This window comes from Lepus europaeus, chromosome 4 (genome assembly GCF_033115175.1).
Source record: "Lepus europaeus isolate LE1 chromosome 4, mLepTim1.pri, whole genome shotgun sequence".
Lineage (NCBI taxonomy): Eukaryota > Metazoa > Chordata > Mammalia > Lagomorpha > Leporidae > Lepus > Lepus europaeus.
The window spans coordinates 80,113,529-80,185,617 of NC_084830.1; the positions used below are offsets into that span (position 1 = coordinate 80,113,529).

General features: G+C 39.8%; 1 protein-coding gene and 1 pseudogene across 5 annotated transcripts; one reads left to right on the forward strand and one right to left on the reverse strand.

The window, feature by feature from the left end:
• Positions 1-12,982: 12,982 nt before the first annotated feature.
• YTHDF3 (YTH N6-methyladenosine RNA binding protein F3) lies at positions 12,983-55,218 on the reverse strand. Of its 5 annotated transcripts, XM_062188434.1 has the most exons (7): positions 54,945-55,013; positions 54,443-54,467; positions 52,997-53,064; positions 51,011-51,156; positions 48,500-48,585; positions 37,183-38,781; positions 12,983-16,074 (listed from the first exon to the last, which is right to left on the reverse strand). In XM_062188434.1, the coding sequence occupies exons 4-7, from the start codon at positions 51,066-51,068 to the stop codon at positions 16,051-16,053; spliced, it is 1,767 nt and encodes a 588-aa protein (XP_062044418.1). In that variant the 5' UTR covers positions 51,069-51,156; positions 52,997-53,064; positions 54,443-54,467; positions 54,945-55,013; the 3' UTR covers positions 12,983-16,050. The 5 variants fall into 5 exon arrangements, with proteins under 5 accessions (XP_062044418.1, XP_062044421.1, XP_062044422.1 ...); XM_062188437.1 differs by lacking the exon at positions 51,011-51,156; XM_062188438.1 differs by lacking the exons at positions 51,011-51,156; positions 52,997-53,064; positions 54,945-55,013 and adding an exon at positions 55,035-55,218.
• Positions 55,219-62,409: 7,191 nt separating this feature from the next.
• The window catches only part of LOC133757717 (peptidyl-prolyl cis-trans isomerase H-like), an 18,102-nt pseudogene continuing 8,422 nt past the window's right edge, over positions 62,410-72,089 (forward strand).

Sequence of the window (72,089 nt, forward strand, 5' to 3'; positions counted from 1 at the left end):
ATATTCATCATCTAGGTAAGCCATTAGGGGGCTCTTGGAAACAAGTTAGTAGACTTAATTATTTAAAGCATAGACAGGGGGCCAGTGCTGTGGCATTGCAGGTAAAGCTGCTGCCTGCAGTGCCAGCATCCTATATGGGCACCAGTTCTAGTCCCAGCTGCTCCACTTCTGATCCAGCTCTCTGCTATGGCCTGGGAAAGCAGTAGAAGATGGCCCAAGTCCTTGGGCCCCTGCACCCATGTGGGAGACCCAGAAAAGTTCCTGGTTCCTGGCTTCAGATTGGTGCAGCTCCGGCCGTTGTGGTCATCTGGGGATCGAATTAGCGGATGGAAGTCCTCTCCCTCTGCCTCTGCCTTTCTGTAACTCTGTCTTTCAAATAAAATAAATAAATCTTAAAAAAATAAAGCATAGTCAGGATTGTTCATCCAAATAACTTGCTGAGAGCATAGTCTGGAGTAACTGAGACATAGTACATTTGATACAGAAGTCTGGGGAAGGATGTTGTGCCTGGTCCTTGACACATTCAATAAAGGGTCAAGATGGAGGAAATAATCTCCATTCTAACTAATAATATCTGTTACCTCGTTTAGAGCACTCACAGCGTCCTGTCAATCACATTGACACTTGGCATAAATTCACCCTGTCCCTCTCTCCCAACAGTTTTGCAAGAATGAAATCAATATGCCATTCTTGAGGTAAGAAAACTAGAGGAAAGGAGGCTAAATTTCGTTCCCAATATCACAGATGGATAAAGGCTGAGTCATATTTAAACCCAGTTATGCCTGACATCAAAGCTCTAACTGATTCTAGTACATTAAGCTGTCTTGGGGTGAGAGTAGAATTATGATGCAGTGGGATCAAAGGAACATGATCTAAATCACACCAATGGCTTAAGATACACACTGGAATTAAACTGTAATATCAGAAAATTTGCTTATTTAGATTTATTTATCAATTATGAGCTCATGACAGATAGTTCAGGACAAAAAAGATATAAATCAAAAGGTACAATTTCCTTTCTTCCCATACAGCCGGCAAATCTAGCATCACATTTTGGAAGTAACCATTGTTTATGAAAGTCTTGCATGTTTCCAGAAATTTTCTCCAGTTACAAAATCCTTCCAAAAATTGCTTTGAAGTGTGTGTTAAAATTAAATGTAGGGGCCAGTGTCATGGTGCAGTATGTTAAAACACTGTCTGCAATGACAGCATCCCTATCAATTATTCCCAACTGCTCCACTTCCAATCCAGCTCCCCACTAATACACTGGGAAAGCAGTAGATGCTTGGCCCCTGTCAGCCACCTGGGAGACCTGGGTGGAGCCCCTGGCTCCTAGCTTCATGCTTGCCCAGCCCTGGCTTTTGTGGCCATTTGGGGAGTGACTCAGTAGAGTCACTAGATCACTAGTCACTCTCTAGATCTCTAACTCAGTTCTCTCACTCTTTGTCAATCTGCTTTTGAAGTAAATAAACATTTACTTCAAAGTAAATATTTTTAAATAAATATTTACATTTAAAATTTAAATGTAAATCTCAGGCTCCAATTATGTGCTAAATTTTCAAATGTAAGGTACAGATCACGAGTTTTTTATTTTATTTTATTTTATTTTTTTGACAGGCAGAGTTAGACAGTAGAGACAGAGAGAGACAAAGGTCTTCTTTTTTCCATTGGTTCACCCTCCAAGTGGCTGCTACGGCCAGCGCATTGCGGTCAATGTGCTGCGCCGATCTGAAACCAGGAGCCAGGTGCTTCTCCTGGTCTCCCATGCGGGTGCAGGGCCCAAGAACTTAGGCCATCCTCCACTGCCTTCCCGGGCCACAGCAGAGAGCTGGACTGGAAGAGGAGCAACCGGGACAGAATCCGGTGCCCCAACCGGTACTAGAACCCGGGGTGCCGGCGCCGCAGACAGAGGATTACCCTAGTGAGCTGAGGCGCCGGCCACTATGAGTTTTTAAATTGAAGAAAATGCATCTTCCCACAGGAGCATTAATGGTGACCTAACAATTTCACCATACAGAAGTTCCACAATTTTCTTCAGATGAACAAACTGGTTCTTTTTAAATTTGCAAATAATACTGCGAGAAATATCCTCATGTAGCCCAACTTTTTTCTCTATACCTATGCACAAAAGGAGAAAACTCCTACAAGAGGACTTCAAAGTCCTGCTCAAGAAATAGTGACTACAGCGGAAACGCCAGAGTTGGTTGCAGGAACAGTGAGGAGGCGTGAGGATGGCGGGCGGGATGGGCAATTGCCATTACTTTTCTTATACCTCCCACCTTCACAGGAGTGAAGGGATGGTAATGATTAAACTGGGGCAGATGCAGGGTGGGGTGAGGGTCATTTCTGTAACCTCCCCCCCCATTCCATATCCTGTAATATGATGAAGCTTCTCTTGTGTATCGACAATTAAGATGAGAAAGCCTAAGTCAAAACATTATAGTTTAAAGAAAAACAAAAGCAAAAACTCCACCAGTGCAATGGAAAATATAATCAAATCTAAATAGCTCCCTCTGCTGTCCTTTTGTGTAATTTTTTCTCTTATTTTTTTTGTATAATGATCCAATTAGGAGCTGTATTAAGTTGGGTAGTATGAAAATGCACTTGATGAAATCCTTATTTATCAAAAATTGCAATCATCACTCCCATATTATGAATGATATTTTATGGTCAATTATATATATATATATATATATATGTGTGTGTGTGTGTGTGTATGTATGGTGTATAGAGAGCCAGTTAAAGTGATTAAATTTCTAAAATTCTGAGTGTTACATATCCTTCAATAACAAGGGAAAATAAATTTCTAAAATTTAGAATTTTTTTTTCAAAACAAAACTTTAATGTTTCACTTGTCCAGACCATTTTGGTCACGTCAAAGTTGAAAAGCAAAGGATCTGAGGAGGGTCTAGGAGGACCTACCAGTGACTACAGAGAAGGGAAAAAGCCCCAGCTATATTAGGAAGAATGTAAGTGCTTCACCACGAGGAGCGAGGCCGTTGAGGCGAAAGGCGCTAGGTTGATGGGCATTTTTATTCAATTCTCTGAAGAATTTTGAGTTAGGATGTTTCTTATTTTACAAATAAGAAAACAGAGGAACTTGTTTGGTCAGTGAACAAGGAAGGAAAGGCAAACACAAGACATGTTTGTCTTTGAAACGGGAGCTAGGGACCTGGGCTTAAAGTCATGGTTTTCTCACTGACCGTGACCTTGAGAAAGTTACAACCTCCTAACCCGTTTCATTTATACACTGAAAGAGGGGGTTAAAGACTTTCCGGGGTCCTCTCTGGCACTCTGAATGATTTCAGGGTGAATCACATTGTATTCCCCTGCCTTACTGGATCCAGAAAAGACCCAGATTAACTGAAAACCCAAGGCAACTTGGGGGAGGGGGGAGAAGTTGTTGAGGGGCATAAGAGAAGGGAAGGGACTGGAGAGGGGGCTCCAAAGAAAGAACAGAATACTGAAGGGAGTTGGGCGGATATGATCAAGCAGCCAACTTTCCCCTTGGTAAGAAAAATGAAGTCATGTGGCCTTTTTCCCTCAAGTACTCAGCAACACACACTTTCTTCCTACTTTAGGTATCAGCAGCTCCTAGGCTAACTTTTAGTTCCCAAGCAGTGTGGGCTACCACTGCAGTACAACTCCAGTCATTAGAATCCCAGAGGGGGCTTGGAAGACAGTCAATGAGAGAGCGATTTTGGCAGTCCTTTTAGAAAAAAGGAGAGGTCAAATAGAAGCTCAGAGCACGGGAAAACCCTGAGGTGGACAGCTTGTGGAAGACAAGAGAGCCAGTGTGGCTGGGGCAGAAACAAGGCAGAAGTTCCCATACTTCTGCTGCTAAAAATACTACAGTAGTATCCACATGTACCTACACATTTTCTGTGCTCTCACACACAAAAGGAGAAACCCCTAGCAAAGGGATTCAGAGTTGGGTTTTAAGAAATGATGATGATGGCTGAAGGTGAGGGCTCTGAGACGCGGTGGGGTCTAGGCTGGATATTAGTGGGAAAGAAGAGTGCTGCTCTGGACACAGGAGGACACAGCAAAGTGCAGAAGATGAGTCACTGGCTACTTGACAATTCCCCCACTGCTTCTGTTTTACCATCGCTGAAGCTTGATCACTTCATGGATGGGACAGAAAGAGCAGAGTGAAAAAGGAAGTAAGAGAATGCCAACTGGAAGAGTTGGGCTAGGATATTAGGAGCAAGTAAGAAAACACACATTTTCCTTCTAAGTTATCCTCAAAGAAATCACTTTAAAAACAAATCAAAGAGTGGACATTTAACACAGTGGTTAAGATGTTACTTAAGATGCCCACATTGCACACTAGAGTACCTGGGTTTGATTCCTGGCTCTGGCTCCTGACCCCATCTTACTGCTAATGCAGACCCTGGAAAGCAGTGGTGATGGCTCAAGTAATCAGATTCCTGCCAACCATGTGGAAGACCTGGATTGTGTTTGTGGGCCCCAAGGCTCTGGGTCCCAGCTGAGGGTCATTTGGAGAGTGAACCAACATATGGACACTCAACACTCTGCCTCTCACATAAACATACTAAAAAATTTCAGTGATAATTAAAGGCTGATTCCATGTTTGTAATGCACATGTTCATGGAGATCTGAGTCAGACTTTGTATTAACGAGATCAGAAAGGAAATACACTGGTGTGCTTCACAGGTGGGTGACAGGCTGTGTGTGTTACCCAAAGACAGGGATGCTCGAGAAGTGGGCACTTGTAAAGTAGCAGTTAGGTCATCTGCTGGGATGTCCACATTTCACATGGAAATGCCTAGGCCAAATCCCAGCTCTGCTCCTAATTCCAGCTTCCTGTGAATGTGCACCCTGGGAGGAGGGAGCAGGTGATGGTTCTACCACCCAAGTGGGAGACTGGAATTTAGTTCCTGGTTCCCAGCTTTGGTGCAGGAATTTGGGGGAACTCTCTGTGTCTGTCTTCTTCTCACAGAACTTCACAATGTCCATTTACAGGAATATGTAAACCCTTGAATACGAACACCAAACAGTCCATCAGAAAAATGATGTGGAGTCAACAAAATGAGTAAGACTCTTCATTCACACTCTCACATGGGAAGTGTTTTCTAAATTGTTACCTGACAAGCAATATTGCAACCGAAATGCAAAGATGAAAATTCTGCTGCTTTCTATTAAATGAAACTTTAACTGCTTCAACAGTTTTCATTTCTAATGACAAGTATCGCTAAATATGACCCACACAAACAGAGCTCTTTGGGTTCCTCAATAATTTGTGGGGAAAGTGAATCCTGAGCCGGCGCCGCGGCTCACTAGGCTAATCCTCTGCCTGCGGCACCAGCACACATGGAAGACCAGGAGAAGCACCTGGCTCCTGGCTTCGGATCAGCGCGATGCATGGGCCGCAGCGGCCATTGGAGGGTGGACCAACGGTAAAAGGAAGACCTTTCTGTCTCTCTCTTTCACTGTCCACTCTGCCTGTGAAAAACTAAATAAAAAATAAAAATAAAGAAAAGAAAATGAATCCTGAAACTAAAGTTTGGGAGTTGCTTCAATCCAATCGGTTAATAAATCTGAGATTATTAGCATATATTATACTGTCAAATTGTTTATATTACAAACTTGGTAGTGCTGATACTAATAATAAATTGCTTGGAAAATTCACTAAGATGGGACACTTGAGGCAAGTATCAAAACCAGTCAGTCACTCTATGGTGGTAGTTTTTGTGTTGGCAGTGTGCGTGTACAACACTCCTGAGCTGCATTTTAAAAACTCCACAATGATAAAACATCTGAGGTGTACCTTTCACACAGTAACTCTGTGACTGTCATGTGAAAAGAGAAGTTTCCTTGCCAAACTCTCAGCATGAAGTAATAGGGCAGGAGAGATGGTGTGTGTTCATGTGAATACAATTTTTTTTTTAACCAGTGTGTCTTTTTCAAATATAAAGCTTCACTGCAAAACTGTCCAAATGTCTTGAGCAATATCTTAAATTTTGAACTCTGGTTGCCAGGCCAGTGCTGTGGTGCAGCAGGTTAAGCCACCACCTGCCGGCATCCTTTATGGGAGCCAGTTTGAGTCTCTGTTGCTCCACTTCCAATCCAGTACCACTGATGTGCCCAAAGTGCTTGGGCCCCTGCACCTACATGGGAGACCCAGAAGCTCCTGGCCTCAACCTGGCCCATCCCTGGCTGTTTGCAGCCATTTGGGGAGTGAAAAAGCAGAAGGAAGATCTAACTCTGCCTTGCAAATAAATAAATAAATCTTCTTAAAAATTAAATAAAATCTGCTGCCTATAAAAATCAACACTGATCCAAGTAAGTGATTTCTACATATACACACTATTGGCAAACATTCCATTTGTTTTTGTTGTTAATGTATGACCTTTCAAGTATTTCCTGGAAAGTATTAGGAAAATAAGAAAGAAGTAACCTGGCTGTAAAACCTGGGCTACATAATACCAAGATGGGTACTTTACATGGCTAACTTCCTCTTCCTCCAGCATGTTTTTTCCTTATTAAAAGGGATTGTCAGGGAAAAACACAGGCTCTGAGAAACAAAACACTTGCCCTCCAAGCAAAGAGGAATTACAGCATTTCCCTAAATTTGCGATCGTTTCAGTGCTGAGTCCATTTGTCCTCTCCAACATTTCATACAGGAAGCACTTCTTACAGCTTAGGTAGGAAATACACAAGTCAACATTTTCGACATCTTCTTCTTGTATTTATTTGCAAAAATATTACTATTCATATTCATTGACAACACACCTATGAACAGTGGTTCAAATCCCACTATCCATTGCCCTTGGGCAGCAAGAGGGGATCAAACTGATTCCAAAGCAGAGAAATTTTAAAACAAAAACCCCTCAAAAAATTAAAAAGAAATGCAATGGAAGGAAAAAGAATGTCAAGATCAGCAATCATCTGGAGGAACAGTTCCAGCAGGACAAGCTTCTTGCAATTTTATCTGAAGGAAATCAAGACCCAAAAATGCAATAATTTCCCTGGACCCCGACTGCAACCCCCACCTTAGCTGTGTGTTTACTGTTCCTTAAAATAAAATCTTTAATCCAATGATTCGGTAAGGGTACAGGACTCTTTGAATTAAAAAAAAAAAATATGTTAATTACGAATTTCCCAATACCTTTTTTCCAAGAGATGCTCTTCTAACATTATCTATGATTTCCCAATGAAGTGAGAACATAAAAAAGGGGCCAGTGGTGTGGCTTAGGTTAAGCCTCCGTCTGCATGTTGGCACCCCATATAGCTGCTGGTTTGAGTCCTGGCTGCTCCATTTCTGATCCAGCTTCCTGCTAATGTGCCTGAGAAAGCAACAGAAGATGACCCAGGTGCTCCCATTTGGGAGACCTGAAAGAAGCTCCTGGATTAGGCAGGCTCAGCCTGGGCATTTGCAGCCAATTGAGGATTGAACCAGTGGGTGTAAGATCTGTTTCTGTGCCTCTGGATCTCCTTCTCTATAACTTTTTCAAATAAATAAATCATTTCTAAATACACACACACACTTGGAACCTAAGTACAAAACTTGTAGATTTTTATGATTTTCCTATAGTTTTCAAATCCATGTAATTAAGACAATTCATCATTATCAGGTATTTACCCAAAAAAAGCCTGTACATGTTTAGCAGATGCATCGTTTTTCCGAAGATTTTCAATCGATTGTTGGTTAAATCCAGATGTGTAGTTGGTACATCCAAAAGGCCAACTGGACTGTGATCACAGCACTGGGTCTCCAGAGGACACAAGTCAGTCAATCCACCAAATACAAGTAGAAAAATAAATGATTTGTTGGGATAGTAGCTTTATGTTAGTATGCTATACTATTTGTTAGTTTTTTTTTCATTTTTAAATTTTACTTTAAGATAAAATCTTCCTTTTGGCCATATACTATAACAGAACTACCATCTAATTCTGTGTATACCAACAACCTGATCCTTTGAAACCAGAATTTCAGTTACACTGCTAGTTATAAAGAAATGTTTATACTTATATATGTAAATAGCACTCAATATCAAGGGGCATTTGTAAGCATAGCAAAAAGTTCTTTGTCCAACTTTCATCTCTGGCCTCCTTACTTTTCTTATATTGTTTCTTGGTTTTCTTATCATCACTACTCCTTATTTTGCTTTCTCTTTAGTCTAATCCATCTTTGGTTCTGCCATCTACTCTAGCATCATAAACACTATATTGTTGTCTTTTACTTATAAAAGGGATGGCTGATGGTCACTGTGAACCAAAAAGTAGCAAAAACAATTTAACTGAGCTTTATTCAGGTAGCGACTATTCTCAGGATCTCAATGATAAACACACGGACTGAAGCTAATCAACTTTGACTATAACCTCTAACCTGCAGCTAAGCAGTAAAAATTACACTAGGAAATTGTCAACAGCAATCAGTTATAAATTTTGTCAGAAACGTAGAGGACAATGTTCAACTATATCACTTTTACTACCATATCCTTTTAGTTGACCGAGAAGTTTGGGCTTATTGTTAGGCAATAAACAGTGAACTCAGGGGTTCCACTACAGGCCTATCAGCTGCCAAAGTCCATGCTCTTGGCCATTATATTACACAGCAGCCTCAGAAACCAAGGTATTTAAAATGCTTCCTTTTTAAAGTATGCATCATTTTCAAGATCGTGTACCTCCTATGTCAGGCTTTTCTCTTCAGCCAAATCTCAATGACCATTGTTTTCTATGTATACAAAGAAGTCCCAGATTTTCTGCCATCATCTAAATCTTCACTTTATTATTTCTTGAATCCTTTTGTTAAAATCACTGCTCACTGTGGCCAGTGCTGTGGCGTGGTGGGTAGGGCTGCCGCCTGCAGTGCCAGCACCCCATGTGGAAGCCGGTTTGAGTCCCGGCTGCTCCGCTTCCAGTCCAGCTTTCTGCTGTGGCCTGGGAAAGCAGTGGAGGATGGTCCAAGTCCTTTGACCCCTGCACCTGCATGGGAGACCCGGAAGTAGTTCCTGGATCCTGGCTTTGGATCGGCCCAGCTCTGCTGTTGCAGCCATTTGGAGAGTGAACCAGCGGATGGAAGACCTCTCTGCTTTTTAAATAAATAAATCTTAAAAAACACTGCTCCTCTGTACACACAATTAGAATTACTTCAAGCAATAAGATTCCATTAAAACTCCTCCAGTATCAACTGTCCTGTTGAAAAATGAGGGAAAGTTGCAGAGGGGGGTGAGAAAGAGGGAGCACAATCTATACAGATATAAGTGAAAAGGAAAATGTATCGGCACAGTAATCTACTGGGATAAAGACATGTAACAACAAAACAGATTCATATTCTCCTTTTAAAATACAGGGACAGGAACTGACATTGTGATATATCAAGTAAAGTTGCAGCCTGCAATGCCAGCATCCGATATGGGCACTGGTTGGAGTCCCACCTGCCCCGCTTCTGATTCAGCTCCCTGCTAATGTGCTTGGGAAAGCAGTGTAGGATGGCCCAGCTTGAGCCCCTGTACAATGTGGGAGACCCAGATCAAACTCCTGGCTCCAGGCTGCAGACCATCCCACACCTGGCCATTGTGGCCATCTGGGAAATTAAAGTGATAGAAGACTTCTCTCTAACTCTGCCTTTCAAATAAATAAAATAAAAAGACAAGGATAATTCTCCATTCAAATTAAGGACGTGACTTCCTCAGAGCCCACTACAGAAGGCAGGGAAAACTGCGCCTTTACAGTGGAGCAATCTGACAAACACTACCTCTGCCAGGTTATCAAGGTCAACATCAACAGTCAAATAATGCTGGGAGTATCCTTCACAGGATATTACAGAAATGGTATGCACACACTATTCTTTCCAAAAGCTCATTAGCAGTCCAATCATAAGAAAAACATGAGCCAAATTGCAAAGGAGAAGCATTTTAGAAAGTACATGATCCATACTCAGTACTATCAAGGTCAGCAAAATCAGGTTCAAGAAATTATCACAGCACAAGTAACCCAGACATGACAACAAGTATTTAGAAATCTCTGATAGAATCCTGAGCTAGAGGAAAGGATATCAGAGAAAAACTCTGAAAATCCAAAAAGTGTGTGTTTCACTTAATTATTTTAATACTGGTTTAATTTGCTAAACTGTTTATGGGAAGTTGGGGGCCAGCATTGTGGCAGTGAGTTAATCTGCCACCTGCAACACGGTGCCTGCTAGAGTCCTGGCTTCTTTGCATCACATCCAGCTTCCTGCTAATGCACCTGGGAAAGTATCTGGGTCACATGGGAGATGTGGACGAAGTTCTGGGCTCCTGGCTTCATTCTGAACCAAACCTGGCCACTGCAGCCATTGAGAGTGAATGAGCAAATGGAAGATGTGTCTCCCCCTTTCTGTAGCTCCTTCAGTTGAATAAATCTATATTTACAAAAAAAAGGGGGGGGGGAGCCTAATACAGTATATACAAAATCTCTGTACTAGTTTTTCTATAAAACTTTCCTAAAATACAGCCTATTTTTAAAAATAAAAGGCTAATATACAATGATGGAAAGGAAAAAAATCATGACTCCTTTGGGTGACACATTTTCTTTTCTTTAGTAATAGTGTAGAAAAGGCGGTCACACTGGATCCGTTTCAACCACTAACATATTATTAGTGATATCCATTACTTACCCCCTGAATTGGTCACTATCACAAGTACTGTTTTTCACACCTATTGCCTCCAGACATTCACTACTACTACAAAACACTAACTACTTCAATCATAAACTATAAAATTGCAGAGGTACAGGCGCTGGTGCCGTGGGGCAGCGGGTTAAAGCCCCCCTGGCTTGAGGTGTCGGCATCCCATATGGGTGCCGGTTCTAGTCCTGGCTGCTCCTCTTCTGATCCAGCTCTCTGCTATGGCCTGGGATAGCAGTAGAAGATGGCCCAAGTCCTTGGACTCCTGGTCCCACTCCTGGCTCCTGGCTTCGAATTGGCACAGCTCCAGCTGTTGCGGCCATCTGGGGAGTGAACTGGCAGATTGAAGACCTCTCTCTTTCTCTACCTCTTTCTGTAACTCTTTCAAATAAATAAAACTTTAAAAAAATTGCAGAGGTACAGAGAATTTTTCTTAAGATTTATTTTTATTTGACAGCCAGGGTCACAAGAGAGGGAAAGACAGAGGGACAGATCTTCCACCCGCTGGTTCACTCCCCATATGGCCCCAATGGCCAGGGCTGGGCTAGGCTGAAGCCAGGAGCCAGGAATTTTTCAGATCTTCCACATAGAGAGATATGGCCATCTCTCTGGCACTTGGGCCATCTCCCATTGCTTTCCCAGGTGCATTAGCAGGGAGCTGAATGGGAAGTGGAGCAGCTGGGTCTCAAATTGGCACCCATATAAGATGCTGGCATCACAGAGGCTTAACTCACTTTACCACAACGCCTGCCCCAAGGTGCAAAGAATTTTAGATGCATCCTACTCCAGCCTCTTCATTTTGATTTTACTACCAAGGAAACTAAAAAGAAAGGAGATGATTTGCTGCATGTTGACTTACAAGTAAGAAATAACCAGAAGTCTGGTCTTTCAACTCCCAATCCAAAGATATTCCCTTTGACAACAATTCCATTCTAATTACAAATACTCAATGTTTAAAAATGATACTCTGGTATCAAAATCTGTGTTTTCCACAGAGGGGCAAGAAGGATGGCAGGAAGGGGCAGGGTACTTGACAGTGTTAACTGTGTACTTGATATCTTCCTTACATGCTAAGTTTTATAAAAACACTTTATTTACATCTAGTGTCAACATTTCATAAGCAGAAAAAACTAAAGAGTAGATAAATTCTGAATTTGGTGCACTATTTATAAACAATATTTAACTGTCTCTACTACATGTAGGTGATACACCTGTTTCTCACTGTTGACTCAAGAAATGAATAAAGAATACATTAATATTGATGCAAGAAGTACAATGATTAGTAAGCTAGCAATTGCAGTTGGTCAGTTAGTTTCTGACCACATGAGTTTAGTTCCTTAGACTAGCATCACTGTATCTAGTATTACTAAGCAAGACAAAGCTGAGCTACCAAGTATAAGGTCCCAACATGCAACGACTGACTAGCCGATATATTTAAAGTACACTGTTAAAAGACAAGCTTCCCCTCAACCTCTCGTGACTAGAATGGAAGGGAGGAAAATAAGGTGACTTTGGATGATGCCAGTGTAGGGCACCTAGTTGATTCTTAAAAAATCACCCTGGTCACAGGTCAGCAATGCTTGATGTAGCATGGTGGTTCTGACAACATGAAACGAAATTCTTTGGTCTTCCCCAGCAAATATCAATGTACCATCCAGCATCACACCACTACTGATCCTATCCACATCTATCAACTGCAGAAGATAATATTCAGACTGTTAGAAAAGCATTCCTTGATATCAAGAGTAGGGCAATAGGGTTATCAGACAGCTGGATCCACTATCACCTCCTAAAAATAGTCCCTTTTCTTTCTCTTTTATTCCAAGTAAAATATTAGTCAATACACTGATTGATTAAGAAAAACTATTATCTTCTCTTTTTTTAATACCCCAACTTATTTTAAATGGCTAACTTAGAGATGCAAGCATTTGACAGTATTTAAGACACCAAAGAGGATGCCCATTTCTCACATCAGAGGGCCTGGGTTCAAATTCCAGCCTCACTTCCAATTCAGCTTCTTGCTAATCTGCAACCTGGAAGCCAGCAGGAGATGGCTTAATCAGTGGGGTCTCTGCTATTCACATGAAAGACCCAGACTGAGCTGTGGATTCCCGGTTTCTGCCTTGATCCACCCAGAGATATTGCAAGCATCTGAGGAAGTTAATCAACAGATGGAAGATCTCTCTCTGCCTTTTAAACAAATAAAAACAATAAAAAACTGCCAACTAGTACAAATGATATTTGTACTTGAAAATTAAGTCAATCAGGACATCCTTTAATAAACTAAGTAACAATTTTGTTTTCTGGCAGGCAATCCATCTTTATAAAGATAAATGGAAATAACACAGGTGTGAGTGAACAATTTTTATTGAAACCCTCAAGATTAAAGAGGACCAAATGGTGAGTTTGGGTACCATAACAGGAAATCTCACCTAACTGTACCATCATTCACAGGAATGAACAAACCCAAACACGACAAAATTCAAATTCTCATGTAATTGCTACAAGTGAATGTAAATGAACTAATCAGTTTATCATAACCTTTTAATCATACGAAAAAGGGAATTTACATGGCATAACAAAAGATATGCAAAACTTCATGAAAACACAAATCTCTTAAATTTCTCAAACTTATTTTTAAAGGAAGCAGAATGCACTTGAAATGATTAAATGACTTAAGCTGATCCTTTTTTATTGCAAACTGTTTTAACATCAGCTTAACCCCCATGCATGGTACTCAAAAAGAACAGTTTTTGAATTAGAAAGATCACTTAAGTTAAAATGACAAATTAAGTACTAAAATTAGGAAAAGGTTGGGTTTCTTTTCAAAGAAATCTTCAAGTACCAATATGTATAGAGAAAGAATACTAATTTTGGTTACATTTTCCCTCTTACTGTGAAATATACAAACTATAATACCTTTCAAAATAAAATACCCACAAAACTTTAATAAGAAACATTCAAACCAGAACTTGAAAAAACATTAAGCAAGAAATTTACTGGGCCAATAATGCTGTGATTTATGATTATTCAAATATTTGATTATAAGTCTTCTCTTGCAGAACCCAGGTCCTATCCCTTTTGGTCCCCACAGTTAGGAAACATTCAGTTGGTTGTGCTCCTGAGACAACCTGTAATAATTTCACTGAGAAAAAACATCTTGCAATATGGTGACAGACCAAGAAGGAAGAGAAGGTGGGTACTCGGGAGAAAACTGAAGTGCGAAAAACAGAAACTACCAATTGAAAGGAAAAGTGTATGTGTGTGTGTGTGTGTGTGTTTTCCCAAAGGAATGCTGCACCCATTTCACTTAAGATTAGAATCCAGGTTAAAGGCACTGGGATGTACTCCTCACCGTGAATAGACTTTCAGCTACATTTGACATGTCTGAGTCTATTGTAATTGGCCTTGCTGGGTGTTTCCATGACACTTCTTACACAGAAACCTAATGTGAATTGAACAAGTTTGAATCCACTTATAATGCAATTAGTTTTATAAAAATATCCAGAGTAAAGCACCAAGAAAAAGAGAACCTCATGGGGAGGACTCAGATCCCTCCTACAAGGTCACCCTTTTACAGTTGTCTCTAAATAGGACCCCTAGAATGACAATAGTCATCTCGGACATGTCCTACCTATATATAATCTCAGGGATGTAGAACATTGCTGTGGTGACTATACCCAAATGCCAATCCTCACTATAAATCATTAAGAGACACATGATAAGATTTCAATGGCTTACTTGTAAAAAGGTAAAATAGGTGCAATTTTCCTTTAAGAAAATGTTTATTTTACAATATACCAGTAACATTTTGATGTTCCCTTCAGTAAACATTGATAAAACTACACGGGGACTGCCCAAAACTGTGAAGTAGCTATGGTTATCTACAAATACTGTACTTTCATTTCACTTAAATACAGTATTTGTAGATTCTAAGAAAATATTGTACAAAAAATTATATAAATGAAAGCCTCTAAGAGATTATGTCACTAGGATTTTGAGTTGAAGTGACCAAAGACCAGAGGAAACAAAAACATTTCTAAACATGATGTAAACACCAATAGAGTAATGCAAAACATCAAGGTATTCAAATCTACTGTATTGCTAGTTCCACCTTTAACATATCTTTCTACATAGCTTTCTCCTTTTGAACAGTAATATAAGGGGCAGTACATCACTTTCATAACCTTATGTCATCAAATCAATTAATACAGATGCTTGACACAATTATACAAAATCAATTTGTTTCAAGATATAAAATTAATGTTGATATGTAATTAATGAAAAAACAAGATGTTAAAAAGATAACTATAAGAATACCCAGATATATGCTGTATTCCCACTTATATAGATCTGATCAATAAAACATCAACACATTCACTTAGATACTGATTTAATCCATGGATCAAGGCCATACTTTCAAAGTATTTTAAGGATGCCAGGACACTGCAAAAGCTGGAGAAAAGAGTTGAGGAACAGTATATGCTTGCTAAACAAGAACTATGTTTATTTAGCTAGTGAATACCTAGAGTAATAAATTTTTACTTCATGATAGCAATCAGGCTCGCAAACACCCAGAAATAGGAATTAAGGGTTTTAAATGTAGTTATAAAGGTCATAAAAAGTCTGATTAGACTGAGGTACATTTACTCAAAATTTTGAGATTCATTAAGTGGTAGCAAACAAAATAATTCCTCAGACAAATGCACATTTTTCAGTATACATATTATTAAGGGAAGGAGGGGAGAAGAATGTGCATTAATTGGTGAAACCCACCAAGCTGCATATCAATATTCTGTTACACCAAACAGTTTGAAGACAAGGGAAATGTTCTAATATAATTTCAGATTATGTTTCATTTGGCTAAAATAGAGCTTAAGGTTGCTTTGCCATATTAAAAGTTTACTACAATAATTTTTCACATAAACATTTAGACTTCAACTTCAGGACTAAATATGGCATGATTATTTTGCTTTTAATCTGTCAAGTAGCTAAAAATCGACAATTTAAAAACTACAACAAAGAAAAAGTTGAAGCAGTGTGACTCTTACATCATTGAACCACTTCTAATGGTTAACTGTTAGTATTTAACAAATTCAAGGAGTTAATGAATCCTTGCATTCATTCAGTCTTCTGTGCCTTAGCTAGGATGCATAATTACAAAAGACAGCAGATACTGGTAAAAGCTTCAGGACAGAAAAGTGCTTGACGAAGTTACAGTTCTCAAGTGTGTTTGGTGAGAGTATAAGGGCAGATGCGCTGATGAAAACCGTTACAAGAGTCAATTTTGTGTTAAAGTGTTCAAAGATGTCACCTTAAGCAGAAAAAAAGCTTTAATAATGTCTTCTTTGACTTATTAGGCATTTCCAGAGTCTACATCATTAGTGTTGTAATTTTAACAGGACATCTTCATATGGTTATTGTTTGTTTCTATTTCTCTCCTGAAAGAAAAAAAAAACATAAACATGGTAACAAAATACTATCATTAAAGATTAAACTACATGCACGTATAATGTAAATCATGTCCATATAAACTTCTTCCAAAACCAAGTAATTAAAAATGGTTACTATTACCTCTGTATATCTTAATGAATTAATAACAGCATTCTAAATGAAAAACTCCAAACACTAGGATCTATTTTAGGAGAATTTAGGTTCTCTCCACAATCCTAAGATTTTGTTTAAGGTGAGAATATTATAATAATGTCCTTTGAATTCTATCAGTGAGTTTTTGATGGTGAGCTGTTAAATAAATAAATAAATAAATGCCTTTATAATAATTTGAAAACCACTGGCTGAGGGGGAAGTAAAAGGAAAAGTAAAAACAGTTTCATTAAATTTTGTTAAATTACATAAATTAAGACTTCAGTAACAAAATACTTCAAATTACAAATTTCTCCCATGTCCTTCTCTCACCTTTAGCATATTCTCACTTTTCACATACAGTATGAGTGTTAGATTCAAATATATTTTCTTCCAAGAAAAACCACCTGAACAAGTTAATCTGAATGCTTTCCAGTGTTTATCACTAATCAAATATTTGTCTGTTTACTGCCATTTCTGAAAACCAAGCACTAGCACTGTACATGCCCATCAACTGAAAACATCAAGTAGTTTCTATGCATGGTTTGTTGAAACACTGACTGTTGAGTCCTACAGGTCTTAAGCGGAACTTATGAATTTACACTTTTAACTAGCTCACAGGTGATTCTAAACAGTGGTTCACGGATTACAACTTTGAAAACTACTAGTATTTAACATATTATAAGACTGCTTTGTTTTTTGCTACTCCTACTTTATTTTTGCATTCTACAATAAACATGATATTCTGTCCAAATGGTCAAATTAGATTTCCATTTTCGATGACACTAGCATAAATCTGTATTTTAAATTCTAAAGAGAACTTCAAGTTTTTGTTACTACAGTCCCTTCTTGTTCATTTTTAATACATTCCTAGAACTTAGCTAGCCATACTTAAAAGAAAAAGCTAATAAAAGAAATGTCCTACCATTTCTAACTACAAATAAATGATTTAATAAATTTCTAAGAATCAATGAGATATACTGAAATGAAAACAGACATAGCTAGCTATATTAATCACATTTCAAAAAGGATACATAAGAACAAAATCTAACAGTATTACCAAAGAGGAAAATAAAGACAAAACAAGAATTTGGTGGTATATGATGTAATCTAATTTTATGGAGGTCCTAAGAAGACTTTCCAAGAACCAACTAAAATATAAACAAAATCTAGTATTCTTCTGAAGGAAACAGATATGTATGAGAAATCCCGAAGCAGGCTTTAATTAGCTAGATATATAACATACAGATGAAGTGGGCAGAGCAAGAGCACAATACCCATTCTTCCTATAAATGAAGAAAACTAGTTAAGTTCAAAAACTCCATTAAAATTTCAAAATACTACAGGGAAAAAAGTGCAAGTTACTTAAGAAAACTTAGGAAAAGAGGTTTAACGTCAGGGAAATTACCAGTTCTAACAGGGCCGGCCAGCAGGCCCTGTAGAGCAGTGGCTTAAGCAATTTTCTGCAGTGCTGGCATCCCATATGGAGCTAGTTCAGGTCCCAGCTGCTCAATTTCCAATCTAGCTCCAGGCTCATGTGCCTGGGAAAGCAGTGGAAGATGGTCCAAGTGCTTGGGCCCCTGCCACCCATTGGAGAGACCCAGATTAAGCTCATGGCTCCTGGTTTTGGCCTGGCCCAGCCCTGTCCGTTGCAGGGATTTGGGGGAGCGAACCAGTGGGTGGTCTCTTCCTGTGACTCTTTCAAGTAAATAAATCTTTTTTAAAAACTATCATGTATTATTTAAATGGAGGGAGCAGCTGCGGCTTCAGTTTGAACTGTAACCAACAATGCACTTTTACTCAATCACTAAAACACAAATATCATGTATTTTATACATCTCTATATAAAGTACATTATTTCCAACTCAATCGAAAGGAAAAGTGGAGACTGAAAAAAACTCCATTAATCCAAAAGGACAGAAAAACAACAGAGGATGGCTTGAAAACTCTAGATGAATTTAAAAGCACAAAATAGGACTGTAGAAATAAAAGATTCATCATGACAAGCCACAATAAATGTAGTCTCAATGAAAACAAAATATCACTAAGAATTTTTAAAAATCCTATCATAAATGATCTACAAGAAATATAAGGATACAGAAAAATTAATGTTAATGGAAAAATGTAGCAAAAACCAAATGAAAAACCATACAATGGACTTAAATGTAAAACCACTGTTAGAGATCACCATAAAAAGTGACTAAGCACCAGACTAGAAAACCAATCTCAATAAAAGCCAAAGAATCAGTGTCATACAGATCCCATTTTCTGATATCAATTTTAGAAGCAAAATATAAAACAAGAAAAAAATCTACATCTGGAAATTCTAAAGCACACTTCTAAAAGTCTCCCCAAAAAACCCTATTTACTAGGTCTGTACTCCCTTAAAACTCGTTAGAATTCATGTGTAGAATTTAAAAAACAAACAGGCCAGCACTGTAGCATAGTGGGTGAGGCTGCTGTGTGCAGTGCCTGTATCCCATGGGGGGCCCCGTTTGGGTCCTGGCTGCTCCACTTCCGATCTGGCTCTCCACCAAGGCCTGGGAAAGCAGTGGAAGATGGCCCAAGTGCCTGGGCCACTGCACCTACAAGGGAGACCTGGGGGAAGCTCCTGGCTCCTGATTGGTAACAGCAGATAGTAGACCTCTCTCTCTCTCTCTGTTGCTCTGCCTTTCATTTCAAATAGATAAATAAATCTTTTAAAAAAAGTTTAAAAAGCTTAAAAGCAATGAGCTCATTATCCCACTGAATATAGAATTAAGAAATGAGTAACTATAATCCCTCAAAAGAAGAAATTAAAATAGTAACAGGCAGTGAAATAGAAAACAAAAATAAAACGAAGTGAAGCAAACAATAAAAACTAGATGTTGGTGTTTGGGGGAATAATTAGAGAATCTCTGAAATGTTGGATTTTTTAAAAAAATGAAGTACAAATGAAAATCATGACTAATTAGCATTCCCATTAAGGTCAATAGCACAATAAATCTCAAAAATAAGACAAAACAGACAACTTGAAAAGTGAACTTGAAAGCAGAACCAACAAGACTTCCTGATAGATTAGACAAGGGGTAAAACAGACAAGTATCAAGGATGAGTCAGGATTTTATTCCTAAAATGGAAGCCCAGTGGTCCCTTACAGTCTACTAAGATGGAAAAAGTTTGGGGCAGGAAAAGAAATAAGACTTGTATTATGAAGTTTATGAGACAACTAAATTTAGAAATCAAACAAGAAACTGGAGACATGAATCTGGAGGGAAAGAGGAAAGGTCCTGGACGAGAATTCAAATTTGGATGTCCTCAGTGCATAATAAACATCAATCAGAACTCAAATTTTACAGAAGTCTATGCATCCAATTCTTAAGAACCTCTGATTTAGACCAAAAAGTTTACATTAATATTACCAAGATGTAGGATTATACTTTAAAACTGTTAGAAATATCTTAATGATATCAGTGAGTGCTGTTCTGTCCACCACTAGAATATTAACTCAGAAATGAGGGGCTGGCGCTACAGCGTAGTGGACCTACTGCACTGGCATCCCATATGGGCACTGGTTTGAGTCCCAGCTGCTCCACTTCCCATCCAGCTCTCTGCTAAAGTGCATGGATGGCAGCCCAAGTCCTTGGGCCCCTGCACCCACATGAGAGACCCAGAAGAAGCTCCTGCCTCCTGGCTTTAGAAGGGCCTAGCCAGCTGGTGTGGCCATTTGGGGAGTGAACCAGTAGTTGGAAAACCTCTGTATCTCTGTCTCTACCTCTCTCTGTAATTCTTTCAAATAAATAAATCTTTAAAAAAAAAAAAAAAGATTCAGAAATGAACACCTGAGGCTGGTGCTATGGTGTCGGCCTGTGAAGCTGGCATCCCATATGTGCACTTCTGATCCAGCTCCCTGCTGATGTGCCTAGAAAAGCAGTGGAAAACAGCCCAAGTGCTTGGATCCCTGCACTCAAGTGGGTCTTGGCTTCAGTCTAGCCCAGCTCTAGCGATAGCAGCCATTTTGGGGGGTGAACCAACAGATGGAAGATCTGTCTCTACCTCCCTCTCTCTGTAATTCTGCCTTTCAAATAAAATAATAAATCAAAAGAATTGAACATCTGTCAAAGCTATCACTACCTTCTAATGTTACTATAAAACAAAATATGTATTACATACTTAGCATCATGATAACATGTACTAGTAATGATGTTGGAGGTACCATAGCAATAAAGGAAAGGTATACTACATGAAAAGAGCCATGATATCCAGAGGGAACCCACAGCCTACCCTAATCCCTCTCCATAACTGGCACTATGACTTGACAATGCCAGCTGAGATGTGAAGGTTATTCAGTCACTGAGGAAAAAACTGGGGATCACAGGGCTTTCCCTTACTCTGAACTGAGTAAATACAGTGGAAATCACCATAGGGTCCTAGGACCAAACCTGACCTATGAAGATGGACCCAACACAAAGGTTACTGTCAATTCACATAAATTTGATGGAAGTTAAAACGGATGAGCTAAGATTTTCCCACATGTCCTAAGAGGGACCAACAACTTAACATAACAGGTAAATGACTTTATTTTCCTTCTAATCATCTGCAGGTTTATCATTAACAATATTTCAGGAACCATATCTGAGCCCAAATGAGCCACAAGGGAAAAAGCAACTGTGTATCTAAGAAGCCACAGCATAGAGAAAGAAAATGAGGATAAGCACTCAGAAAACAAATACAAGAAAACAGAAATGCTGAAGGAGGCAGTGAATACTTGAGAAAGGAAAAAAGGAAAGAAAAAGCCAACAAGCTAACACATGAGATCCAAATGCAGCAAACAAAAAACACTTTATAGCCTAGAAACCTGATTTTCAAATTGAAAATTTCACTAGAGGAACTAATTCATGGTGGATATGGTCAAGTCCTCATTTGTGAAAAATATTAACTCCAAGAATTATCTCCTATCACAGAGTAGGGAAGAAAATATGGCAAGCCCAAAGAAAAAGCAGAACTGGAAGACAGATCCAAGGACAATATCGGCTAGTACTCTTCAAAAATGTAATGGAGAGGTGGGCAACATTAGGACATCCACTTCCTATTTTTGAGTATGTAGGTTTGAGTACTAGTTCCACTCCTGATCCCAGCTTCCTGTTAACAGAGACCAAAGGAGGCAATAGGTGAGAGCTCAAGTATTTGGGTCCCTACCACATGGAATGAGTTCTTAGCTCCAAGCTGGCATTTAGGTAGTGAACTAGCAGGGGTAAGAGGGTGGAGGAGGTGCATGCTCTTTTTACATCTCAAATACATTTTTTAAAATTAAACCTTTCTCTTTGGTTGGTTACTAATAATCTTTGATGAATGAATGATGGAATACAGTTAAGAAAAGAATACTCAGAGTTTAAATATGTGATAATACAGGGTCACTGGAATACAATATGTATGCCACATAACTCTCAGAAGACCTGGTAACAGGCTGGCGCCGTGGCTCACTAGGCTAATCCTCTGCCTAGCGGCGCCGGCATACCAGGTTCTAGTCCCGGGTGGGGCGCCAGATTCTGTCCTGGTTGCCCCTCTTCCAGTCCAGCTAGCTCTCTGCTGTGGCCCGGGAGTGCAGTGGAGGATGGCCCAAGTCCTTGGGCCCTGCACCCCATGGGAGACCAGGAGAAGCACCTGGCTCCTGCCATCGGATCAGTGTGGTGCGCCAGCCACTGGAGTGTGAACCAACGGCAAAGGAAGACCTTTCTCTCTGTCTCTCTCTCTGTCCACTCTGCCTGTCAAAAAAAAAAAAAAAAAAGACCTGGTAACAAAGGCTCTCAAAAAAAAAAAAAAAAAAAAAAGATTAATTTATTTATTTGAGTTAGAGAGAAGGAGAGACAGATCTTCCATGCCCTGGTTCACTCCCCAAATGGCTGCAGAAGCCAGGAGCCAGCAACTTTATCCGGGTGTTCCACATGGGTGGCCAGGACCCCAAACACTTGGGCCTCGGCTGCTTTTCCCAGGCTGTTGGCAGGGAGCTGGATTGGAAGTGGAGCACCAGGGACTTAATCTTATACCCATATGGGACACCAGAATCACAGGCAGTGGCTTTCCCTGCTATGCCACAGTGCCAGCAACAAAGGCTCTTAAAATCTATTATAGGGGCTAGTACTGTGGTACACAGCATTTAACTATAGCTTGTGACACTTCCTATATCACAGTACTGGTTTCAGTCCCCACTGCTCTGCTTCCAAACCAGCCTCCTCCTAATGCGGCTGGCCAGGAGGAGGAAATGTCTGGGAGTTTGGGATCTCGACACCCACTGTGGGAAACCAGAATGATGTTCCTAGCTCCTGGCTTTGGTTGGGCCCATATCTATCTGCTGTGGCCATTTGGAGATGGAAGATGGACAGATAAATCTTAAAAAATAAATAAATAAATAAATAAATAAATAATTTACAATTCTATTTTTGGATAACAGATTTTGGATTCTTTGCAATTAAGTGAAAATGATTATATTCCACTGTCCTTAATAAGTTGAATTAGTCACTAATAATTGTTCAAATCCTAGTTCTTTATAATTTTTCCAATTCCTTCATATTATTTAAAATGCAAGACAGCTTTTACCATATTGCTTGTCAGATGAGTAAGATACTTCAGTTGAAACATGTTTTAATCCATTCAGTTTTCTGTCAAGAAACAGTCAAGTCAATTTTATTCAGAAATTAAGAGAGAGTATAATAAAATTAGTAAAGTTTGCTGGAGTTTTTCTACAATGAGATTAACACAGCATCAAGAAAATAATATGTACTAGATACAGATCACATCATGAACAGAACTTTATGCATACAATCTGTTACTTGTACTAAGAAAATGTAAAAATAGCAGGTTTTACTAGTGTCACACAATTTCACAGGTAACTTAATACAATGGCTTAAATATTTTTAAAATGACACTTAGTAGCTTTAATTTAAAGAAACATGTAACTATCCTGCTTAATTTTTTTTAAAAAGTATTCCTCAATATAACCAGAAGCATATGCTCTGAAGAATTTTCTTCATGAGTTCTCTTCCTTAGTGTCTATGACATGGTAGGCATCTTCAAAAATGTCTGCTGAATAAAGATGCAATCAACTTGTGACTTATGTTTCTAACTTTATCTCTGATTTTCTATGCTATTCTTCATAACAAGTTTTGACTTCATTAGGTTATTTGACTATATAGTACCCTCAGCTCTGAATGCCATTCTTAGCTTAACTATGAAATTCTACACACAACTCAATGACCATCTCAAAACTTACCTTGACTGCCTAATGTTCCCAAATTTATATCCACTAGGAATAAAGATTAAATTTATAAAAATTGAGTTTACAAATAAAAATCTGAAGATCTGATAATCATAAAAATATTACCCAGAACATTATAAATTCAAGCCAATTACCAAACTTGATAACCACACAATACATCTATAAAATCTTTTGAAGTTGGCAGACAGTTTCTAATAGGGTTCCCAACAGTCTCTGCTTTTTGGCATTCATTCCCTTGTATAATCCCCTCCCCTACACTTAATGAATGGCTTGCTTCTAATTAACATAATTCCCCAGAGACTTCTCAGGTAGTTCTCCTAAACAAGGTAGTTAGCAGAGGCTGGGGAGAAGGATGGAGAAGAAGAAAGATTGACTAATAGGTATTAAATTACCACTAGATAGGAGAAAATAGTTCCAGCATTCTATTGTACGCTAGGGTGACTACACATAATGACAACACATATACACACATGTGTGTGTGTTAGAAGAAAGGATTTTAAATATTTTCACTATAAGGAAATGATAAATGTTTGAGGAGATCTAGTTACCCTAACTTGAACATTATACAATCTATACATGCATCAAAATGTTATATTGTATCCCATAAAAAATGTACAACTGTTAATGTACCAATTAAAAGAAAAAGGAATTCAGCCAAGTGACAGGCTGTCCCATTTGTGATGAAGTTACATAAAGAAGGACAACATGACACCCATTCTGTTAGCCAACTTCTCAGCTTACTCCTCAACCACTCTACTGCCCTTAGCTTGCTCTCTCTCAGGAACAAGTAGCTAACAAAAACTGAGGCTCTAGGTCCAACAACTCTTGAGGAACTGAATTCAGCCAGCAGATACTTCACCAATGAACTCTTCAGAAGAGACTTCAACCAGTCAGCTTTCACATAAACTACAGCTTTGTGAGAGGACTGAAGAGAGGACTGAGACTAGGCCAAGCTGTGCCCAGATTCCGAACATAAAGAAATTGTAAAATGTGTGTTTTAAGCCACTGAGTTTTTAGAAAATGTTGAAGACAGCAAAAGGTAACCAACAGAACAATTGACAAGACTGAATATTGTCTATATGCATGTGACCCCCCAAGAGCAAGTCCTTGACTACTTAATGTTAGCATAAATCCAGAACTGTCAGGAATTCCTTTTCTAACTTCACCAATACCCATATGTGATTACGTTAAAATACACAAGAGATATCTATAAATGAAAAAAAAGATTGAAACCACTCCAAGGAACAGGTAAAGTCAGATAGGCTAATCCACCCTAAATGAAGAATGAGCTTTATCTCAAATAGCTACAACTCACTTTTCATGAAACAGTATTACCTTTTCCTGGACATATTTATTTTAAATTAAGAATTTATCATATTTTAAAATAAACTTAAGAATTCTGTGTTAAATTACATTCTGAACTTACAATACTTCACATTCACATAGTTAACTACAAGAGTAGTTTTTAAAAATGTAAAAGGTAAGTAAAAGGCACTCTGGCGCACAAAAATTTTGAAACATATATATATATATAAAAGGGTCTTCAAAAACTTCATGTTAAATGTGTATTAAGAGAAAAACAATGATTGAATTTCAAAATTTCTTGCACCAAAATAAACATCTTTTAATTCCACTTTCCATAACTCAAACACCCTTATATGTTTAAGTCATTATGTATTTGTTGAAGAAAAGGATCAAAAAAATTATTTTCAATAATGCCTATTCTCAATGACAGTACAGAAGAAATAGCTCCCAAAGACTTGTGATTAACCTGAAAAACTATAGGTAGATCATTTACTAAAAATTCTTTATTAACATTGAAACATAACACAGTCATTACTAACAATCCGCACAAAAAACTGTTCAGTACCATAAAATGCTAATAATCAAAGCACCTCCTTTCCCAGCTCTGCTTCATAAAGAACATTTAAGAAGTTTAGGATAAAGTATTACAATAAAAATTCTCCTTGACTATTTACTGAATTTGTTTCTATTAATCATCAATTCACACACGAACAGAGAACTACAATCATAGAAAAGTTTACCAAGCCCACCCCTGGCGCACACCTGGGCCACTGTGGCCATTTGGGGAATGAAGCAGCAGAGGGAAGATCTCTCTCTCTCTGTAACTCTTTCAAATAAATGAATAAATCTTTAAATAATTTTTAAAAAAAGTAATTTATTACATGTTAACACAAACCTGTGTACTTTGAGACAGATCTAAAATATCTCATTTTAGAATCAAAATTATTCCAAATACAAAAAAAACCTTAGCAGGCACTAAAATTTAGTGTCTGGAAATACACAATAACATATATATATATATATATATATATTTTTTTTTTTTTTTGACAGGCAGAGTGGATAGTGAGAGAGAGAGACAGAGAGAAAGGTCTTCCTTTGCCACTGGTTCACCCTCCAATGGGTGCGCTGCGACCGACCGTCGCACCGCACTGATCTGATGGCAGGAGCCAGGTGCTTCTCCTGGTCTCCCATGGGGTGCAGGGCCCAAGGACTTGGGCCATCCTCCACTGCACTCCCGGGCCACAGCAGAGAGCTGGCCTGGAAGAGGGGCAACCGGGACAGAATCCAGCGCCCCGACCGGGACTAGAACCCGGTGTGCCGGCGCCGCAAGGCAGAGGATTAGCCTGTTGAGCCACGGCGCCGGCCTACACAATAACATATTAATAGCATATATGACTAAAATACATATCAGAGTCTATAAACTAAAACTATTTGGGGCAAAAACTTGTCACAGTGGTTAAGACACTGTGTGGAACTCTGGCGTTCTAAATGGAAATGCCTGGTTCGAGTCCTTGCTCTGTTTCCAATCCAGTTTCCTGGGAATGCACACCATGGAAATGCAGCAGAAGAGGGCACAAATACCTGAGTCCCTGCCACCCATATGGGAGATCTGGATTGAGTTCTGGGCACTTGGTTTCCACCTGGCCCTGATCTGGCTGTGGTGATCATTTGGGGAGTGAGCCAGGAGATGGAAGATGTCTTGCCTGTCTCTGCCCTTCAAATAAACTTTCAAACTATATAACAGGAATTTTTATAATTATCTCTTATCTCTGTACAAGTACAGAGCTCCATTTCTTTTTAGGGGAAAAAAATAAATGTGATGTTTCAAAAGTTCATCTCAACGTTACAGACAACTGAAAATGACACACAAATAAAAGAACTTATTAAATTAAAAATACCTCTGATTATTTCTTGATCAGTAAGGATTTACAAGAAGGAGATTACAGTAGAATCTAAATGACTCACATGTAATACAATGGAAAATTTCAAAAAAAGAATTATGTAAAGAGTCAAAATAGATTCTACTACTATGTAGATTACCTGAATTTATACTGGACAAACATATTCAAAAACATACTAGTGCTTTGCTTTCTTCTTTTATTTTCAATGCAAGTATTCCATCAAGTAATTTCAGTTGAAACCAAATTAAGATTTTTATCCTCTATTTTAAATAACTTTGACAAGCTGTCAATATATCATTAAATAGCATACTTATACAAAAACTTAATTTATCAATTCACACTTAATTCCTATTGTTTATAACTTACCACAGTGAATATGCTATATGACACTTCTCTACACTAGTACTAATTTTAGTTCCTGCAATCACTTTGCTTATGACTTATATAGTTTGCTTAGGGCACACACTACTCCTTGATATATAATCTACTACTTTCAGAAAGATGAGAAAATAAGTTAGTTACCTTCTTCAAACCTTTTATACCCACCTCCATCTCCTAATATGCTATTGTAAAAAAGAATTATAATCTTTTGTACTATTGTCTAATTCTATAAATGGAAAAGCCAATAGCATTTATCTTGAATGATCAACTACATAGTATTACAATTAAATCGTTCTATGACATTTGAACTTCATGAAAGGAAACTGATTCTTCAAAGCGCTTAATCATTCAACAAATGTTTACTTAAAAAGCATTTTTTCAATGTGCTAGAGATTCAGCACAGAGCAAAGTAAGTTTGCTCTCAAAGAGCTTACATGCCAATATTAATGAAGTTTACTTAGAATGTTTGTTTTCAGCTCTCTTCATTTAGTCAGGGTTCCCAACCAGGGGCCAATTTCACTTGTCAGGCTTAAAAGGTAACACTGCCAATGAGTACACAATGAGAAGTTAAGTCCCTAGAGGTGCTATAAATAATAAAGACCTAACTCAAATGCATAGAAAGGGTCCAGTTAGTTGTTTGTTCTTGTATAACAAAAGCTGCTATCAATGTTATTATCTTATATTTTTTATTCTACTGTAATATCTCCCTAATTAACTTTTCCAGGAAGGATATGTGGCTAAGTTTTTAAAAACCTGAACTTTAGTTTTCCCCAAATTTACTGTATAACTTGACATTCATCTTTACTGGCATAATTCTATGTTCTACCCCTTCCACTGAGGTAAGATTCTACAACTGAGTGTCCATGATTACAGATGAGAGAATTCTGACAACTGTCTGATACTCCTTCCATTTTACATATGATCTATTGTTTATGAATCCTTTCAGACTTTTTTTTTTTTTTTTTAACTTTAAACTTCCCTGCTGTCCACTCATCTGACATCATCTATCATTTGGCTTTGGAAGATTTTTCTTTATTCTTCCCATTGACTGTTTTTTAACATTCTTTTAGAATGCACCAATTTTCTTTGCAACACATCTTTCTCCTTTTATATTTTCATCTCTTATTTTTCCACACTGGAAAATGTTTTTGATTTGATACTCCAGATTACCAGGATCTAATATATAATCATTTATTTTATTAACCAGTTTGCATACAGAATACTGACAATGGTAATCATACCTCTAATTTCTAAGAAAACTTTTTGTTTTTCTGCTCCTTTTACATAGGAACACTTTCTAACAATGCAGATTACAATTTTATTTTACATTTCAAATTATCACCAGTTCCCTCAATATTTTTTAATGTGCTAGTCTTGTTTTGTTCACCAAGCTTGAATTTATTCAAATAGATCAAAACTGTATGTCCAAGTATAAGAATGAAGAACTATAAAAATAACAATTGTCATGGGTTTCATCCTGCCCCTACAGCCAGGGGCGAAAGCACAGGTTCTCACTTTCCCCTTGTCTAAGAGATGGCCAGGGGATGCGCAGCAGCAGGTCGCCCCTCCCCTGCAGATTTTAGAATCCTTTTTTTAATCCCATGTTTTTAGAGGAAGGGGAGGCCAGGCTAAGCACGCTGCATTTCAGAAATGCTGTCTGTGACGGTTTTTAACACCGTTTACTCTTCTTACTGGTGCTATTTTGTAGGATAAGAGACATCGTTGACGAGTTTTGTCCTCCAGTTTTAAATTTCAACAATATCCCTCCTTCTAAAAGATGGTTTGACATTTTAAGTTTTATATAACCAGAGCAGATATGTCAGGTTGGCTTGTTCACTAGCAAGACAAGCTGGGGAACTCCCACTGCCAAAACAATCAGGAGAAAAAAAGCCACTCGATAAAAAAAAAGTGCAGTAATGAGAAGATTGTATTTACTTAAGTGGTGAAGCAGAGGCAGAGAGAAAGAAATCTGCCATCTACTGGTTCAGTCTTCAAATGCTCAAAACAGCTAGGGCTGCACCTGACTGAAGCTGGGAATCAGAAACTTAATTCGGGTCTCCCACCAGGGTAGCAGGTACCCTAAATCTTGAGCTATTATCTACATATCTCAAGATACACATTTATCAGAAAGTTGTTATTTGTAGAGGAGCTTGAACTCAGACCCAGACACTGTTATATGGCATACCAGCATTTCAAGCAGCATTCAACCACTAAATGCTTGATCCAGAAAACCTTTTTAAATCTCAGTCTGTTATCATAAACAAAATCAGGAATTTAAAGAAAAACATGAAGATAGAAGTTACAACAACAGGCATAAATGCAAAATACTCAACTACAAAATGTAAAAGCATGGTAGGGGTGGGCACTTAGTACAGCAATTGAGAGGCCAAATCCCATATCAGGGGCCTAAGTTCAAGTCCCAGTTCCACTGCTGATTCTAGCTTCCTGTTAGTGTGCACACAGGAGGTACCGAGTGATGGCTCAACTACTTAGGTACCTGCCACAAAACACAAAAAGCTAGAATAACTTTCCTGGCTTCCAGCTTTGCCTGGACCAAACTGGCTGCTGCAGGCATTTGGACAGTGAGTCAGTGAATGGATGATCTCTCCTCCTATCAAATAAACTAAAATAAATTAAAAAAAGAAGATGGGGGGACACCCTCCCAAACTTGGGGAAGGCAAAATTTGAGGTCAGATTAGTATAAACCTTCTAATGATATTATTAAAAATTGAAAAAAACAAAACAAAAAAATTGTCTGACTCATCTAGGTCCTTTACCTGCTAACAGCTTGGATTCACTACCATAGGAGAGAAAAGTAAAGGATTTTAGATCAACTGCAATAATACTATAAAGAAAATATCCTCATTCTTAGGAGTCATGTGCTGTAGTTTTGTGGGAAAAGAGCCATTTTAAATGGAACTTCTCTAGTGCTTCAAAGATTAAAACAATTGAGGAAGAACATTACAATAGATCAATCTGAATAAAAAGTAATTGTTCTACATATTCCTCTACCAAGTTTTAAATTATTTCAAATAAGATTTAAAAATGACTCACCCAGGGCTGGCATTGTGGCACAGCAGGTTAACGCCCTGGCCTGAAGCGCTGGCATCCATATGGGCACGGGTTTGAGACCCAATTGCTCCACTTCCAATCCAGCTCTCTGCTGTGGCCTGGGAAAGCAGTAGAAGGCCCAAGTCCTTGGCCCCTGCACCCAAGTGGGAGACCCAGAAGAAGCTCCTAGCTTTGGATTGGCGTAGCTCCGGCCATTGCGGCCAACTGGGGAGTGAACCATCGAATGGAAGACCTCTCTCTGCTTCTCCTCTCTCTGTGTAACTCTGACTGTCATATAAGTAAATAAATCTTAAAAAAAAAAACAAAACAAAACAAAAAAAACCTCACCCATGAAGCTAGAGCTTGAAGCTATAACTCATTCTATTGTATTTTTATAGCAAAAGTATATTTGGTCATTTTCCTACTGATGGACATTTGGACTGTCCCCAGGGTTTGCTATTATACACTGTGCTCTTAATAACACCTTTATACATGTTTACTGAGATAGCTAGAAATTTTCTCTTAGGTATGTGCCCAGAACTGCTGAATTACAATGTATGTGAATCTTCAACTTTGAAAGACAATGCACAACTTGAAACTGGCTAAGATATCTTGCTAATCAAAATTTTTCCCATTATACTGTCACATTTCTTAATTTTACCAAATGAAAGGACACAAAATATTTTCTTATAGTACTTCTGGATTATTATTTTCCTAGCTTTTAAAATACTTATTTATTTAAAAGGCAGGGAAAAAATAACAACAACAATAGAAGAGAGAAAGACATGTACCTTCCATGCCCTTAGTTCACTTCCCAGATGCCAGCAACAGCCAGGGGTGGGCCAGGCCAAAGTCAGGAGCCAGAAACTACATCTATGTCTCCCACATGGGTAGCAGGGACCTAAGTATTTAGGACATCATCTGCTGTTTTCTCAGGCTCATTAGCAAGAAGATGAATGGGATGCAAAGCAGCCTGGACTCAAACAGGCATTCCAATGTAGAATATCAGCATTGCTAGCGGTGGCTTAACCAATTTTTAAGGTTGGATATCACTTTATATACTTAGTAGCTTTATGCATTTCCTCTTTTATTAAATGTATATCTATCTACCCATATCTTTTATTTATTTTTCTATTGGGTTATTTATATTAAATTGATAAACAAGAGCAGGAGTCCTTAGCATCTTCTTAATTGTACTCTTTGGCCTATTTTATTCAAATTTCTTCTGGTCCTTCCAAAAACATGTCTTTTAAAACATTCTTTAAGGCATCTTTTTTTTTTTTTTTTTTTTGAATTTTTACTTATTTGAGAAATCAAGAAACAGGCATAGACAAAGACTCCCACCGCAGGTTTACTCCCCAAATGCCTGCAACAGCTGCGGCTGGGCCAGGCTGAAGCCAGGGCTGGAGTGAGGAACTCAATCCAAGTTTCCCAAACGGGTGGCAAGAGGCCAATCACTTCAGCTGTTACCTGCTGCTTCCCATTGGTCTGTGTTAGCAGGAAGCTGGAGGCAGTTTATCATTCCCAGGCATTCCAATTTTGGATGTGAATGTCTCCACTGGTAGGCCAAAAGCCTGCCCCTAACACATTTTTTGATTATCAGTCTTTTGTTTACAACCAGGGTGGTTTGTGTCTTATTAAAGAAACCAGCTTTACCCAATTTCTGGAAGATATGCAACTGGAAGAATGTTACCAACACCAAGTAGAAGTTTTGAGACATTTCAGTTAGATACAAGAAAGACAGGATCACATTAAAAAGAGCAGAAGTATGATTGACAGCTACTTTTATTTGAAAAAAAAATGCACAGGAAGTAAATGATAGCCTAGAGATTCCTTTGTCCTTTTGTGCTGGAATGGACATACACCCTTCATCAGTGGGATGCCAAGAGTATTTGAAAGCAGTTATGGGGAGAAGCCCAAGTTATGCACAAACATAGCAACAAAAAAACCCTACAAATTTTGCCTGGACAAGCCTAACAGCATCAGGAAGAAAAGTGAGCAAAAATATATGGTATTTCACATACTAACCAGTTAATGAGCAAGGAAAATCAGACCACAAAGTTTGGCAGTGTCAAAGACACCACTTTGGATGTCCATATCCTATATCTAACTATCTGGGTTCAGGTACCATCTCCATTCCCAATTCCAGCTTCCTGCTAATGCCAACCCTGAGAGGCAACAGGGGATGGTTCAAAAACTTGGGTCCCTGTCACCCACACAGAGACTCTGAGTTCCTGGCTCCTAGCTAAAGCCTGGCCTAGCCCTTGCTTGTGCCTATTTGGGAAGTAAACCAGCTAATGGAAGATTTGTCTGTTTCCCTGTCTCTCTGCTTTTCAAATTAATTAATTAACAAACAGTTTTTGGACACAGAGGTTTCAAATAACCAAAGGAAAGTCAAATACCGGATGTGAGGGTGATCTGGCTGCGACATCTGTCACCCCACTGATCGCCAGGGTTGATTCGGCTGATCTGGCCGGCTAGGCGGGTGTCCCCTTCCTCCCTCACCGCTCCATGTGCGTCCCTCCAGAAGCGAAGCATTAAGGGTCAAGGGTCAACAAGTAGCTGCACTCCCCTTCTAGAACCTCCAAACAAGCTCTCCAGGAAAGTCAAATACCTAGCAGAATCCATTACAATTGCTTTCCTCTCTAGCTCTCCATAGGCTAAGTCAGTTAACTACTAGAGAGTCAAATGCAAGCAAACCAATACTGTCAATCAACAATGCAAAAACTTTTGTGAGTCCAAGAAACAACAAAAGCAAACTAAATACACATAAATAGTCAAGGGACATGGAATCTAAATTCTCTAAGTGAAGAGAAAAACAAGGATAAGATGCAATGGCATATCAGGACAAAGATTTAAACTATGTGCTGACATAACTAGAAAATAAAAATAAAAATTTGGCTTGCAGACAAAAAGGATAAAATAAAAATAGAAACCCACGCTGTACATGTTCATATTTAAAGAGTAAAGAAAAATCTCTTGTGCACACAAACAGAAACAACCATTTAATGAAAATAAAGGCTGCCCTTCAACTTCTCCATAATATAAAACCATAGTCTATAGTATTGTAATGTAAATTTAAAATGTTACCTTAAAAAAAAAAAAAAGATGAAAGGATAGAAGGAAGGAATGTGGCAGAGAGGGAGGGAGTAGAGGAATATCATTTTGTTCCTAGACTTGTATCCACAAATCATATAAAATGTTAAAATGGAAAAAAAAAGTCTAGTATTTTGGGACCCAAGAATTCTACACTCAGCTATACCATTCATATATCATGGTCAAAGAAAACTGTTTTTTGTTTTTTTAAATTTGAAAGGTCTTAAAAAAAGTACTACTAAGTTATTCTTCCTGAAAATAGTAATACAGGGGGCCAGTGCTGTGGCATTGCCGGTAAAGCCGCTGCCTGCAGTGCCAGCATCCCATATTGGCACCAGTTCAAGTCCCGCTGCTCCACTTCTCAACCATCTCTCTCTAGTATAGTCTGGGAAAGCAGTAGAAGAAGGCCCAAGCCCTAGGGCCCCTGAACCTGCGTGGGAGACCTACAAGAAGCTCCTGGCTCCTGGCTTTGGATCGGCCCAGCTCAGGCCATTGCAGTCATCTGGGGAGTGAACCAGCAGATGGAAGACTCTCTCTGCCTCTCCTTCTCTCTCTGTGTAACTCTTTCAAATAAAACAAATAAATCTTAAAAAAAAAAAAAAAAAAAGAAAACAGAAAGTTAAGTAAGATTTAAAATAAAGATGTCAAAGGTGAGTTAAACACTGCAAGACTGGCAGTAAATGATGAAACAAAATTAATGAAAAACAATGAAGTTTAAATCACTGTGTGAACATGACTATAATGTCATATTTTAGCTTAACTTTCATAAAAATTCCAATATTAAAGATATTAAAAAACAGGTGTGAGTGTTTAGCCTAGCATTTAAGACATTAAGATGCCTGTGTCCTATATGAGAGTACCTGAGTTTGATCTCCAGCCCCAGCTCCTATATCCTGCTTTGTGCTTATGTAGATCCTGGGAGGAAGAAATGATGGCTCAGGTAACTGGTTTCCTGCCACCCATGTGGGACATGTGGATTGAGTTCTTGGCTCCAGCTTCAGTGCAGTCCCAGTCATTAAGGGTGTTTGGAGGGTGACCAGGACAGGAGCTCACCTTCTCTGTTTCTTAAACAATTAAATAAAATAGGACTAAATTTTCAGACCACGTAGGAAGGAAAGGGGGAAAAAGTGAGAAGATGGGGCCGGCACCATGGCACAGTAGGTTAATCCTCTGCCTGCTGCACCGGCATCCCATATGGGCTCCGGTTCTAGTCCCAGATTGCCCCTCTTCTAATCTAGCTCTCTGCTATGGCCAGGGAAAGCAGAAGATGGCCCAAGTGCTTGGGCCCCTGCATCCACATGGGAGACCAGGAAGAAACACCTGGCTCCTGACTTCGGATCAGCGCAGCTCCAGCCGTTGCGGCCATCTAGGGAGTGAAGCAATGGAAAGATCTTTCTCTCTCTCTCTCCCCCTCACTATCTGTAACTCTACCCCTCAAATAAAATCTTAAAAAAAAAAAAAAAAAAAAAAGTGAGAAGACATATAAGGTTACTCTCTCCTTAGCTGAGAGAGAAAGAAATGTTGATAAATATTTCCTTGCCACACATATTTTCTCCTGAAGAACCTCATCCCCTTTCCATGGAATCAACTGGTTAAGAACAAAAGCCCCCAGGGTCTTGGACTCTAAATGTCTCTACCACCTAATCTATTTTTCTGCTTATATTTCTCAAACCTATCCTAAAATAAATATAATCCAAAACGAAATTATTGCCTGCATCCCATCTTCTACATTCCAAATCATTTCTCCTGTTATATTATTTCTTACAGCAGTAACAAAATGACCATTTACTTAATCTTGAAGCTCAAAAATTCAACCCCTGATCCTGTTTTCTTCACTTTCCATATTTAAATGGAGGAAAACTCAATTATAGTCATCCATCCATTTAAAAGGTTGCAGAGGCTTAAACAGTGACTTTCAATACTCCAAAACACAGTCTCTAACAATGCAAAAGCTATTATTAGCATCAGAATCACCTGGAGAGCTAGTTAAAAATGTATATAACCTGGGTCATACATTTGACACAGTGGTCAAGACACCACCTGCAGGGCCTGCACTATAGCATAGTGGGTAAAGCCACTGCCTGCAGTGCCAGCATCCCTTATGGGTGCCAGGTCAAGACCTGGCTGCTCCACTTCAAATGGAGCTCTGCTATGGCCTAGGAAAACACTAAAGGATGGCCAAAGTCCTTGGGCCCCTGTACCTACGTGGCAGACATGGAAACCACATGGAACACCCACATCCCATTTTGGAATGCCTAGACTGGATACCAACTCCTCTACTTGCAATCCAGCTTCCTATTAAGACACACCCTGGGGAGGAATCAGAAGATGGTTGCCCAAGGACTTAAGTCCCTGCCTCCCATGTAGAAAGACCTGGATTGAGTTACTAGCTTCTGCCTGGCATAACCATAGCTCTCACAGCCACCTGTACATTGAACCAGCAGATGAAAGATCTGCCTTTTTATTAAAATATATATATATATATATATATATATATTTATTTGAAAGGCAGAGTTACAGAGAAAAGGAGAGATCAAGATCTCCCATCAGCTGATTCACTCCTCAAATGGCTGCAACAGCCAGGGATGGCCCAAGCTGAAGCGAGGAGCCAGGAACTTCTTCAGGGTCTCCTACATGGGTGGCAGGGAACCAGATCAGAAGTGGAGGAGCCAGGACGGGAACTGGCACCCATATGAGATGCTACATGGCAGGTGGAAGCATGACCTGCTATGCCATGACATGGCCCCATCATTCAAGTAAAATAACTAAGTTTTAAAAACCTGTGTTAAATGCATACTATCAGGTCCCTCATCAAATGTATCAATCCCAATGTGCATTTTCAAGAAACACTTCAATAGTTATTCAGGCAACTAAGTTTTAAAACTGTTGCTCAAAGATCACTATATCAGCATTATTCACCAATGAAGTTCCCTTTGCTGCATACAAGAAGCCAGATACCTGTCTACACACAAAAATAAATTAGATATTTTACATATAGCTAAAGTTAAACTAAGTTTCTGCTTTAACTTAATTTCTACAGAGAAGTTTTCCACTGGAGCTTTCCATTGTTAACGAATGTTACTCATTGGATGGAGGGGCTTCTAAGCATATCCGCTTCTTCTCAAAAGAAGTCTAAAAGCACTGTGTTTGAAAAAAATCTGCCAGTTGCCTATTCAGGTCCATTCTCTTCTTTCCACCTAAAAACAGGACCCAATTTTACACTTAGTATGGAACAGAAAAACACTGCCTAGCCTGCCATACTCTATGTGGCCCTGTGATCCAGTTCTGACTGATATGATGTAAGCAGGAACAGCGTGTGTAATTGCAGGGATGTCTCCCTGAGTCTCACAAAAGGTAAATGACAAAAATAGAAATCAAATCCCTCAGTCTAATTCTAAAAGCCTATATCTTCCCAACTCTCAAGTCAAGTCATCTTCCTAAAATCAAAGCCTCACTCACTATATTTTGTATACTCACTCTAACTGTACAAAAACAAGTCAGGAGTTTTATATTTTAAAAATCTACTTTATTTCTCATTACTGCAAAATGAACAACAGTCAAACATTCATTTGTAAGCTGATTGTTTCAAACTCCAAACACATTTTCTCATAATGTGTTTAAAACCAGTGAGAGTCCCTGGCCAGTTCAAATGTCTGTTTAACTGCAAAGCCTAATTGTTTCAGCTCTGATAAAACACCAAGACTCAGTGACCTTTATCACCTAACCTAAAGCATGAAGACTAGGTAGGAAGCAATTCACTGGAAAGACTATCCTTGGCAAGGAAAAAATAAATAATTCAGTTGGAGCACAGTCACTTCAAAAGTATTTGTAATTCCGTTTCTTAACCTAAATGGTCAGTATCCTTCAGAATAAAATTCTTAAACTGAAAGGTAATGTTAAGAGGTTTTAAAGAACACATCTGTACAGAGCCCACCCCAACAGAAAGATCCCATACACAAAAATTACTGTATTCTTACCCTACGCATGGCTTCCTCCTCTTCTTGACGCTTTTCATAATGTGCAAAGTCATCAAAGATTGAGGTGGTATGCTTGAAAGTAGCAATTATTTTAAGCACTTGCTTAGCTTTTTCGAGGGGTACCTCTTGAGTGTCCCTTGAATTGGTAACTGGTTTGTTGTCATTATTTTCTAGGCGAATATGCCGTAATTGGTTATTGGGAACATCTTTGACAAAGATCCATTTAACTTCAAATTTGCCCTTCCACTTATCCTGAGACCAGACACCAGCATATGCATTATAGTCCACAACAGACTTCATTTCAGCCACTCCACAAAAATGTCCACTGCCATTCACACTGAAGAGTAAATAGAGTGGGCCTTTCCCATTCAGGGAACGGTAAGCTGCATCCAAACGCTTATTACCATGCTCAGTACTACACCAGATAGAGTACTTAATGGAACGATGTATGTCATCCTCGGAGTAGCTTTTAATTATAAACACACGTCCATTCTTCAGGTTCCAATCAAAGTCTTTGGGATTATAGTTGTTTATGGCCTTTAGCTTTTCTAGCACTGGATGCACTTCTACACTAGAAGGTGAAGCGCTGACGGGTACAACACCTAAACCAAAGTTTTCACCACCCGCTCCATTGTTCTGGTTGAAGCCTGCTCCCCTGTTCCTAGGAGCTACCCAGCGATTCTGCAGCTGTTGCTGTTGAGGCTGCACTTGGTGAGGCTGGGCCTGGGGCTGAGGTCCTTGTTGCTGCTGTGGTTGTGGTGGCTGAGGCTGCTGTTGAGGCAGTTGGCTTTGCACCAATGGTGGTGGCTGAATTAATGGCTGAGGCTGCTGGATTATAGTTTGAGGAGGCAGAACTGGTTGGGTTGGTGGAGCCTTTACCACTGACCCCTTTTCATCCCAAGTTCCAATATTCATGTTGTGTTTTATAGGAGGTGGTGGCACAGCAGAACCCCCAATTCCCACATTGCCCTTGGGTTTCAGTTTCGGTTGAGGTTTGGCAGGCTTTCTGGCAATGGCAGCCCAGGAGGTTGGTTTCGGTGCTGCACTGCTAACAGGGGGCACACTATTGGTTGCAATGCTAGTCATACCACTGCTGCTCAATGCTGTACCTACAGTTTTTGTCACTGCAGCCGTCAGGTCACCACCAATTTTCAGTCCAGTCATTCCTTGTTCAATACTGCTAATGCCAGGCACCTTACTCAAAGTATCATTGCCAAATCCAGCCTGTCCATCAGTAATAGCTCTCCCAAGAGAACTAGGTGGATAGCCATAACTGCTACTATAAGCAGAACTTTGTGTTGATTGTCCCTGAGATCCACTTGTCCCCCATGTAGAGAAATCAGCATTACCAGGAAAAAAGTTAAATCCATGTTGACCAAGAAATGGAGGGGTATTTCCTAATGCCCCAGGTTGACTAAACACACCATCTGGTATATAATGATGTTCTCCATTACTCATTTGTCCATAGGTTGTCAGATATGGCATAGGCTGGTCTCCAGCTGTGGACCACGCTGCTTCCCCAAGAGAATATGGAAATCCGATGGATGGAGCATAGTAACTAGGCATGTATGGATCTGACATTGGTGGATAGCTGTTGCTCTGTAAAACAAAAGACTGCAATCAGTAGTGAAATAACCTCTTAACAGGAGGTGGAAAAAAAGCCATCAGATTAAAATCAAATAGTTTTAAAAATGAAGATGTACCTGTTATTGCTAAAGGAAATGAAATCTTCAAATCTAATCTTATTAAGAGAAAAATTTTCTAAGTATTCATATTTTCAAGTATTTTTTATAACATTACTTGCAGGTCTCAGATGGAAGGAGGTAAGGATAGGATGGGGATTGTTTCTGTAGAAGTGCTAGGTCCTCTAGCACAAATCCCATAATTTGTACAAAAAGCTGATTAACTTTGCAGACAAAATTATTCCCAGATATCAATATTTAAAGTAACTGATGTATTTAAAAATTTACATGCGAGAAGTAATAAACCTAGGAGCTATGTCAAGTAAGAGATGAATAAGAGATAATCATTTATTTTTTGAAAGAGTTACAGAGAGAAAGGAAGAGACAGAGATCTTTCATCAGCTGGCTCACTTCCAAGATGTCCACAAAGGCCCACTGGGCCAGGTCAAAGCCAGGAGCCAAGAGTTTCATCAGGGTCTCTCATATGGGTGGCAGGTGCCCAAGCTCTTGGGCCATCTTCTGCTGCCTTTCCCAGGCCATTATAAGCAGGAAGCTGGATTGGAATTGGAGCAGCCAGGACATGAACCAGTGCCAATATGGGGATGCCAGCAACATAGGAGGTGGCCTAATCTGCTATACCACAATGCTAGCCTCAAGATAAACTTTTTAAATTATCATTTATCTGTATGATGAAATCCAGTTCACTGTATATTTTCATCAAGAAAACATAAACAATAAAATATTCACGTTCTAAGCAAAGAAAATTCAAGATTATGCCTACAGCATGACTAAAATGTTTTTGTTTTGCTTTGCCTTGTTCATTTTGAAAAGGAAGTAAAACAAAATTTTTATCATGGTTTCTAATGATGAGGTATAACAGATGCTCTTTTTCTTTACATTCTAATATTTTCCAAATTTTACACAGTAAGTTTATCACTTTTAAAGTTTACAAATAGTGAGTTTATGTAATCTTCCAGAATTATTACAATTTAACAAATATTCATTTGAATAATAATAAGTTATCATGAATTTAAGATTTGCCAGAATTCAAGGCACCAAATTCTTCTAAAGAAAAAAATTCACATCTGTTACTAGCCAATGTGAATTGGATGATATTTTAGGGATTTCCATTGAAAATGGGATTCTTATGCCAAAAACTTGGATAAGATTTTTCATCTTTGATTTATATTTAAAACTAAAGCTTTGGACACAGCTTTATAATCTACAGAAATATGCAATATCTAATATCTAATCAGGACAACTGGGATTTCCTTCTGAGAGTCAAAATCATAAAGGCTTAATATTGATTTAATTTATATGCATTTTTATTCTACATTTCCTAAAGTTCATTTTTCCTGCTTTTACACTCTTACGACTATACTGTGCCTTATTGTTCCATTCAAGAAAAGCATATGAATATAAACCTGTGATAGTAACATAACAGATACTACATGGAACATGTTTAAATTATTTTTTAAAGCTATCTTTTTTTAAAAGATTTATTTATTTATTTGAAAGGCAGAGTTACAGAAAGGCAGAGGCAGAGAGAAAGGTCTTGCATCCACTGGTTCACTTCCCAGAAGGCTGCAATGGTCAGAGCTGTGCCAATCCAGAAACCAGGAGTCAGAGATCCTTTTGGGTCTCCCATGCGAACGCAGGGGCCCAAGGACTTGGGCCCTCTTCTACTGCTTTCCCAGCCCATAGCAGAGAGCTGGATCAGAAGTGGAGCAGCAAGAACTCGAACCAGTGCCCATAAGGGATGTTGATACTGCAGGCAGTAGCTTTACGGGCTAAGCTACAGTGCAGACCACTGACTTATCATTTAAAACTGAGATGTTTGCCCAAGTGTCTGGGCCCCTGCCACTCCATGGAGACTGGATAAAGCTCCTGGCTTCAGCCTGGCCCAGCCCCGGCCATTCAGGCCATCTAGGGAATCAATCAGCAGATGAAGATTTCTTTCTCTCCCTCCAACTCTTTCAAATAAATAAACAAAACTGAGATGTTTTACTACTACTACTGAGTTACCTGTGACACATATTATAACTTAAAAACTTAATTTTCTGTCTTTTGAAATGTTTGATATAACTAAAGAACCCAATAGAAGTTGCATTTAAATTAATAATTCTGACAAATATTTACTGAATATTGCTAATAAATAAAAAACCCAAAGAACCCATCTGCCGCTCTGTACTGTTTAAAGAAAAAGCAGGGGCTGGTGCTGTGGTATAGCTGCCACCTGCAGTGCTGGCATACCATATGAGCACCAGTTTGAGTCCTGGATGCTCAACTTCCAATCCAGCTCTCTGCTATGGCCTGGGAAAGCAGAAGATGGCCCAAGTCCTTGGTTCCCTGCACCCACGTAGGAGACCCAAAAGTGAAGAAGCTCCTAGCTCCTGGCTTTCGGTAGTCCCAGCTCTGGCTGTTGTGTGATCCGAAGGCAGGAGCCAGGTGCTTCTCCTGGTCTCCCATGCAGGTGCAGGGTCCAAGGACTTGAGCCATCCTCCACTGCACTCCCGGGACACAGCAGAGAGCTGGCCTGGAAGAGGAGCAAACGGGACTGAACCGGCGCCCCGACCGGGACTAGAACCTGGGGTGCCTGCGCCGCAGGTGGAGGATTAGCCTCGTGAGTCGCGGCGCCAGCCAAGAAACTCATTTTAAAAGAAAATCTAGTTAAATGGAAAAGTCAAATCAGAGAGTGTGTTTCACATATAGAAGAGTAGGACAGCCAGGCTAGATACAAGGAAATTGATTCAAAGTTTTAATTTTCAATATTAGTAGTGAAATCTGAACCCAGTAAGTCTTAATCTGTATGTAGGAGTGGAAAAGACGACGTAGTAGGAAACAGAAAGTTCATTATTTATAATAAAAGCTTTTATAAAACTATACTTACATAGTATCAAATGCTTTCATTTTACCATGACAAATGCTGAATTCTACAATAGAGTTGTACAATATGTTCCTAATTTGTCTATACTCATTGTATTATTCATTGGCAAACAAACTAAAGGGCCAGAGAATAAAAAGTATCAAGGGCTTCCTTAAAACAAACAAACCCTGGAGTACAATTTACCAATGCAGTTTTAATAATTATCTGGGCTAATTCCTTAACAACAAAAACAACAAAATCCACAAACCTATACTACTACTGAGGCACAAATTTTGGTCAATTCTGTTACCTCTTGGGTTAGAGTAAAAACAAATCTTAGGCTGTGCAGGTCATGATTTTTATTACTTCACCAGTAAACTATTAATTTTGTCAAAATAATAGTTTGGCTTACTTTAAAATGTACCCCATTAGTTACAACTGACTAAAGCAGTTTTGGCTAATAAAATCAAGATTCCCTGCTGTCACAATCAGAGATATCCAAAGTGTTACTACCAATTAGAATCCTTGATAGTATATTGCATAAATGATCTTCCTTCTCTGTGATACAAATTTAACCATTTATTTGCCTGTGTTTTAAATAACTGATATGTTTTCTTAGCTTTACTGAACTCATTTAAGCAGCCTTTTAGAAGTCAAGGCTTTGGTTTTGGTTCTAGTTAAGAACAGAGTTGTAGGAAACTAATTTTGAATTCACAGAACTATTACTGTAACTTCTGTATTAACTGTATCTTTTGCTACATGTGAAACATTTTAATTGCTAGTGCAGTAGACTCTCAATCTGAGAAATGTTCTCACTAGTGACTAACAACAAGATTTCTATTCACTGGTGCAGACAGTAATTCAAAACTTACTTTCATCTCTAACATGGTCATAATGATAGAAATCATCAGCGAGTGATTTAATCCACTGAAGCAGTGTGTTCATAATATGGAAATTGTTCAGTAATTAAGTTTACTATAGTCTTCAGAGAAAAACTACTTATAGTATTATGTAAGGTAATTTATAGAAGCAGAGTATAGAACTGTATTCACAAAGGCTGGGATTGAAAGTAGGTGGAGGATGAAGGTCAAATGGTACAAAATGTCATGCAGGAAGATTAAGTTGGTTTTTGTTTATACTTGGTGAATATAGTTATTAACAAAGCATTCTGACAGTTCAAAATTTCAAATGCTGGGGGCCAGCACAGTGGCGTAGTAGGTTAAGTTGCTGCCAACAATGCTGGCAACCCATGTGGGCAACAGTCTGTGTCCCGATTTCTCCACTTGTAATCCAGTTCCCTGTTAAGGCCTGGGAAAGCAGTAGCAGATGGCCCAACTGGTTGGGTTGCTGCAACCTCATGGGAGACCCAGAAAAGGCTCCTGGCTCCTTCTCTAACTCTACCTTTTAAAAAAAATTCAAATGTTGATGATGATAAATTTCAAATGTGCTCACTAAAAAGAAAATTTTAAATAATTTGAGGTAAATATATTAATGAGTTTAATTATTCCATATTATATTCCTGAATCATAACATTATTTTGTACCCCATAAACTTACGTAATTAGAAACTGACAAGTTAAAACCAAAAAAAGTAAAATAGATTAACTTGTACCTGGAGGTAATTACAAAGTTAAACTCAACAAAATTTACAGGGGTTGGCGCTGTGGTGCAGCAGGTTAAAGCCCTGGTCCATAGCGCTGGCATCCCATATGGATGCTGGTTCAAGTCCCAGCTGCTCCACCTTCTATCCAGCTCTCTGCTAATGTACCTGGAAAAGCAGCAGAGGAATGTCCAAGTCCTTGGAACCCTGCACCCACATGGAAGACCTGGAAGCAGCTCCAGGCTGGCTTCAGAAAGGCTCAGCTCCAGCCCTTGTGGCCATTTGGGGAATGAACCAGTAGATGTAAGACCTCTCTTCCTGTCTCTCCATCTCTCTGTAACTCCTTCAAATAAATAAAATAAATCTTTAAAAAAAAGATATACCTTACTGTTGGTATTCTATATCTGACTGTTGGTATACATAACAAGTATGTGCCAAAACTCATCAATTTTACAATCAAGTTTTGTGCAATAAATGTAAATTTTACTTTGAAACAAAAAGAAAGTGTAAACAAATACTTAACAATACTCACTGAGTATTAAGGGGTAAGTATACCAAGCCTGCCACTTTGAAATGCATAAAGAAAAATAAATTAATGAAGCACAGAAGATGGAGAAATCGAGATGTGAAAGAATACATGATAGATGTTATTGTCAAAACCTAGGTAGCAGGTATACGTATTCATTATAAAATTCTGTTTCTTCACATTTGAAAATTTTCATAATAAACTGCTAAAAAGCAGGAGGGGGTTAATGATACAACCCTAAGATACCTCAAATATTCAACAAATTAACAAAACTTATTTTGCTTCTGTAAAATGTAAATTAATTACCAGCACATGGCATAATTTCCAACCTAGTCCAGACTTAGGAGTATAATGTCCATGTGATGTAGATTTCAAGGATATAGGTTTCATTTTTTCTTTGAAAAGCAGAGCAACAGAGATCTTTCATCTACTGGTTCACTCTCCAAATGCCTCCAATACCAAGCCAGGGCTGGGCCAGGACAAAGACCAGGTTTTGGCCAAGAACTCCATCCAGGTCTCCTAAATGGGTGGCAGGGACTCAACTACATGGGCCATCATTTAGTGCCTTCCCAAGAGCATGGGCAGAAAGCTGGATCAGAAGCATAGGAGTTGGGATCAAAGCAGACCTCCAATATGGGATGTGAATGTGTCAAGCAGTGGCCTATCCCACCAACCCACAATGCCTGTTCCATGTGCTCAATTCTTTACTCTCCCACTTTCTCTATCAATGATCTCATGAGATCATTTTTTTTTCTAATCCTGTTATTTACTGATAAAATAAGGACAGTGTCTTCTGCTCTATTCAACTGCAAAGATTTTTTTAAAAATTGCTTTAGGAAAATTAGACAATGACTTAAAATATTTAATGAAAATAGTTAAGGCATTATTCATTAGTAACAGCACTTAACGCACAGAAAAATACTTATTTTCCATTGAGAAACTTGTACTTCAAACCCCTGAACTGACTTCTGAATCAGAAGAAAGTTAAGTGATGTTCAGGAATACTTTTAATGTTTATGTGTATTTCCATCTATTTGTTTCCTTCTATAAAAGTATAAATTATACTCTAGATACATCTAAGTATGGCAATGTCGTAAGTAAAAACTGGAGCCATTTTAAGGGCATTTATGTGCTAAATGTATCTACTGTTGGGAAGCTGCAGTAATTCTTTAACACTGACAGTGACACAATCAGACAAGGATTTTAGTGAGGCTACTGAGTGGCAGTATAGAATTACTGGCTAAGAAATCATTCCAATAGGCAAAGAAGATAAAAATTATTTTTTAAGATTTATTTATTTGGAAGGCAGAGTTACAGAAAGGCAGAGGCAGACAAAGAGAGGTCTTCTATCCATTGGCCTACTCCACAAATGGCTACAACGGCTGGAGCTGGGCCAACCCGAAGGCAGGAGCCAGGAGCTTCCTCTGGGTCTCCCATGCGGATGAGAGGCCCAAACACTTGGGCCATGCTCTACTACTTTCCCAGGCCATAGCAGAGAGCTGAATCAGAAGTGGAGCAGCTGGAACCCAAACCAGTACCAAAACCAGAATGGGATGCCTTTACCCACTACGCCACAGCACCAGCCCAAAAGATGAAAATCTTAAAGAGCAGTAATGGATGGGACAGAAAATGACAAACCTCAAATATTTTATTTTTTTCAATTCTTTATTCTTCTGTAATAATCATGGCTAGGGATTTATTTCCCCATATATGCAAGCAGACTAGATAAAACTTCAGTTTTCAAATTTATTCTTCAAATTTACATGCACCAATTACATGGTATCTTTTACAATACCAAATAAAACCTAAATTCTCCATTCAACTTAACAGTAAAATCAGTTTGAAGAACTATACATAATTTTAAGATCTGAAGGACCAAGACTAACTTTTAAAAATTTGTGTTAGAAGAAATACGCTGCCACAGTTGTGGTGTTGCAAGTTAAGCTTGGGGTGCCTGTATCTGATTTTTAGTGTGGCTTCTTTACTTCCCACCCAACTTCCTGCTAATGTGCTTGGGAAGGCAATAAAGGCACAAGTACATGGGTTCCTACTGTGCCTAGTGCAGCCATCTGAGGAATCAGCCAGTGGATGGAAGATCTCTGTCATTCTGCCGTCAAATAAGTAGATTTTTAAAACATAGAAATTTTAAAAAAATCAAATACCCCTGGTTTAGGTCTGATTTAGATGCAAATATATAAAACAACCTAAGTCACTGGTCAAAAATATTCAACACCTTTTCTATCAAAAAAAAGATTCATTTAGGGGCTTGAGCTGTGGCGTACTAGGCTAAGCCTATGCCTGCGGCACCAGCATCCCATATGGACACTGATTTGTGTCCCTGCTGCTCCATGGAATGTCCAAAAATCCTTGATAAAAACTTTCCTTACAGCAAAAATGCTTCTAAGTCCTCCTGACAAACAATGAAGAACTGTAAAATATCAGTTACCAAGTAAAACAACAGGTTCTTTTGGTAACAATTCCCAAATTATCTTTTACAGTCTACTAAAATTCTTTAAAAATAGATTCACATCATATTCTATTATAAATTCATTTTAGATTCTAACATATAAAACTCTGAGATCAAGTGGCAAAAAGAAAAAAAGTTCATTTATTTATTCCAATAATTTCCCTAATTTATCTGATCAGAGGTACATTAGAATTCTTCAAAAAAAATTGAGAAATACCGTCACAAGGATGTTGACAGATATCTCGGTATGAGCCAGGATATAACAGAAGTTATTATTTCTTTTAACTTATTTTAAAGATTAATTTTATTTATTTGAAAGGCAGAGTTACAGAGAGGGAGTAAGACAGAGATCTTCCATCTGCTGGTTCTCTCCCTAACTGCCAAAGCCTGGATCCAGGAGGTTCATCCAGGTCTCCCACATGGGTACAGGGGCCCAAGGACTTGCAATATTCTCGGCTGCTTTCCCAGGCACAGTACCATTGAGCTGGATTGGAAGTGGAGCAGCCAAGAATGGAACCAGCGCCCGTATGGAATGTAACTGAGGTAGGCTGAGACTTAATCCATGACATCACAACAATAGCCCCTACTTTTTCTTTTAAACCTGCACAACAGTTTATGCTTTACAGGGACAGTCTTCAACAAACACACAAGGATTTAAAATTTTTTGCACCGCAGTAAATCTATCTTTAATTCCACTTTCCAAGAACTTTTTGAAGTACCCTCACATTCTTTCACAACATTTATGTGGAAAAGTGAATCTGTTATTTGAGTGCATCAAGTTAGATGACATAAATGTGAAGTTAAATTTTTCATTCTTTTAAGAGTAGCCTATCCTTCATAAATCCATCAACTGCTATTCCTTCTCATTTACTTATTCTCTGCTAAGATATACATGCTAGGAATGTGGCTCAGCAGATAAGAGAACACAGTTAGGGAGAAAGACCAAGAGGTACATCAGGCTGAAGACAATCATCACCCTTCAATAGTCCTTAAAAGTAAAACAGATAGTCCACAAACTGGAAAGGAGTTTTTCTTTAAATTTTTTTTCTCTAATTGAACTGTCAAGATCTGTAGTAGTATTTGGTTCCTTATTCCTTCATAATTTTAAAAACGTAGGTTCAGGGGCTGGCACTGTGGCACAGTGGGTTAAAACCCCAGCCTAGAGTGCTAGCATCCCATATCGGCGCTGGTTCAAGTCCCGGCTACTCCACTTCTGATCCAGCTCCCTGCTAATGTGCCTAGGAAAGCAGTGGAGGATGGCCTAAATTCTTGGGCCCCTGTACCCATGTGAGAGACCCATCAGAAGCTCCTAGCTTCAGACTAGCTCAGCTCTAGCTGTTGCAGCTATCTGGGGAATGAACCAACAGATGTAAGACCTCTCTGTTTCTACCTCTCTAACTCTTTAAAGTAAATAAAATACATCTTTAAATAAAATGTAGATTCAAATTTCAGAAACACTTTTTCATTTTTTTAAAGCAAAACAATAAGAAGTTTCATTCCAGAACACTCTCTCTAAAAAAACTGAATAGTGAAAATTAATTTTTAAAATTCATTTTCTAGGAGTAACACATTTTAACATTGTTAAATTTGTACTGTTTATTGTTTTCAAATGTTTAAATTATTTCTGTATGCAATTACTCAAAAGTAAATGATTACTTGATAATGAAATTCCCAATGTCCAAAAAGTAGATGTTTTTAAAAAGTGCCTAATTATATGCCCTAGTGTCACAAGTTATATTAAAACTTAGCTTTCTATAATTATCAACAAAATTCAAATTGGAATGCCATCTGAAAAAGCAAATACTACATTTAACCAAAAATTACATCACTCTACATACACATATTTCTACCTAAGCAAGCCTTCTAATTTGCTTTAGTTATGAAGATATCACAATGACATCGGAATTTAAGTTTTCCTATATTCAAAAAAAACTGACCATGATACATACAGATAATGTCCATCTTTATCTCTCTGTATTTCATAAAGTACTTTCAGTTACCAATCAAACAGAACTCTGAATGCCATAAATCTGAAAATGCTATTTACTACAACACAAGCACACTAGATGCATTAATTCATGTTATGGTTAGTCTCATTCAATTGAAGTATCTACTTGAAAAATCAATTAACACTAACAGAAGTTTAATCCCCTAAAATCTGAAGTCAGAAGACTTACCTGATTTGTCTGGCTACTTAAGTATGGCTCAAAATCATCATCATTTACAGCATCTTTTTGATGAATCGAACCGTTTTGGACTGAAACTAAAAAACATGTTTGTATTAGAAATGGTGTAATTATGAAACTTAGTCTAACCCAATTAATATTTAAGATTATTCAAGCCAACTCGGAAAAAGTAATCCTGAGTTTTTTAAGAAGTCTCTTAAGATAAACTTTACTTTGGACACATTTATGTGCCACGAAAATCTTAGAAATCTTGTGATATATAAATCCAAGATTACATAAACACAAATCATACACTTCTCCTTATCAAAAACCTAAAGCAGACATCCCAATTTCCACGCTGTTGTGAGTAGCTGCAGTAAAATGTTGGAAAGCGTTCCTTGATGCTACATTTGAAACTACATCTATTTCAAGGAATTTTATAGACAAATATTTAAATGTTCTCTACCAGAGCCGGTGCTGTGGCGTAGTGGGTAAAGCCATTGCCTGCAGTGCCAGCATCTCATATGGGCACTGGTTAGAGTCCCGGCTGCTCCACTTCCGATCCAGCTTTCTTCTATGGCCTGGGAAAGTAGTAGAGGATGGCCCAATGCCTTGGGCCCCTGCACCTGCGTGGGAGACTCAGAAGCTCCTGGCTCAGATCCTCGCAGCTCCGGCCTTTGCGGCCATCTGGGGAGTGAACCAGCGGATGGAAGACCCCTCTCTCTACCTCAGCCTCTCTGTAACTCTGCCTTTCAAATAAAATAAATAAATCTTTAAAAAACAAGTTCCCTACCTTTCTTTAAACCTATCACTTAGATAAAAATAAATAAAAAGGAAAGAAACTGTTTTTTATCTAAAATTACAAATGTCTTGAATGTCTGCAGTTTAAAAAGCAGCTAAAAGCACTTGACCAGCATCACAGTGAATGCACTTATAATTATGAAAAACCTAACTAAGTGCTTTAGTTTAAAAAAAAAAAATGAAGATTTTCACTTGAAAGGAGAAATAAAACTAAGTCACCAAAATAACCACAGGTACACCTGGCACAATGAATCAAGGAATTTAGAAAGCTTCATCTGTTCACAGGTCATTTCCATTAACTCCATAAAGCTGTCATTCTCTGCACACTGTCTCAAAGCAGTTTTGAACAGACTTCAAAAGTAAAAAGATCCTGGATTTAAATCCAAAGTCCACCACTGAGGATATGGATCATCTCCTCTTAGGGACTTAATCTCTTACCCTCTGATTACTTCTCTATTCAATGAGGTTACTAGTAATATGTATATAATCTCATCTTGGTATTAAATATTATTACATTAAATATTAGATTCATACAAATCTAAAAATGACTTCAGAACTATATAAATAAGACACGTTACTAGGCTAAAAGTCAATGTGGTATCACTATGTAAATATAGTATTATATACCTTGTTACATTAAATATTACAAGATTCATACAGGTCTAAAAATGATTCTAGAACTATTTAGAGACAGACATGTTACTAGAGTAAAACTTGATGTGTTGGCAATACATAATATTCTATCAAGTGAGATGAAAAAATTTAATCTCTTAGAAACAAAAAGAACTCAATACCTAAAGATTTAATGCTCAAAAATACAATATCACAGAACACTATAAATTAAAGTTGGTGTTCCTCTAAACTATCATTTATACCTAACTTCCATGAGTTTAGATCACCTAAAATGTAATATTATGAGTTAACATTTGCTTGGGAGCAAAAATATGTAAAAACCTTAGTCTTCTCCATACAGTGAGTAGCAATGAACATTGTGAAGTACTCAAAGTGGACCTCTTACCATATTCCTGCCTCTCAGATGCCAAGAGCAACCTGAAGGTCAACTTGACCCTGGCTTCAGTGAAGTGGTTTAACTATTTGTTAAGGACCATATCAGAACTAGGGTTGAGCTAAATACATTCTGCAGAATTTAAATATGTAATAGTCACCAGAAACTAACTACTGAAGGTGTCTTAGGTTATTTTTCTTATAAAGCCTGCCATACTAGTTTTCCTTCACCAATGGCTTTAACACTCTTGCATCAAAGGTAGTTTTCCATCATCTATTATTTCTTGAAAAAAATTCTTCACTACTGAACTTTAATACATATTAAGTAATTCTGAATCATTTCAAAACTGCACATTTTATGTCCATTAGTCTCATAAATGTAATCCATATTGGCAGTAAATTTATTCAAATACATCATTGTGCTACTATTATTTCTTGTTCTAGTCTTTCCTTCCTAATTCTAAAGGCTGAGACTGAGAAAGACTCCGTTTTCTCATATACTTAGTAAATGCAGTATGTAGTTGTTCTAGCCCTTGAGTTTCAGAAGCATACCTGTTGTCTTCAAGAAATTCAAATGTCTTAGAGACTTAGTTTTGAAACACTACTTAATGACAATCTGATGTCTTAGAGATTGAAAGCTACCAAATAGTAATGCAATCCAAGCCAGTTCCACAGTCTGTAAAAGTTCTCCAGGGGAAAAAAGAACGGATGACTTACATGATTCTTCGCCTGTTTCCTCTGCTCTATGAAGCAGAGTCAAATCAAGATAGAACATGGGCCTTAGGAGTCAGGTGATTCTTTGCTCTGGTCCTGACTACATCAAGTTAGGAAAGTCAACAGATCTGTGCATCATGTTTCCCCACCTACAAAAACAGCGACAATACCATATACCCTCTATCTCCTTAAAGGACTGTTTTGAGGATTAATAATAAAATGAAGCCTAAAATAATGACAGTAGAAGTGCTTTGAAATCATTTCCGGGAAGGAGAGGGAGAGGATAACAGAACACTGCCAAAATATAAGGCATTTCCCACTACTTTCCTGAAACACTGAAACTTAGCCATATCTGCTTTTAAATGTATAAAATGATGCACATGTCCCTCTTTCAGAAGGGAAAGAGGGAAAAGAGGAGGGAAAAGATAACTTCTTTTCCATATAATTTGCCTATCTATAAGACTAAGGGACAGTAGAAAAGAGACAGCAAAGCCTAGTGCTACAAGTATGTCATCTGGAATGATCACACGTAAAGGCACAGCAACCCTTATTCCAGCAAGCAAAAATTCTACTTGTTAATACATAAATAAATATAGTAATCAGAAGTCAGCATTAAATCATAATTAATCAGGTAAGTAACATCCTTAAATTTTTACTATTCTTTGGTACCACCCTAGCAAAGAATAAAGAAGAATTCTGATATCTAACATTGGGACAAACTATTAATTAAAAAAAGATTTAAAACTTACTGAACAAGTAAACCTAGAATTATTATTTATATGACAAAAGCATTTCTACCTTAACAAAGAAGAAACTGATAAGGAATTTCCTTTAGCTCCGTTAGTGCACTAAGACATTAAGGATGTACAGAGAAACACTTAGCAGAAAATCAAAGACTTTAAAGGCAGGTGTTGGGCCAATGCTGTCAACTGAAAATTCAGAAAAAAAAAAAAAAAAAAAAAAAAAAAAAAAAAAGCAACTCTGAAATTACACTAAGCCAACTAAAAGGATTATGCATTCAAAACTTTAAATGACATGAACTTCTCACAGATATCTATTTTTCATAAACTTGCTATGTTCCAAACTCAAGATTTACTCATATTGTTAGAACACTGAAGTTCCAGTTCAAAAGTCAAAGTAACTTTGTTTTTTGGTTGATAAAAGTAAGCATAACAATCACAGTGCAATTTTACTAGCTTGAAGTCAGCTAGACAAGCAAGTTTTTATCAAAAACAGACACAGAAATCTGTATCAGTGATGCCTTTGCCTTGTAACATATGTTTATTTGTGCAGCATGTGCCAGCAGCAACCATTTCAAAGCAATTTAAATGATTATCAATACTTTTAGTCCAGCAGTGTTTTTCCCCCTACCAACACTCCATGCAAGTCTTCCCAACACCTTAAAAACAGACTAAGTGAGGAAGGTGAAAAGAAATTCAGCAAATATAATGGCTCCTGAAGCAGCAGACTATGTTAATTAATTATTACAATCTTTATATACAGCAGGATTTATGGTTAGTTATCACTTTTACTTTACAGAGGGAAAATTCTGACAATAAGGATTAATGTGTTCAAGTTCACTTAGCAAATAAGTAGCCACAGAAGTATTAGAACTCATGACTCCAAGGAATCCCAATCCATCAATCCTATCCTTGGATAAAATTATGAACTGAACAGTATCGTGGGAAAAAAAAACTGCTTGGAATAAAGAGCTATTCAAATAAATATACTTTGCATGTCCAAATATACCTAATAGAAGTGATACTGATAATTTTTTTAAAAAATCAAGAAAATTTATATACTACTGCTCAACATATAATGTACTTTACAGTTAACGTAATATTAAAGATGTTATTAGCACATATTTAAGTGAAATGACCATGTCATAAATCAAATTCACAATAATATAGTACTGGTTTACAATGCTATAAGATGCTCTATTCTGTTTTATCAAACAAATTAAGTACTTCATAGAACTTGTGTACTTACCTTAAAGCAGGTAACACAAAACACTTAGTATTTCAAATAGCCTTGCAAAGTGCCACCTCCCCATTGATCTAGGATAAAATAATTTACGCTAGGCAATAATGACCACAGATTTCACATTATCTCCAAGTCTACATACTTCCTAATGGGCAGACTAGCAAAAAAGGAAATTATTGGATCATTCTTTTGAATTTCACAAAACTTTAAAAATTTCACTTAAAATAAACCAATAATATCCAATTCAGAGGTATATATGCTTAACACAGAAAATAATTCTAAAAGTAAGAAGTCTATATATTTATACAGTTCAAGAAAACATATTTAGTCAAGAGTAATAAATTTAGTATCTTATAGAGTGCCAAATATCTGGTACATACAAATTCTTATATAAAGTCTACTACAACAGACAGGAAATCAATCTGTGCATACAGAACCTATTACTTTTCAAATTAATCAAATTTGCAATAATAAACAAAACCGTAAGAAGAATTTACAGAGCACCAATAATGACACTGAACTTACATGTAAATGGCCATTACAGATCTTTTATTCTAAGTAATACTTTGTTACTGAAATAACAGGAAGCACCAATTCCATCTAGAGTAATTTCAAGAGCTGTTAGTTATAAATATATAATTGACTGTAATGCTATTTATACTGGCTGTATCCCAAGAAAACAGTTACTGTTCTATACTTACTAATGTCACATGACCAGTATGATCTTTCAGTCAGCTGACTACATCGTTCAATATTAATAAATACAAGAGTTTTTTTTAACACCTTACTTCCAATAGTACTTTTACTAAGGAGTAAATCACATCATCCTTGTAGAAACCTTACAAACTGTTTCCTCTCAGCCCTCAGTAAAACAGTAGGAGTTACACCTTGCAGTCAGGACTACAATACAGCAAGATGACACTCCTGTTTAGTTTTGACCTCTCCCATCTGCCTCCCTACAACTCAGTTCGACACTGAATCGCTGATCAACAACAATTTTCATGAATGCAACACAGAATAGCATGTGAGTTTCATGTTCCAAAGTATTCCTGACATGTCAAATCCAAAATGCCCACTTGCAAAACATACTTGTCCACAAACACATGCAGAAATTTTTGTGGCAGCAGTTACATAACACGGATAAACTGGAAAGCTAAAGCAATATCACCACATTCACGATAATTGCTGCATAACTGGAATACCACTAAGAAAACTGTCTCTAATACCGCTTTGGTTCCCATAAAACTGGCTTCAAAGCAGGGAACTACCGAAGTTTTTTTCTGGATAGCACGCGACTCAGCTGTGATGTTTCTCTAATCTTACATTTAAAAAAAAAAAAAAAAAAGCCCACACACAAAATAGAGCAAAAATAAACCAAAATCCCCCTCTCACACTGTAACGTCAAGGCAGCAATGAAAAATAAATAAATAAATAAATAAAAGCCAAGCTCACCTTTATTTCCTTGCCCTTTAGGTCTCTGTGTAGCATAAACGAAAAGGTGTGGTAAAGAGAAGGAAAAGAAAAAGGAGGGAAAGTCTGTTAATCAACGGCATTAACAAAGACAAGCTATTTTAAACAGTCCGCGTAGGAGTAAAACCCACCATATCCTGCACAGCCACCAATTTCCCAACCACCCCCAGTCTTGAAGCCTCCCACCCGCTACTCGGAGTCCGTCTCCCAGAGCTCGCCTGGTCTCAGCCCCACGTCTGCCGCCCTCGGGATGCCTCCTAAAGCCCTACCAGCAGTCCTTCCTCCCACCCAGCGCGGCCTCGCGCCCGCCCCGGCCGCAGGCTCCCGGGCCCGGGGCGCCCCGGCCCGGACCGCAGCTACTTGCGCCCGGGGCACCGTTATGGGGCCGGCAGCGGCGGCGACGGGGAGGAGCCGAAGCCCCACGCGAGGGTGGAGCTCCAGGGCTCGGGCCTTCGCCGAGCCTGGGGCCTCTGCTCTCCCTCACCTGATCCACGCTAGTGGCTGACATTCTTCACCGCAACCCGAGAGGAGCCGCCGCCGCCGCCGCCGCCTGGGCCTCTCCCCGTGCACTCACAGCAGTTGGCTGCCGCCCTCGGCCTAGTGATTGTTCCAGCCACCGCCGCTGCCGCCGCTCGCTGAAAAGCCAAAAGGAGGGCCTCGCGCTCGGGAGTCGGCGGAAAGGACCCGTCTTTCCCGCTTGCACGCTCCTCTTCTCCGTCTCGCTCTCCGCTTCTCGGGTCCACAATGGCGGACAGGCTCCCTGGTCTCACTTCCGCTCCGAGCCTCCCTGACCTTCCGCTCTCCACTCTGACGTCCGCGCTCACCTCGCTCTTCCTCCCCCACCCTCCCGCCACGGGCCTCGGCTCCGCCTCCGCAGTGCCACGTCATCGGAGACCGGACCTCCCCCTCCCACCTCCCGCAGCCGGCCCCCGGGCGCATGCGCCGCCGAGGGGACGCGCCAGTTCGGCTGCCGGCGTGGACGGCAGGGTCCCGAGCGGCCGATTCTCCCGTTGTCCTCGGAAGCGGTGAGCGGATCCAAGGCTGCGGCGGCGGCGGCGGCGGCGAGGGGGCGGGCATGCCGGCCGGAGCTGGGTTCCATCGCACTCCTGGAGGGAGGAAGGGCCGGGGAGGGAGGTGGTGGCTGGCGGGGACTTTCGAGACCGGCTGCAGGCGTGGGAGCTCGCGGCGTGGACGGAGGCTCCGACACCGCCGGAGCCGTCCCCGGCGAGCGGGCCGCGGCGTCTGGGAGCTCTTCCAGGCGTCGTGGGCGGCGGGGTGACTCAGCCGCCCTCGGGACAGAGTGCTGGGCGGTATTCACGAGTCAGCTCGTGCAGCGGGGCTGGCTGAGCTAGGCCTGTGTCAGGTAAAGTGCACGGGGGGTGCGCTTGGCTGGTGTTGGTCTTCTCCAGACCCCGGGAACGTCAGGGCTTTGCCACCCGGTTGTTGGACTTGGCGATTTGACTTTGCTCCCTTTTGCTCACGTTCAGTTAACTTTTATGAATGAATAAAGTTCCTTTGGGAAAGATAAACATAGTTACAGGACTTTTCTTTTTCCTGTCTTAAAAGCAGAGACAAAGTTGTACTAGAAACTGGTAAAGTTAACTTTTCTACTTAATTGGCAAAAACCAAAGTTTGCAACACCTTGAAATTTTTATCGCGGTGTTTCTGGAGCTACGACGAAGATGTCATGCTTTACAAGTGAGTGGGTTTCATGTGAAACAGCGGTTTAAAATGACATCTTTTCTTACTTCAGAGCCGTCCAATGAGTGAGAATTTGGGAAAAAAAAAATCACAAAATTGCAGGATCCATTTAGTGGGTTACATTGGAGCAGCGTTTTAGAAGCACTGCATAATTGCATTGAGACTTAACCTTGAGCGGCAGCTTTGAATGAAAAAGGCGTTAAGATGTAGTCAGCCAGCTTCTGCTCTTATAGTCTCTGCCACCAGTTTCAGGCTGAGTACTCTCCCGGCTTGCCCGCCCCCCTTTCCCAAGACTGCCCCCATCCTCCCAGCTGTGACTCAGTCTCCCCACTTCCATATATACCTTTCTAGTGTTAAAGGGTTTGAGTGGGGGAAGTTGAGGGACTGTGCAGGAGGAAGCTTATGAAAAAGTGCAGGCCTTGTCTTCCACCTCAGTCATCTTAGAAAGGTGACTTTTTGGAAATCATGGCAGCCTGAGTTTGAATTCTAGCTGGGCAAGAATTGTTTTTATAACCTTGGGAAAGTCAATGAACCCTTGTAAGCTTTAGCTTTCTCGTAAGTAATATAAGGTCACCTGTGCGCAGTTCCTGGCACAGAGTGAGCTTATGACAAATTGTGGCTGCACGGTGCTAGTTCTTGTTGTCTTCACTAAGTAATTCCCAGAAGGATAGCAATATCTTACATTTACTGAGTGCTGTTTACATGCCAGACACTGTGTAAGTGCTTAATTCTTCACAGCCTCCTTGTGTGTTGAGTGCTGTTTTAAAAATTGATACACAGTGAGGTTAAGAAACTTTTCCAAAATAGCACTCCGAAAGACAGGGTTTGAACATAGGCAGTTTGGTGCCAAAGCTGCACTCAAGCCCACCCTGCAATACTGCCTGATGATCGTGTGTTTTCTGTCCCTCGACAAACTCCTTTTTTCTTAGCAATGAGGTATGAACTTACAGAGTAAAGTGCCAACTACCCTTATATATAAACCCACTTAATTATATTAAAATCTTTGAAGTTAACCTGGGAACTACCTAAAGCCGTCTCTATCTGCCTCCAGGAGTATGCAGATGGTATTTTGGAAACCTTTCGTGCAGAATCCAGACACCAGACAAAATTACACTCTCCTGCAGGGCCACTTGTTATGTCGGCTTCTTGGTGAGCACAGCTGGAGAGAAGACTGCATTTAAGCCCTCATTTACTCCCCTGCCAGCCTGGGTGCATTGATGCCCTGTGCTTCCATTCTGCACAGCTCTAACCTCTGTGTGACCACTTGTGTCAGTTCATGTTGGGTTTGGCTACAAGTAGTAACAAGTCCAAAATAACAGGAACTGAAATTAGAAGTCTGTTTCTCTCATACAAAAGCAACTTGGAGATAGGCAGTCCAGGGCTTGGGCTGTGTGGTGTCAAATGTCCAGACTTCTAGCCTGCTGCTCCTCCCCTCCCCGCTCCCCTCCCCCTCCTCATGATGACATGGGCGGCTGTTGGCCACACTGACTGCTCAAATTCCAGCTGTCATACCCACATTCCCATCAGCAGAAGGCACATTTGTTTCCTTTAAGGACATTTCTGTAGAAGTTCCATTTCTCACTTCTGCCTACCTCCTGCTAACTAAAACATAGCTTTCTGAAGATGCTTAGGTGAAGGAAAGATGAAAAATATATTCTAGGTGGCCATGGGCTCAGCCAAAAATTAGGGTGTTCACTAAAGGGTGGAAGAATGGATGGTGATAGGTAACTATTTAGCAATAAACTGCATAGCATTTGACCAGACTCAGTTTGTTACTTAGCAACATTTAATCTTAGCATCAGATTTCACCAGTACCAAAGCCAAAACTTCTAAGGCTTTTTGTTAACTTTAAATAACAAAGTAAGTGAACCAAGCATGGAAAATTCCACTTGAGAATTCATTGATGTGTATTTAAAAGGAGGAATCTTGAATGTCATGCTTCAGGTAAAACTATTGATGGGTGAGAACACTGAATAAAAGCCTAAATAAATAGATCTTCCCTGAAACAAAAAAAGCCAATGGCCTTTTCACACATCCTTGTGTTTACTACAGGGAAGTTTAGAATGGCAAGAAAAAAAGTGACAGAAAGCATCAAGTTGTGTTAAGGTCTCCCTGAGGCTAAGTCACCCAAAGCACAGATTCTTGGGACCCAGCCCGTATTTAGTGTATCAGAAATTATAGGATTAAGACCAAAAATCTACATTTAAAAAAAAAAAAAAGGAGCTGGTTTTTGGCCCACTGATTAAGTTGCTACTGGGGATGCCTACCTCTCTTATCAGTGTGCCTGCTTTGAGTACTGGCTCCTCCACTTTCAAATAAAATAAGAAAACATATTGTTTAAATTTGTATTTATTTTCATCTTAATTGAAAGGCACAGAGACATCCTCCATCTGCTGATTGGAATGCCCACAACAAATGCACTCAGAAATGCCCCCAACAGCCAGAGCTGGTCCAGGCCAACACCAGGAGCCCAGATCTCAGTTCAGGTCTCTCACCTGTCAGAGATTCAAGTATTGAGCCATCACCCAGTGCTTCCATTGGATAGCCTTAGCAGGAAGCTAAAATCAAAAGCCTAGTAGCTGGGACTTGAACCAGGCATTCCAGTGGGGGATGCAGAAGTGCCCAGTGACAATTGCTACACCACATGCCCACCTCAACAGCTGTTTTATTTGGAAATAATTGTAGACTTACTGAAATGTTACAAAGATAGCATAGAGAGTCCCTGTAGGACAGAGAGACAGGGAGCAAGTGAGTCATGTGGGGGTAATTCCTGTTACCTTAAAGCCAACAGAGTATGGATGTGGTTCCTCTTGTCCTGGAGACAAAGCAGACCTCCTGCCTGGACCAGGTTCGCCAGTTTAGAGGCCAAGGCTGACCTAAATTGGCCTTCAGCTCATTATATGCTCATTGTGATATCAGTATGCTAAATGATGTGCCTACTAGCCACCATAACAGGAAATACCAGAGCAAATGAAGAACAAATAGGAGCGGTATAGCTGGATTCTGGGAAATCTCCACCTTCACCGAAAAGCCATGAACATTCCTCCCCTTTCTTAGCATGCATCTTTTCTTCATTAAACAACCATATAATGTTAAACTCAGTTAAGAGAAGGGGCCACTGCCCTCAGGGATCTCCCACTCTTCAGTGTGTACTTTAACTTTCTCAGTAAAACACTTGATGCTTGATGGCTGGTATTGTGGCTTAGTGGGTAAAGCTTTTTCCTGCTGTGCCAGTAACCCTTATAGGTTCCAGTTTGAGTCCTGGCTGCTCCACTTCTGATCCAACTGCCTGCTAATGCACCTACAAAAGCAGTAGAAGATGGCCCAAGTCCTTGGGCCCCTGCACCCACGTGGAGACCTGGAAGAAGCTCCTGGCTCCTGGCTTTGGTCTGGCCAACCTCTGGATGTTATGGCCATTTGGGGAGTGAACCAGTGGATGGAAGATCTCTGTATCCCTCTCTCCCTCTCTCTGTAACTCTGCCTTCCAAATAAAATATATAAATCTTTAAAAAAGAAAACAACAACAGAAAAACCACTTGATGCTTGCATTAGCTATTCAATTTGGTTATGAATTCTTTCTTGGGGCATTTGGTAGAGTGGTCCTTGTTTGGAATTTGGTATTTTCTCATAACCAGTGTGAAAGAAGTGCCCTAAAAATCCTGCAGGGCATTCAAGAGAAACATCTCCTGAGACTTGAGGAATGTCTAGACACAGCTTAATCTTATCTACCAGGTCATTTTGAACTTGGATGATGTGCACAGAGGATCTGTTTTCTCTTAGCCTTCTGGAGCAACCTTAAGCAGTCCTTTGTTCTTTCTCTGTACTTTCTTTATCTAGTCCCAGAAATGTCCTCCTTAAAATATATCAGTAGCCTTCTTTTCAAACATCTGTTTCCAGATACAATATCCTCCCTAACTCTGATAGTGTAGCCAATCATATTCTAGTCTTGAACCAGTAAGAAATTCCAAACCCAAACCTGAGAGCACCTTTTCAGGCCACGCCAATTTAAGTGTGTAACCCTCATGGAATGCATGGATCCTGACTAGAATTTGGTCACTTTGGTACCTGTCCCTAGATTCCTTGACACTTATTGGGCTTGTATCTCCTGGGCCTCTGTCACTTGTATTCTGTCCTGAATGGCCCTTATATTAGCCTTTTTACACCACTAACCGGGGTTATGGGTGTCGGCATTGTGATGTAGCAAGCTAAGCCTCTTGCCTGCAATGCCAGCATCCCGTATATTTGCCGGTTTGAGACCTGGCCGCTCCACTTTCAATCCAGCTCCCTGCTAATGAACCTGGGAAAGCAGCAGAAGATAAGCCAAGTGCTTGGGACCCTGCACCCACATGCAAGACCTGAATGAACCTCCTGGCTCCTAGCTTCAGCCTGGCACAGTCCCAGCCACTTGCGGAGTGAACCAGCAGATAGATGATAGCTCGTTCTCTCCCTCTATCTCTCCCTCTATGTAACTGTCTTTCAAATAAATAAATAAATATTTAAAAATTGGAGTTATGGATTTTAGGGGACAGTGCTACAAGATGAGGAACCTTTCAACATATCAGGCATCATACATGACATTAATGTGACTTGTCATTGGTGATGTTGATCATTTGGTTAAGGTAGCACCTACCAGATTTCTCCCTGCAAAATTAATATTTTCTGGGGTGGGCATTGTGGCACAGAAGGCCAACCCAACACTTGGAATGCCCACATCCCATATTGGAGGGCCTTATCTGAGCCCTGGCCTCTGAGCATTTCCAATCCAAATTCCAGCTAATGTGCTCAGAAATCGGCAGGTGATGACCCAAGTACTTGGGTTCCTGCCACTATGTGGGAGAACTTGATAGAGTCCTAGCTCCTGGCTTCAGCCTGCCCCACCCCTGGCTGTTGCAGACATTTGGGGAATAAACCAGTGGATAGAAAATCTTTCCCTGGCTCCCGCCACCCCACCAGCCCACCCTCCTTCCTCCCCTCTACCTTTCAACTCTCCAAATAAATCTTTTTTTTTTTTTTTCCCCAAAATTAGTGGTTTCCTCTTTCCATATCTAGTCTTGGGAACTGGGTCATTAAATCCAGCCAACACTCAAAGGATAAGGGAATTAAAACTCCACCTCCTGGGTTGGAGAGTACTGTGAGAGGACAAAAACACAATTTAATTAATTAGCTTTATTTTTAATTTTTTCTAGAGCCTCATATCATTCCATAAAATAGAATAAGTATTCCAAAAGGCTGAGCAAAGGAGGTTAGTTCTACAGATAGAGAAGGGCCAAAGAAAGCAGAAACCACCATCACTGTAACTAATTGTTAGAGTAAAAGAACAAGACAAAGAGGACACAGACCATGAACTCAACAGCTAGAGCAGGTTTATTCAGAGACAAACCTGAGAGGGACCCATTACTGGGACTAATACAGACCAGGAGTTTATATAGTCAGGGCTGCTTTTGGTTATGGATGGGTGGGTGTTAGCTGGGGCTGAACTGGTTCGTGGGAGCTTTTCAGACTTGTCAGGCATAGGTGCTCTCAAACTTTGGGTAGGGCCAACTCCTGAGATGGTGGTGTGACTGTAATTCTTAGAGAATTACTTGGAGGAATTTAGAGATTCAGAAATTGTCAGGGGCATAAGGAGGCAGTTCTTTCTGTAGTGTAGGTACCCATGTCAACCTGAGAGTTTTTGGCCCTGTGGGAGCAGAGGTGTGTAGGGAAGACGTTACTAATTTTAATGACATGAAATGTACCCAGGGAGGGTGTCCTTTGAGGATAGCAATGATAGGGATATTCAATATCACTTGATAGGGCCCATTCTATTTTGGCTTTAAGGCAGCCTCATTTTGTTTCAGATAGACCTAGTCACTGGGTTAAAAGGTGGAAATATAGTCTAGAAGGTAGAGGGTATTGCTTGGGTAGATGTATGTCTGGATAGGTCCACAAATAAGAGCATATTTCATTGAGAAAAGGGAAAGTAAAAGGAAAAGAAATGGCTTCAAACTTATGGAGGAGAGGAAAGTCTGGTGTGAGAAGGTATCTCCCCTTAGAAAATTTTAAATGGATTGAGCATTAATGATTTCTGGGGAAGAGATCTAATTCTTTTTTTAAAAAAAAATATTTATTTATTTTGACAGGCAGAGTGGATAGTGAGAGAGAGAGACAGAGAGAAAGGTCTTCCTTTTTGCCGTTGGTTCACCCTCCAATGGCCGCTGCGGCCGGCGCATCACGCTGATCCGAAGCCAGGAGCCAGGTGCTTCTCCTGGTCTCCCATGCGGGTGCAGGGCCCAAGGATTTGGGCCATCCTCCACTGCCTTCCCGGGCCATAGCAGAGAGCTGGCCTGGAAGAGGGGCAACCGGGATAGAATCCGGCACTCCAACCGGGACTAGAACCCGGTGTGCCGGCGCCGCAAGGTGGAGGATTAGCCTGTTAAGCCACGGCGCCGGCCTATTTATTTATTTTAAAGTTAGAGTTACACAAAGAGAAAGAGAGAGAGAGAGAGAGAGATTGATCTTCCATATGCTGGTTTACCCCCCAAATGGCCACAAAGGCCAAGGCTGGCCCAGGCTGAAGCCAGGGTCAGAAGAATCTTCCAGGTCTCCCACATGGGTGAGGGCCCCTTGGACTTGGGCCATTTTCTGCTGCTTTCCCAGGCACATTAGCAGAGAGCTGGATCAGAAGTAGAGCAGCTAGCTGGGCCTTGAACTGACACTTACATGGCTTGTCAGCGCTGCAGGTGGTGGCTTTACCTGCGATGCCACAATGCTGGCCCTGAGATCTAATTCATAATAAGGTTAAAAGATGGAGTTTTATCCAGTCTAGGTGGACTTGGACAGAGAGTTTTGTCAGCACTTGTTTTAAAATTTCATTCATCCATTCTACTTTTCCTGAAGAGAGGAGATGATAGGGAATATGGAAATGCTATGAGACATAGAGAGAGGTTGATACTAGTTGAGTAATTTAGGAGGTAAATTATCAGTCCATTATCTGATTGGATGCGGGGAGTCCAAACCTGGAAATAATATCTCTTAATAGTACAGTAGAAACAGTGGTGACTCTTTTGTTGGTAATGGGAAAAGCCTGCACCCAACCCGAGAAGATGTCCACCATAACCAGAAGGTAACATAGCCGTTTAACTGATTGCATATGGGTGAAGTCAATCTTCCAGTCCTCTCCCAGGAGCAATCTGTGGGCCTGGTGAATAGTGAATGTGGGTGGTCTGATAATGGAGCTGGGATTAACAGCATTACAAATTCTACATTTCTGAGATATAGTACACAGAGTCTCCCTTATAGTGGGAATCAGGTGTATGTTTGATTTTAGAAAATGAAGAAGAGAGTTTAGGTTTGAATGATATTGAGTGGGGAAGTTTCTTAGAAAGGTAACTTAGAAGAGGGAAATAATAGTTTATTATCTACAAACCACCATGAGTTCTTCTTGGAGGCCACTTGTTGAAAGTGAAAGATCTCTAAATCTGATTAGACAGGAGCCAGGTTGAAGAGAAATGACGGGAAGTCTCTTGTAAAGGATTGTCTATGTCACCTTTGGTAGGATGTAGAGAAGTTTAGCAATAACAGAGAAATTGGTACCCACATGTGAAAATAGCCCACAAGTACCAAGAAAGAGAGGAGGTCCTGCTTTGTGTGTAGGAAAGAAAAGGAGGGTATTACCTGTTTTCAGGCCGGAGGAGTTGTGCAAATTTCTGTGTCATGAGAAGTCCTAGAAAAATAACAGATATAGAGTTGAGCCTTTTTCTGAGATACCCTTTAGCCTTTATCAGCTGGAAAATTTTAAAGGCTCATGGCATATCGAAGACAGGTTTCTTGGGAGGGGCTGCAGAGTAGAAGGTCATCAACATATTGAAGAAAAGTGATGAATGAAAGGTTGATAGAAGCCAAGACTTCTTGGATGGCCTGTCCAGAGTAATGGGTACTGTATCAGAAACCTTGGGGTAGGGCAGTCCAGGTAAGTTGTCAGGAAAGCAGGAATTGGGGTCAGACAAGTTGAAGACAAAGAGTGCTTGAGAGGAATTGTGAAAAAGGCATCCTTTAGGTTCAAAATACAGAAAAAAAGTTATGGTGATTATTTGAGAGGAGGGTATGGGGTTAAGAATGACTAGATAGGTTGGATGAACAGAAAAGTTAGTGCATCTGAGGTCTTGTACTAGGCAGAAGGAGCCAACCAATTTTTTGGTGTGAAGTATGGGTGTGTTGTGAGGTGAGTGGGTAAGGACAAGCATGTGAGCCTGAAGGAGGTGGTCTATGATCAGCTTTAAGCCTCTGTGGCCTTCCAGACTTAAAAGATATTGAGGAACAATAATAGCTTTTGTGGAGTCCTTTAGGGACATGTGAACAGGAGTATGGTGGGTGGCAGTTATGGGATGGGATATATCCCATACTATAGGGTTGATCAAAGGAAAAATGGAAGGCAGAGAAGAGGCCTGGGATAGAGAGGTAGGGAGAGGAGGGTCTTGATATGGGGAACAAACATACGGGTTTTGTACCTGGTGGGAATGGAGACATGCTCCTGACTGGTGAGGGTCTCTACCCAAAAGGTGGGTGGGGGCAATTGGGGAGAACAAGAAAGTAGTGTAGAAGGGAAATATCTCCAAAGGAACAATATAAAGGAGTTTTGTTCAGTTTTCAGTAAAGCCCTCCATGCCAACAACAGAGACAGAGGAAGGAAGAAGTGAGCCGCACTATTCATTCAAAACAGGTAAGCTAGCCCCAGTATCCACCAAGAAAAAGATCCACTTGCCAGACACTGTCCTTATCACCCTTGGGTCTGTGGACTCATTTGTAATGGGAGCTGTTGAACCCAGGCCTCCTCATTCTGTTAAGTTTAACGAAGATGCAATGCCCTGTGCCAGAGCTGGGGGAACAGTAGGCTGTACCAGATTAGGAGGGCATCCCTCCTGGGGGCAGTCCATCTTCCAACGTCCCCATTATCCACAGTTGGGACATGGTTTAGTGGGAGGCCTTGGGTTAGACCAGGCCTTGGTCCCATGCCCAGTATTGCTGAATCAAAAACAGGCTTCCAGAGGGCTAGGCCTTGGCTTGAAGTTGGGAATTTGGTGGATTAGAGAGCCAAGCATCTGATAACTTTAATTTTGTTTTTCTCCTTTTGAATCCTTAGTTTTCATCCCTGTTGTTAAAGATGTGAAGAGCCCCATTGATGAGGTCCTTTTAGACCATCTTTCAGCTTTTGGACTTTGTGTCGGCTGTCCCAGGCCTACCAGGATATAAACTGGAGATGTAAAAATGACTGTCCTGGAATGGGAGTCCATATTGGTGTATTTTACCACTGCCTCTGTAAAGTGGAACATAAAGAGAGTGGATTTTCTTTGAGTCCATGGGTGATTTCACAAAGCTTGTCACAGTTGACCTGCTTATGGCCATTTTTATCATAGCCACAACAAGCAGGAAATCATGATCTTGGGCCCATAGCCCTGGGCTTCTGGGTTGCTTGCTAGGTCCAGTCTGGGATGGGGCAGCCCTAGGGACAGTGTGACTGGCCTCTGGGTTATTATGTGGGGCTTGGCGTTGTGACTCGTCTGCCTGTTGTCCAGCAGCAAGCTCCCATTTGTCTGGTGTTAAAGTAGAGGAGAGAATGAGATAGAGATCCTGCCAAGTTAAACTGTAGAATCATGTCAGGCAAAGAAATTCTTTATGATATTTGGTGGAGTTCTCTAAGAATGAGCCCAAGTGCGCCTCAATTTGACTAAGGTCTGATAAGGAGAAAGGGACATGGACCCTGACTGGACCTTTCATTCCAGCCACCTCCCTCAAAGGGAGAACCGGAGGGAGCTGTAGGCTTCAAGAGTGGATAAAAGGAGGAGAGGGAAGGGGATCAGGTGAGGAATCAGGAGGAGAAGAAAGGGGATCAGGTGGGGAGTCGGTTGGTACACTGGGGGAAGGGTCAAGAGGTGGGGGTTGGAGGGGCCCAGGGGACAATAAGGATCATAAAGAGGTGCAAGGACGAAGGGAATGGTGGGGCAGAGGGTTTGATAGAGGGTTTCAGGCCTTTTTCCTCCATGAGGAGAACTTGAAATGAGGAACAAGAGCCACAGAGGGAGGGGCAACCTCAGAGGAGGAAAGAAAATGGCATGAACACAACGGACCTCTGACCGTTTGCTCTTTGTATTAAGTTGTTAAGGTTGCAAAGAATTTGGAAATCACAAGTACCAAATTCTAGCTACTGAGAATCTATCCAATTTATATTGAGGCCAAGATGCAGTACAGAAGATGAATTATTTGGATTTTACCTGCCCTTTTAGGCCAAAGGCCGACAGATTTTTTAGGAGACAGGCCAGGCCATGGGGAGGTCCAGAGGAAGGTGAGAAATTTCAGAACCGTGGAACAGGCAATGATAAGGCCGAGGTTGGGGAATCAGCTCGCTCTGGGGCATCCCCCAGGGAGGAGTTAACCACAACCAGAATCCTCTCACAGGAGGGAAGAGAGGATCCCAACAGTTGGAACAGGCGCCGCCACTAGTCCAGAACATGGGATAAATTCCCACAAATCACATCCTCTGAAAGAGAAAAAGTAGAGGTAACGGCTGATTCTGGCTGCCCCAAGTGCTTTGTGGAGACGGAAGGTGACTTCTTACCAGTCCAGAAGTTGGAAACGAAGTCGCTGTGGCACATGGCAGAGAGATCTGGCAGGAGGTTTCTGGCTGGAGTTCATGTGAGAGCAGGACAGTCACAGTCATCTCATGATCCCTAACCCTAGTTTTCTGCAGAGAGGAAAGAAAAATCAAGAGGAGGGAGAAACAATCAGTCATCACCTGGAAAGTACCAGAGCTCCTGGCATAGGGCAGGTTGGTTTAAGCTGCCTACCAGGTGGAGGGAGGCCTCCCCACTGACTGCCTACAAACTATATGAGGCTCCAAGGGACCAAAGTGGCAAGAGGACGGGTCTCTCAAACCCTCTCAGGTTATGATACCACTTGTTAGGATAGAAAAACAAGACAATGAAAAGACAGACCACAAATTCAACAGCCAGAACAGATTTAGTCAGAGACAAACCTGAGAGGGAGCCAGTGCAGGCAGGGATAGAAGCACTGTTCTCATACAGACTAGGGGTTTATATAGTCAGAGCTGTTTTTGGTTATGGGTGGGCTGACGGTAGGCGGGACTAAGCTTTTTGGGTGTGGCTGACTACTAAAATGATGGTTCAACTGTAAGATAACAGTATGCCTCTAAGATAGCAGTATTCGGGGCTGGCACTGATACCGGACAAGACCCCCTAAAATTCACACTAAAACGTGGCCTCTTAAAGTTCTATAGAAATGCTAGCCGGGGTGCCACATGTACTACCAGAATTTGGGGTGCCTTACGATTTCACCACGGGCTCATTACTAAATCCCTGATATTAATAAGCCCAAGAGGGTTCTTGCCTAATATTTAGAGAAGAATTCTAAATACTGGCACAGATAAACAAGGCAGCATGGTACGTTTTAAGCTTTTATTTAGTAAGAAAGGTGCATAGGAGAGTGAGAGCTTTATTTAAGAGAGAGGGGTAATTAGGGGTTCATACCGAGCACCAGAAACCAGCCACGTGGAAGAGCATCTAGGCCAGGAAGCCTAGAGCACATGGCCCGAAGGCCATGCGCCCTGGAGGCGTGGGGCTACAGCAAGCCCCTTCCTAGCAAGACACCAGGGAAAAAAAGCAGGCTGGGCACACTGTGCCCCAGGCTTTTAACCCACTCCAAAGGGGAGTGGTCAATTAACCTGATTGGCTGGTGGGCACCCCGGTATGGCCAGGTAGGGGAATGAGGCCACACAAGGGCGTGGCAAAGGCATCAGGTAGGAGCATGAGGTCACGCAGGGGCGTGGTCTTCCAGTTCACAAATCCGATCAACTCCAACCTGTATGCCTGCCTACTTCAGCACCATGTCATACTAGGTTAATCCTCCACCTGTGGTACTGGCATCCCATATGGATGCCGGATTCTAGTCCCGGGTCCTCCTCTTCCAGTCCAGCTCTCTGCTGTGGCCCAGGAAGGCAGTGGGAGACCAGGAGGAAGCACCTGGCTCCTGGCTTTGGATCGGCGAAGCTCTGGCCATTGCGGCCATTTGGGGAGTGAACCAACAGAAGGAAGACCTTTGTCTCTATCTCTCACTATCTGTAACTCTACCTGTCAATAAATAAAAATTTTAAAAAACTTTATAAAAAAAAAAGCAGTATTCAGGATCCAACAGTAATAAAGGCATCTTCCTTTCCTTTATCTTTTCTTATTTTTATATTAAAAAAAAACAGCTACTGATATTAAGAATTAGTCTGTACCTAGTCTGTTGAATAGTAACATTTGCATAAGAATTTCAGGAATCTACTCAGGGGAGACGATTTGGGATGGCAGACTTTGATCCAGCTAACAAAGGACCCTCCACCCAATTGATGCTGAGCTCCATTGTCAAGAGGTATCCACCATGGGGACTCCCCTGATATCCCCAGATGATCTGGTTGGTCCCTCATCAGATCAAAACCTGAACATCTTCATAACTGTCAGTTGAATAGACTCATTGCTTTTTTTATAAGTTTACCCTGAAACTATCCCTGTCCCTTTAATAATCTCTCTGGCTGGCTTGTTGGGTGAAAGAGCACATTTTGGATCTAGAGATCTCTCTTTCCCCAAGATGCAGGCTTCTTGAAATAGATTCTTTCCTCTTACCAATACTCATCTGTGGTGAATTGGCTATCAAGCAGCATGCAGCTGCTGATTATTTGTCTGGTAACACAACCGCGCCCCCCCCTCCCCCACACACGTAAAAAACAAAACGATGGGAAAATAACTGGTTAACATTGCATTTTTTCAAGTTACCTTTTTGTGTAAAGATTAAGGCAGCAGGAGCTTTTTTATGTCAATCGAAACTGGCCTGCTTGAGAAATTTGGTTCTTTCTCTAATCCTGATCTCCCAGAAGGAAGGATAAACAATTTCTTTTCAGCTTGGTGATGGAGAACTTGGTATGAGTGACAGTTTTGATCTTCAGCCTGATTGGGGGGCTCAGTGCTGGAGCTTCATCCAGAACAATGGGCACCTGTAATTTTTATGTAATAATACCTACATGTATTATTTGGAGTTCACACATAAAAATGTTCTGTTGCTTCTTCTCCATGTTTTTATCAGTATGGAGTCATGGATAATTCCTTTATTCTTTGGGTTAAAATCCTGTGTTGTCTTTTATTCTGTAGTGTAAATTATTCTAGCTTCGGCCTTTGGGAGGTCAGGTTGGCTTTTGTGGTTTTTTGAAGTGCCCCACCCTTTAAGTTCCCTCATGTTCTCTTTTTCTCTGTAGCATTTTGCCTGTCAAAGAGATGAAAATAAAAAAAACATTGAAAAAAGAACCTGGATGTTTTTCAGAAAGGGCAGGGGGCAACTTAAATGTCCTTATGGTGATGGAAAGTTTATCATCTATTTTATTCATTTGAAAGGCAGAATTACACACACACACACACACACAAAGAGAGATCTTCCCTTCTCTGGTTCACTCCCCAAGTGGCTAGACTGAAGCTAGGATGCAGAAACTCCATCTGGGTCTATCACATGGGCCCAAACACTTGAGCCATCTTCTGCTTTCCCAGGCACATTAGCAGGTAGCCTGATCAGAAATGGAGCAGCCAGGACTCAAACCAGCACCCACATGTGATGCAGACATCACAGGTGGCAGCTTAACCCACTGTGCCAGAACACTAGTCCCAAGTTTAACATTTGATTGAATCAATGTCCATATCCTTGTTCTAAAATTGTTCTGCAATGGGAAACTGGGAAAAGTGCATACTGCACTGTATCTTATGTATTGTTTCTTGCAGTATGAATCTATGATTGTCTCAAAAGACCTAATTTTAAATAGGCAGTCATCCCTCTCTTAAATACATAGGACAGATATTGTGAAGAGATAAATCATATGACTTAAGGAGAATATAAAAGGATTATATTTTATAATATTTTTGAAGAATATATTGCCAAGCAACACCCCCTGCTCCCGACCCATGCACACTGCTGCTAGAAAAACACCAGCTGCATCTTCGGAGAAAAAAGCTTTTTTATAAGTTTGCAAGGAGATGAGGGAAATAAAACCAACAAAACCCAAATGCATCTTCCCATTCAAAAAAGGTTTGGGGATTTATGGAGTTAGGGTAAATGGGGCATGGCTGGACAAAATTAATTTACAGAACATGATGGGTGCAGAAAAAAGGGCTGTGGAAAGTCCTGTGAGCATGTGCATCATCAAATCATATTTTTATGTGCATTGTATATTCAGATGTCTTCTGAAGTGTCATTAAAGGTATATCATTTATATTGTAATGAGCCATAAGGTGACTCTTTGGTTAGGCTAGGTTCATCTCTTCAGGTTCCAATCACAATTTTGACTGTACCCAGTTCTATCCAGTTTTATCAGGAGCTTACAAAGAGCTCAGCAGAATTTTTAGCAAAGAAGACTATTATGGCATAGCCAGTCACTATGCAACAGGCAGACAGATGACTATTACAGGCTGTTACTGTGTTAGGCAGCTAAGGAAGCTTGCTGTTAAGCCAGGGGAGGGGGATTCCTCATTGTCCACAGTGTCAGATATCTAAAGATATAGAAACATATGTTAATGTTAAATGAAAAGGAAAGATCTAATCAATATGAATTCTACATTTTAGGTTACTTTATACATAAAAAGACTGAGGAATAAAACAATGTGTTAATTCAGTATTAATTTAGGTAAATATTTTTCCTTATAACTATCATTTCCAGATTTCCTAATCTGTATTTTCTTATAGTAATAAGAATTCAATCTATATGATATAAGTCTGAAATTATATGATGTATGGGATTTTTTTCAATTTCCAGGTGATGAAAAATGATGGATACGGAGGGAGTTAAAGAAGAAACAAGACTGGCTATGAATTGGACATTGTTGGCTGGGTGACAGTTCCCTGGAGATACATTATACTCTTTCTATTTATCTATTTGCAACATTTCATAATGAAAAAAAATTAGGGAAGAATTAGCTTATTAAAAACAAAGGAATCTATAGTTAATTCTTGTTATAGTAGTTAAGTTCTCCAGAATCACTTTGAACACTGAATTAGCAGTTACGGAACCTCTGCTCCCAGGGGTGAAATATAGTTAGATTTCTATAAGTCTCTAGTCACAATATTTTCACCAGTGGACCAATTAGGTAATCTTCTCTATTTGTTTTTCTGTTTAAGGACACCTTACTTAATATAAATTGATTCATTAGCATTGAACTTATGCTTAACAGTGCTTTAACTAATGCTTACCTAGCATACTGTAAGACATACTACAGCCTCTTCTAATGTGTACAAGATTTCAGCGTTGTGCTTGGGAGCTGTTTTAAACAATGGAATTGTCGAACAAAAAGATATGAAAAATAGGCAATAAATAGACCAAAAAAAGGCAACTTGTTAATGGTGTGATAGCTAAAATAAGAAAGTATAGCATCACTTTGTTCAACTTCAGCTGGGAACATGTACCTCCTCCAGCAATACAGTTTGTTTTTTTGCCATGCTGAATGTCGACTTGAAAATTACAAATAAGTTTCAATGAGCAGACATATTTGCCAATACAGAATCTGTAAGTAATGAGAATCAATTGTACTTAAAGTGCCAATCACAGTTACTGATCTAAATGATAACTAAGAGTTCCTTTTTGTGATTCTGATTGAATTAAATGTATTAGGAAGTGACATGTAGATTTTTTAAAATGTCATTTGTAGCTGATTAGAAATGAGTTGGTTTTAACCTAACCTATGATAAAATCAGATTTAAATATTTTGAAATTACACCATTTTTGTCAACACTAAAAACATAAGCCCAAAGACTAACTACATGTTAGATTTGTGCTTTTCCAGTATTTCCATGTGCATCAAATTAAATATTTAAGATTTATTTATTTATTTCAAAGGCAGAGTTACAGAGAGGTAGAGGCAGAGAG

What these genes read in the sequence shown, in the direction of transcription:
- YTHDF3 (XM_062188434.1), bottom strand. Translation starts at nt 51,068, where the DNA reads ATGTTCTATCTTGATTTGACTCTGCTTCATAGAGCAGAGGAAACAGGC. An exon ending in TAAGTAGCCAGACAAATCAG is followed by an intron (nt 38,782 to 48,499) that starts GTAAGTCTTCTG and finishes TTTGTTTTACAG; the next exon opens with AGCAACAGCTATCCACCAAT. An exon ending in AGGAGGAAGCCATGCGTAGG is followed by an intron (nt 16,075 to 37,182) that starts GTAAGAATACAG and finishes TTTTTCTTTCAG; the next exon opens with GAGAGAAATAGAAACAAACA.